Here is a 72,089-nt window from a genome sequence, read left to right on the forward strand (position 1 = left end):
AAATTATTCATAAATAACAATACAAAGTAGGTATAAAAATTTATCTACAAAAACGCTCTCCTAGAAACAGTTCTGCACTGTTTTTGAGAATATCATGTAGCCCGGCTGACATCAAACTCTGCTGATGAATTCCTGACCATCCTTCCTCTTCCTCCCAAATCCTGATCAGAGAGCCATGCCCTACACCTGGACCGAAAACATTTTTAAGTGAAACTGTACTCCACTAAGTTATGGACGCACTATCTGTAAGAATAACGCTAAGTATGGTGGTGTATATTGTACCTTTAACCCCAGAACTCTGGAAGCAAGGCAGGATCTCTCTGAGTTTAAGACAGCCTGATCTATGTAAATGAGTTAAAAAAAAAAAAAAAGCAAAGCATCAAACAAACAAATATCCAGTATTAAGGGACTATTTTCGAAGTCCATCTGTGTAATAGAATACTATACAGTCACCAGTAGCCGTGCTGTCAAATTAGCTTTTATTAAAATGGAATATTCTCAATACATTGATTGAAGAGAATAGGTCATAACGTACAGTGTGCACTGAAGCCAGGCTGTTAACGTTGAGAATTACAGAAAACTTTTCTCCTTTGCTTCCCAGTCTCCTCCATCTCTAGAAATCACTCAATGTTTTAACTTTTCTACAGTGATCATATAATTAAGAAAACTACTATTAAAATACATGTTTATAGCTAACTCTGACCTTTTTATTGCCTACATAGTAATGTGATCATGATGCTCATTACTTTGGTAAAAATCCAAGGAATAATTCAACACATTGGAAATGGTTTAAATTGATATAAAAGTCATCATTTCCCAGAAAACTTAATAAAAATTTAAAGACACTACTTTGTTTAGCAAAAAACTGTATCAGGATATATTACAGAGCACAGTCTGGTGTTAGAGCGTTGTTTCATCGACAGCACTGCAACTCACACTGCAATTTCTAAAACTCAGAGCAGCCACTATGCTTGAGGCCATGTCTTTGGGTGGAACGGTCAGCAGTTCACACCATGGCCATCTGAAGGCGGGTAATGGAGACGATGTAGTGGTTGTTACCAGAACAGCAACAAACAATTACAAAACCTTTGGAATGTTAAAATAACGAGTAAGTACACTGGACATTCCTACAACCTGAAACACGGATCGATGTGACTGGCAAGTTAAAGGGGCCAGGGCTCCAAGGGTCAAGTCAATACTGAGTCACGATCAAAAGGAACCCGCAACCCCAAACCCTGTTAAGTTTATATACGTGCAAAACTAATGTGGATTTCTGAGGAAAAAAAAAGAGAAACCAAGAGTGTATCTTTTTAATGCAAAGCATGCATTTTCTAATTCGGTCAGAATACATTTATTTCTAATATATTACTAATCCAGTCAGAATATATTCTAATATTAGAATGTATTAGAAATAATAAGCTATTCTGAATAGGTAACTATTCTGAATAACTATTCTGAAGCGCTCTAACCAGTGCTCTACCAGATACAGAATCCATACCTGTTTAATTTCAAGAATGGTGGAGCTCTACCAAAGAATGGGACCTTAATACTTCACACATCACCTTCTTTTACTCTAAACTTTAAAAACTTGTTTTGCAAGAGCTAAATGGTGTAAAACAAACCTTCAATTGTCACTCACTCCCCAGGTGTCAGGGAGAGCAATGCTGCATTCCTAATGAGGATAGACAGCACCTGTGACACAAACGTCAAAGCAGGACCAGAAGTTCACACCCCTGTTCAAAGGATCCTGAGCTGAAGGGAGCAGGGGATGCCACTGCTGTCTGGAACTATCTTCCAACTTCTTCAGCCACCATAAGCTAAACACAAACTCAATTAAAAATGTAAAATATTGCATCATAAATGCACAGAAATGTAGAAATGAAGATCAAAACTTTAGGAAATGTTTTAGGAGTAACTGTACCCTAACAAAGCTCAGTACCATAGTGCAATCACCGTGGCTAAATCTCAAAACTAGCCTGCCTCCTCCCTCCCTCCTGCCTGCCTCCTCCCTCCCTCCTGCCTGCCCCCTCCCTCCCTCCTCCTGCCTCCTCCCTCCCTCCTGCCTGCCTCCTGCCCACCTTCCCTCCTTCCAACATTATGCAGGAAGCATTAGGCAGGACTGAGAAGCAGCTGGCCGTACTCCAGGGAAGTACAGGCTCACAGAGACTGCTGTCCATGTTAGGGAATCGCAAGCCTCACTGAGTCTGCTTATCTCGATCCATCACCGAATTATTAGAACATCTCAGCTACTTGATATCTACTGAAAATTATAACTGCAGTAAAAGTTTATCATAGAAAAATTTTCTTTCTAGATGTCAATAAATGTTAACAATGCCACAAGCACTGTGAACTTACTACTTTTCATAAACATCAACATATTAACATGTCTCAATGCTTTAAAAAAAATCTCTAGTCCCTGATAAACTATGCAAACGTAGCACGACTTAATTTTTCTCCCTTCTATCAGTTATAACATCTAGAATTATGCAGCATGACTACCAATCAACAAGTTGACACTTTATTCACTGCAGACCATGAGGGACATTCCGAAGTGTGAGAGGCACTTCACTGTGACACTGTGACAAATGAGCAGTAACCTGAAGCCGGTGAAGTAGGTCTTGTGTTCTATGTCGGTCCCCAAAAGGAAGACCACCGCCTGGTGCGCTTCTCCCGTTGGCACAAACAATTTAACATCGCTGGTAAGTAGAAGGTATAGTGAGAGATCATAGCTGTTTTTCTGGTTTTTTTTTTTTAATAAAAACTAGCTTTTGCCCAAATTACTCTCCTAAATTCGACAAAGCTTTGAACAAGCAAAATTGTAATGTAGCAAATCAAACCACTAATTTTTTTTTCTAGACTGGGAGCACAAAAGCAACACACAGTGTGACCTTTACCTGGTGACAAAAAAGGCAAGGAGCACCTGCAGGCTTGAAGCTAATGCTTACTCACGATGATCTGCTTTCTACCTAAGCCTTTTACTGAGATATGCGCTTCACGCAGACGTATGTCATTAATATCAGATATATTTAATAGCAATGTACTGTTAAAATTCTACAGTTAGAAAGCACGAGGTCCTAACCATCATACTTTCCCAGCCTGACGGATGAATGTACCATACGGACACAGGCGTGTCTCCCGCACTTGTACAGGTTTCTGGCTATGCACCCCCTGTTCTCCTGGAGAGCCATGCACTTTCAGGTCCATGAGCACAGTCCTGATAAAAACGCACGTTCCATTACACCCTCGGTTTCCCCTTGAATTTGTTTTATTGGGGTTTAAGGTTAGATATAGAAGTTGCAGTGCACAGCTATATTTTGAACAAAACATATCCTACAATAAAAAAAATAATTTTATCAAAACCAGATTTCCATCACAGTTGTGCATGATTCTCAGTAAGATACACGTTGAATTGCACTTTACAGATATCTTGACAGTGTCCTTTACAAGGCTCCTCGTGTCAGCCTATGTTTTTTTCAGTAGACACGGGTTCTTCCAGCGTTTTCTTCTGGCTTCCCTTCCGAGAGTATTTGTACTTGTCTACATACGCTTTAACCAGATTTGCCACTTTAGTAGAATTTACTTCTCCACTCTTACTATGACAAACCTAAAAGACAAGGGGGAAATGTTTTTCATGCTCAATGCCAAAAGGATGGCACTATGAAAACCCAACAGACAGTGGCTGTTCTCATGTGCACACCTCGTAAGAATCTCTCAAAGGAAAGGGCAGAGGAGATGAGGCGCTCTGGACTACAGAGAGGTGTACAAGCTCCACGTGTAGCCAGACTTACTTTGTCCACCGCCTTCCGCACGATCTCTTTGTACTCTTCCTTAGTGATGTCTTTATTCTGGTAAAATGGCTTAATAGCCAGTTTCACCTCCTGTGCTGCTTTCTCTTGAATCTGCAATTTCTGCTGAGAAGAAAATGTGTAATTATTATCTGCCAGCCTTACACTCTCAAATGCTTCCTATGACTTTATGAGATTGAAAACTTAGACATTGTAAGGAACTTTTCAAGTGACATAATAAACAAGATGCACACACATATAGAGCCTTTTTTAAAAGAGATTATGCAGTATTAGCAGTAACTCTCCAAGAAATCAACACCATCCAGACAAAATCCAACTTTGAATTTCAAAGCCCCAGTAACAAATCCCCTCCACCTCTCATGAAACCGCAGTTGTGATTTGTCCACCTTTACTACAGACAGAATTGGGCGGGTGCTGTCAACCGTGGACTTGCCTTGTCTGTCCTCGAGCTATCTGCGCTGGCCTCCACCGTAACACTTACTTTGCTTTCTGCCAATTTTACAGCAGCGTTAGCGGCTTGGACGTGACTTGATGACGAAGTATTACCAGAACTTGGTCCCTGAACTGATCCCGTGTTTGCTGGGGCTGCTGATGGAGCAGGCAACACTTGTGTATTCATGTTATTACTTACATGAGACGCACTTGGAAAACCCTGTTTTAAAGAGTTAAATAAAGACAATTTAAATATCTGTCATCAGAGTACTGGACTCAAAAGAAACATTTATATTATATATTAGGAACAATAGAAAAACAATGATTCAACCTTATTCTTAAGAGAAGTACTTATTTTAGCAAACATATAAAGGACCAGTTGAAGAAAAGCAAATGTATTTTTAAATATAGACTGCTTCAATGTCAAATGCTTTTTAGATTATGTAGATGGACACAGCAAAATGGCACAGACAGTAAAAGTGCTCGCCACACAAGCCTGAGGACCCACACGGTAGGGAAAGAACTAGTTCCTAAAAGTTATCCTTCAACATCCACATACGCACCGTGTCCACACACACACACACACACACACACACACACACACACACACACACACACACAGTAATAAAAAATAAAATCATTAAAAAAGTAACATCAGTATCAATAAAATTACAAGCATCAAAATGTTTGCCAGGTATCTGTGCTTCTGTCTCCCAGAGCGATTCACCTCTTTGTAGTGCAGTAAACAGAAATGAAAATAGACCAGATGGTAATGGAGAATGTCTTTATCCAAAGTTTGCCCAGCAAGTTCCCAACTGCCTTGCTCCCAAAGGCCTTCAAAATTGTAAGGAAAACTTTTAAAGTGAAGTCAAACTTGGTAACTAGAATTCACTGATTTGATCAAGCCAAATGGCAACAAGAGAGAGAGATGTGCTCGGATATAAACAGTAGCAAGTATGCAGCGTGCATGGTCTGGGCCAATTTTCTGGGGACAAGAACGGGGATTAGCAGAGGATAATGAAAGTTGCTGCTGCTGCTAACTCACCAAACACATAACCACACACACCACTGTCACTACACGCAAGGGAGCCCTTTCTTACAACGCCTGTCCCTAGTTGCTGTTCATAAGGACTGCTGATGTAACTCAAGCTAAGACCATACCTGCACATGTTTCCCATCTGGTTGTGAGGCGATGTAGTTGACCTGCTGGGATGGCGGGGGAGGGGGCGGTGGTGGCGGTCCCTGAGGTATGCTTGCAGGGGCAGCTACCTGCATGAGAGGTACTCCCGTGTGGAGATGCAGGGGCATTGGAGGGTGCATGGTGAATGGATTCCGCTGCATATTCATCATAGGGGCGTGAACACCCACTGGGTACGGGAAGATGCCCACAGGCTGGTGCTGGGCATTCACTGGAGGCTGCATTACACTCATGTGTGGCTGCAGCATAGTTACCGGTAACTGAGAACCATCAATTTGGTTTGTTTGGTCTTTTAAGTTAGAATCTGTCAAAAGAAAAAAGGCTTTGTAACAACAAAAAATGGTGTTATACTTATCATAAACGCAGCATCAAATACCAATGGGCTCAGGACAGCAAAACCAAACGCTACTTATTTAATCTTGTGATCTTAAATATGCAATCAATTTTTAACAACAGCAAAAAAATGCTCACAATTACTAATGTCAGTTTACACAGCAAACATCAAAGCTCGCTAAGAAAGCTAAAGTGGTGGCTCACACTTTCTAATCCCCGCACTCAGGTAGTCCTCTCGTGAGTTTTGAGGCCACCCTGTTCTACTTAGAAAATTACATAAGGGCATACTGTCTTTAAAATAAAGAAAAAAAGAGAAAAGGAAAACTTAAAAATTATTAATTCAAAAGACTACTTTTAAAAAAAAAAATCACACAAATTACAGAAGTTATACCAACTGAATTATTTTAGAAACAAATGAAATACTAAACTGTGTACACTAACATTCCAGACTCCTCTAATGTACAAAACAGCACATAGATATTCAAGCCTTTGGTGAAATTCGGTGCTAAAAATGCTCATTTAGCCATGTATGGGTTCACTCAGGAAGCAGAGGTGCGTGACTCCGTGAATTGAAGACCGACTGGTCTCTTACAGTCAGTTCCAGGCTAGCCAAGGCTACCCCATGAAATTCTGTCTTTAAAATATATACTAAATAAACTAAATGTTGATTTATTGTGCATTTGTATGATTAAAAGTGACTTATGATAACTGGAATTGGTTAACAGTATAATTTTAGGTACTAGGGAGTAAAGATCATTTCTACTCAAGCTGTTACAGCATCTTTTCCCCAGTTAAACGTGAGGAACAAGCAGAGAATGTTACCCTGCTCCGGCGTCTCCTCTTCCTGTCTCATCCACGCAGACTGTGGGCCTGAAGAGCTCCTGCCGCGCCGAGAGTAATAGTTCTGCACGTCGGCTGGCAGAGTCTTCCTCACCGCCCAGCTGGAGGCGGAGGTCCACCCCGACCTGTCTGCTGGAGTGCCGAAGGACAGTTCTTGCTCGCTTTTCCGCTTACTGGGCTGCTGCTCCACAGACTTGAAGGAGTCGCTCCCTGAGAGGGGGGTGCGGCTTTGCCACCTGTTCTCGCTCTGGTCGTTACAGGCAAAGTTACCTCTGTAAGCACCCTTCCCGCGGCCTCCTCGACCACGGCTGGACATCCAGCCTGGGCCAAAGTTTTTAGTCCAAGAATTCCCTGAATTGTCATTTCTATTTTCTTCCCAGTGGGAATCTTTTAACTTTTCTGGATTTCTGGTCCTTGGATCTGGCCCAGAGTTTATTTTTTCTGTCACCCAGCTGGGACAGTCATCTCTATGCTTATCTGTGGAGCTGGGATCATTAGTATCTGCAGTGATGTCATCTTTTTCATTTCTTGTGTTTTCATTCTGTTTCTCTGAATCATTCCTCCGGTACCGGTCATTCCCTCTGGGACACCTCCAACCATCATTTGTCCATTTTTCCCTCCACCGGGGAGAGTAAGTATCTCTTTCATTTCTACCAAATGATGAACTCTTACTCTTCGTTCTTGATCTTGAAGGCGATCGAGAGCGAGATCTAGACCGGGACCACCTTCTGGCTCGCCTCTCTCTATCTCGATCTCTCCTCTGAGCATCTCTGTCACTTTCTCTTTCTCTGCTCCGGGACCTAGATTTTTCTCTGGAGGAAGAATCTTTCACCCTGGACTGAGACCTCTGGTTCTCTCTAGAAGTGTCTCTTCTTGGGGAGCCTGACTCAGACCTTTTAGCTTCCCTAGCATTCTCTCTCTTTGGAGACCGAGACGGCCTCCTTTCTCTTGATGCATCTTTTTTCGGTGAGAGAGAACGGGATTTTCTTCGTCCTCTGGCAGACTCTCTCTTGGGGGATGGTGACTGAGAACTCTTACTTTCTACTGCAGTCTCTCTTTTCGGAGATGGAGACTGAGCACGCCTCTTTTCTTGTGCAGCATCTTTGTTGGGAGACCAAGTTGTAGACGGGGAATGGAATCTAGATCTCCGAGTTCGAGGCTTTGGGGCTTTATCCACTAGGCTTTCAGCTGGTTGAGCTACAGTTTCAACATTCTCAACTACAGGATCAGAAGACAGCTTGCTGTCAGAACTGTGCGTCACAGAATTTTCACTCAACTGTTTGGGGTCAGTATTTGCTGACGACTCTACTTCAGACTCATTCTGGTCACTACAGAAAGAATCGCACTCCATAGGTACTGTTTCATTATTATCTTCACTGAAATGTTTCTCACTCTGTTCAACCTCTTTGTGAGGTAACTCTGCATGGATGGGATGCTCAACCAGAGAGTCTGTCTTTCCTTCTAAGGAGTTATCCAATTGGGTGTTGTCAAGATTATGTTTTAGTACGGTATCTTCACAACCTTGAACAGCACCAGAACTTTCATTTTCTAAAGTGCCACATGTTGGAATTATTTCTGTATTTTCTGTTTGAATAAGCTCAGGCAACTCAGTGTCTGAGCTGGGAACACAATGTCTGTTCAGTCCATGTGTAATTTCACCCTCAGAAGACTCCACTTTGGGGCTCATTACAAATGCTTCTGTGTTTTCTACAGAATCATTCAAGTCAGCGCTTCCTACCATGAGACTGTCCTCTGCTCTTTCATCACTAACCACTGGGGTGGCGTTTTCAGATACTTCACCCAGGGGACTGGACACTGGCTGGTGTCCTTCAATGTCAGACGGTGGACACGTAAGGAAATCCTCAGGCGGACTCTCCGTACACACGGGTGCCTGCACCTCTGACCCTGAGCTTCCAGACCCCTGCTCTTGATTTTCCAATGGATCACTTCCTTTTAGAGAAGAATCTGTAGAAACATCATTGTCTACACATAACTCCTTACCCTCTATCCCTGAATCCTCTCCAACAAGCACAGGAGGATACTGAGTGCAAGATTCAGAATTTAAAATTTCTGTTTGTTCCTCGATCTCATGATTCTTGGTTTGTTCATTTTCTTCTGTTTGTTCATCGCAACTTTCCAAGCACTTAGCCAAATGATTCTCTTCATCTGTCTGAATAGAGCAAATGCTACTACTCTCTACACATGATTGTTGCTCCTTTTCCAACACGGGTGGAGTGTCAGAATCCACAGTGTCTTCCTCTACTGAATCGCTAGATGTGGTTTTTTCAGCAGGAGGTGCAGATTTCCGAGGTTTCTTTTTCAAAGAAGGTGGTTTTCTTCCCCTCCTTGCTGACTTCCGTTTCGGAGCCTGTCTTGTTTGCTTTTCTGATTCAGCCGGAGGGGAAATACTGACAGAGGAGTTACTATTCCCTGGGGCATCACACTCAGAGTAGTTTGGCACTGGGGACTTCTGGGATGGACTGACTGTCTCAACTCGTGTGTTTCGTGTGGACCTCCTTGTAGGAGCAGTTGTTGCAGGTTTTCGTCTTGATCCTCTGGTGTTTGATGTACCTGAAGTTTGCTTTTTTTCTCCTCCTCCTTGGGTATGTGCTAGTGCATACCCCTTATGAGAAGTACCTGACAATGTAGAAAAGTAAAGGCCTTTCTAAATGTGTTTCAACATACAATTTAACCCTAGTTTCAGAATACTAAGTAACTAAAATACAATACAACAATATATTTGTGAATCCAACTCTTAAGTGTATCTCTAACAACCAAGTAATAGAAGACTTCATCAATATCTAGGGACAAGAGATTGTCCACGCTGGCCTTATATTCATTATGTAGTCAAGGATGACCGTGAGCTCCTGGGTCCTCTCTTTTACCGCCAACCTCCCAGTACTGGGATCACAGGCACGTGCCACGTGCAGTGGGTCATCACCTACTGTTCTCGTGTTTACTGACATGGGGACACAGACAGATGTGTTTCCTTAGGTACAAATTGTTTATGAACTCTCATTTTCTAGGCAAAGGAAACAGGAAATGCTACCCATGTGTAAGTATAAAGACTACTCATCTTACTGAACTCACAGACGTTATTTCTAAGAGCTATGATTTAGACATTAGAACCCTAAACAAAAAAGACTTCATCGCTCTAAGTCTTAAAAATGTAAAACAGATTTTCTAGTTAGAAAATTAAAGTAATTCATGAAGCTGTATCTATTTGCCTCATACAACATGATGTTTTAAAGAACATACTGTGAAGTGACAAAATCTATCTAGTGAACACACACACCACTCCACACTTACCGTTATAGGTACAGTGTGGTTACTTCACACTCACTCAGCATTTCCAAGAGGATGCAATTAACTATAACCACCACTTGTAACACGAGATCCCTGACCCTCATCCCTACTCAACCACAGCCCACTGCATTTCACGGTAACTCCCATGGTAATCTCAATTCCACAGGAGTGGGATTGCAGTCATTGTTATTTCACCAGGATTATATCACTCAGGTGACGCCCTCCAGGTTCACCCATTTCCACCGATGGGATTCCTTCCTTTTAAACGGCTGTAAAATAATCCATTCTACACATGTACTCTAATTGTAATGATTTTTAAAGTCACACACTGCCCAAATAGTTACAGAAGTATCCAAAATTCACTCTAACTTTCAGTTTGCCTAAATCAAATACAGTCACGTGCTTGTGAAGGCAAATGAAGCTAATGATTATGTTAACAGAAAGTAATTCACAAACGTTACCAAAATTTTCTAGTGACATGGTACTTGCTGGAAAAATCGTCCTTGGCAGCACTGAGGAAACCAGAGGAAGAACTGCTGTCTCCACACTCCAGGGTACAGAGCCAACTCTGAAAATTTAAGCAAAGATTTCTTTAGTTATGTGGTATAAAAACTTCAGCTAGGAATTAAAAACTACTACATTCTCCAAATTAGATTAGCAACATTAAAATACAGTCCTTACTCTTTTTTGGCCCATTAACTAAACATGTAAGTTCAAGGTTATTCATTACCCAAACATGGCTACAAACTGTTTGTAAAGAAAACAAAACAACCTGTGTTAAAATGAAAGCAAACACTTCTCTTTTAAATAATGGAATATTTTACACAGATTTTGTCTTTTTTCCCAGGGCCTGGGGTGGCAGTTGGGGGCTGGAAGGATGGCTGAATGGTTCAGATCACATGCTACTCTTTCAGTTCCCAGCACCCAGACTGTGTGGCTCACACCCACCCCGCCTGTAACTCCAGATCCAGGAGACTGATGCCCACCCCAGGCTTCCAAATGTGCATACACACATGAACATACACACTTAGACATAATGTATCTTCAAATCTAAAATAATTCAGTCTTTAAAAAAAGATTTTGTTTTAACTTTTTATTCTTTTCTACTTTGAGGTACAGTTGATGTAAAACTTAAATTCCTTTAAGTATACAATTTGATGACTTTTAAACAATAAACACACACACACACACACACACACACACAGAGAGAGAGAGAGAGAGAGAGAGAGAGAGAGAGAGAGAGAACCTTTTCATTTCTCAATAAGCTTCCTCTCACTCACTCTCTTGAACCCTTCTCCCTCTATCAGGCCAACGAGTAAAGGAATCTTCATGCTACGTTTATGCTCGCAAAGTCCTTAAACTGAGAGTGATGTCTTTTCAGTTCTGAGGAATGGTGTGGAACAGGTAAAGTCCCGAGATTGTCTGCATTCAAGTCCAACCCACTTCTCAAGCATTTTTAAAATAAATTTAAGTCTCCTAACAAAAGACAGCTTCAGTCAGTATCAAATGACATTCTAGAAGAAATAAGACTTGAAAAAGAATATATAACTTTTGTAAGTACAAAAACAGGCAGCTGTAAAAAAAACAGTTGGACCTGTAAGTCCCTAAAGTCAGAAGTCTGTATTTATGTTCCACCATTCCTAAAGCACGAAAGCATTACACAGAACTCCGTCACAGTGACAGACACAATCTGTAACATACGGAACTCCATCACAGTGACAGATACAATCATCTGTCATATCAGAGACAAATACAAAGCTCAGGAACTCCTGTCAATGCAGGCAGGAGCTTAGCTCAGCAGTTAGTGTGTGTGGCATTGTACCAGCTTTGGGACTGTGAAAAGGAGACCCGACTATAGAAAGTCCCGAAGGCAAGGGCCGAGCCAACATTGACCACATTTACAATATGTCTGAAAGCAGACGCACAGAATAGTGCTTCAGCAGACAGCACACACGGAATATTTATTAGGCATTTACAACCCTGAGTTTAATTTGTACAGAAGCATAAGTGAAACCTATGTTTAAGAACTTTATATTTTTGTTTATATTACCTTCCATTCCCAGGTAATGTATTAGGAAACCATGACAACTCCAGTTCCTGTCGTTTCTGCCTAATCAATGCATTGATTTCATTGACTTCTATAGATTCTGTACTAAAAAAAATAAATGTAAAGTTTCATTAGAATTCCCAAAATTATCAAGTTTAAAGGAAAAAGCTGAGTTATAACATGAGTAGTAATAGTTTCCACAACATAGATAAACACTTTCAAAATAAGCATATCCCTACCACAAGTAGAACTTTCACAATACAAAACTGTATTTAAATGCTACTACACAGAACTGCGTAGAATTCTGTATGGAATGGCAGGATGGTGCTGCCCTGTGAGTCTGCTAGATACAGAGCCTAGGCTGGTCTCAACCTTCCACCGTGTAGTAACTGATGAGGATGGCAGAAAGCCGTCAACGCCAGTGGGCACTTGATCAAAGAGTTAGGAAGATAACCTTCAAGTCAGACACTAGTCCCACCGGTGAGAGAAATTCTTACTCAGGACAATCATGTCTGTTTTGGCCCAAAAGAAGAAAATAAAGATGGGCATGGTTATTTTGACCAAAACCAGATTTACCTCAGTTTTTCATAAAGGGAATCAGATATAATTGTTTCTTGAGTAGTCGGCCAAGCCCTAAAATTATTACAATTCTGCTCTACTGTGTTGGCTCAAGTAAGCCTGTGTGACTGTAAAACTCCAGTGTTTAAATCACACAAGTATACACCCAACACCTACTGTCGATTTCTATCCGAAGAGTACAGAATCGGCTCTAACAGCTGTTTTAATAGGTGCCACACTTATGATTTCACAGATGTGTTGTTTCCCCAGCATATATCAAAATTATACTCAACAATTTACTAACTTAGGCAAACATTGTAGAAATTCACAAAAATAACCAGTTCTCACTTTACTAGTACTGGTTTGTTTTCTAAAAGGAACAATAACAAAATGGGTTCTATCACTTTTATTGAGCCCAGCTTAAATTTCCACCAAAAGTCAATTGGGACTAAAACACAATGTGTAACAACTACAAACCAAGGACAGTAAGCACTAACCAGGAAACTCTGTAGGTGCGAGGTCCCCAACTGTGGCCACCACATGAAGATACACTGGGCATGTCACTTCTCACACAAGAATCTGTACACTGATTCAATCTTTGAACCTAAAATATAAAGTTGTTAATGAAACCAGAAACAAAAATACTTAAAAGGATTTGTATGCACCTTAAGCACTAAATCATTAAATAATTACTAACAAAAAGTATTCCCTTATTTCAACAAACCTTGTTTGTCTTTACTGTAGCATTTTTCTTTCCACCCATTTTATTGTTTGAAAAGTTTCCTATAAACAAGCAAACAAAACAGAACCTGGTTACTTGCCTCAAATTTTATTTCAGAAGTCTGGACACCTTTGACACTGATAAAGAAGGTCAAAGTGTCTACAAGTGTTGCATTTTTAATAATATTTACATTTAAAACTTTGCAAATGCTAGGTGCATCTTATTAGACCACAGACAAGAGGAAAATACACAGTTATAATAAACAGAACCTTTATACTCACAACATTATGTGTATGATTCAAATCAGCACTTTTTATCACCTTAAGCAAAAAGTGTGGCAGACAAGTCTTTAGTGCAATTAGCCTACCTATTACTTAGTTAAAAGTTCATCTCAAGCAGGAGCTTCCTTCCTAAGGGAGAGTGAGGTTGGGCCTGGCTAGTGGTCACCTTCAGCCACTGAGCCTTCAGAGCAGCACCTCACCCTCAAACCTTACTGAGCATGAGGTGCTGACGGCCTGGCCTCTGCTGCAGTGACGCTGACGTCCTACTGCTTATCACCTTTTCTTTCCTTTTTCTTTTTGGTGAGTCTCATCGGGAAATTATTTCTGTGTAATTTCAAATTTGGTAATGTAAAGCATATATTCCTTTTGTTTAAAGATTTGTTTTATTATTTTTAAATACGTATGGGTGGGGTATCTGTGTATAGGTGTACGTGTGTAAATGCTGGTGCCCAGAGTTCAGAGGCATCAGATTCCCCATGACTGGAATTACACAGGCAGTGAGCTAAACGTTGGGAAATACCCCGAGGTCCTCAGAAAAAATAGTACACAGTCTTACTGTTGACCCATCTCTTCAGCCCTTTATAAAAGATAAAGTCTAAGAACACTTGATAGCTTACTAAGTTTTTGTTTACTACTAAGCCGTGTGTGTGTGTGTGTGTCTGTGTGTGTGTGTGTGTGTGTGTGTGTGTGTGTGTGTGTGTGTGTGTGTGTGTACAGTGTCTTCTAGCACTTATTCCCTTGAATCAGGATCAATCACTGACCATGAAGCTCAGCAGTCCAGCTAGGCTGGCTAGGTTTCCCAGGACGACCTATCTCTACCCCACACAGCCAGGAACACAAGCTTCACTGCTAGGAACTTACCTGGGTGCTGACACTCAGACTCAGGTTTCCACACTTGCACAGCAAGTGTCTGACCCACTGAGCTATCTCCCCAGCCCATGAGGCCAAACAATGTACTTATGGTTCGTCTACACTGTAGCTGACACAATCAGTGGTGTTCCCTAAGAGCTCTAGGAAGCATCTACACTGCAAATGGCAACTGCCGTCTCAGGTCTGCTTGCATCATAAAAGGTCTCCTCATCATCGCATCACGAAAAATCAAAAACAGACAAAAGCACGAGGACAAGAGCAGACCTCTTTTCTGCTACTCAAGGCCACATGGTCTCCGTTTTCTGTTACTACTGCTGGTTAAAGCACATTTTCTACTTAATAGTACAGTAATTGCCATCAACACTAATGCGATAACAAATAGAATATGGATATAGGGGTCAAGGGAGCTGATTAAGATTCGGCAACTTACGGCTATGCACTGTGATGTATAACTGAAAGATGAAATAATGATTTTTTTTCAAGTCAGGGTTTTGCTGTGTAGCCATGGCTGTTGTTTCCTGGAGCTTGCTCTGTAGAACAGGCTAGCCTAGAACTCAGAGATCTGCCTTCAGAGTACTAGGATTAAAGGATATGCCACCACTCTCCCGCTGGAACAATGATTTTCAAGTTTCTTAAAAAGCCAACAGCAAAAATTCTGAGTACCCAGCTGCATCTTACCAATAACCATGTTTTGCTCAACCACATACAGAACTGCTGGACTGTAGTTACGCTGTATCTTTTATATCCCAAAGGCATTAAATTGTTAAGATTCATTCACTACTTAATGAATATATAGAGTTTACATAATGCTGTGTTCTTTTAGAAGCCTTTGAGAACCTGTCATCAGACAAACAGCTTGGTAGAAAGAACTACTCATTCTCTACCTATGTTAAATACTGAGAATTCCAATAACACTCTCATTAAAGGATTCAACACTGGTTAATTTCTCTATATTGGAGCTGGAGAAATAGTTCAGTATTTTAAGGGCACTAGTTGTTCCTACAAAGAACAACTAGTTTGCAAAGGGCCAAGGTTTGGTTCTCACCACTCACATGGCAGCTCACCCAAAGCATGAGGCCGGGGAACCAGACTCTGACTAAACTTCAAGGGCACCAGACAAACCATGAGCGACAATAAACAAACAGTATGAATCTAAAAAAATTCTCCAAATTGTGATTTTCTAGAAATAATTTCACATACCCACTAATCTTTCTAAAATAATGTACATATTTTTAAAAAAACAGTGCCATCTTTTATTCAATCTCTGCTTATCAAAAGTATTCATCAAAGCCTATGTTTCCTGAAATGTTTATTTTATTGTTTTGAGAAAAGATCTCACTCCATATCCCAGGCTGACCCTAAACATAAAATACAGCCCATGACAGCTTAGAATTTGCAGTAATACTCCTGCTTTGGTCTCCCAAGTCCCAGTATTATAAATATGAACCACCTCAGCTTTACCCTCTGTTTCTAAATAACATCTATCTTGATTTCTTTTGATTTTTTTTTTATTTATTTTCTTTTTAGATCATGTAAGACACACGCGTATTCCTCGAGCCCCTGGCCACCCGCCTTCTTTGCTATCTTCACTTTAGTCCATCTCATACAGTAACATCTGACACTGCAGGGCAAATGTGAGGCTTACAGCCACAGCGGGAGCTAACGCAGGATTCACTACACAGGTCCTTGGCTGTTCTTAAGAATGGTCCTTTGCTTTCTCCTAGTTAAGTCTTTATTTTTATTCCTACCCTTGACAGATCCCAATAACACTTCCTAGATGACTATTTTCCTCAGTATTTTCCAGGTACAACTCCATCACTCTAATCAATATTGATACTCCTACCATTAACATTTTACATGTGACCTGCTGTCATTTTCTCCTCGCTTAGGACACGTAATATTTTTAAAAACACTTGGTATACACAGTTCTTTCTTACTCTAGGGTGTATGTTTATGTGTTTGTGTGTGTTGTTTATGTATTTGTATGTGTTTATGTGAATGTGCACGTGTGTGTACATGTGTATAGGATTTCCTTTGAACAACTTTAAAAACTAACTTTTAACATTGTTCTTTTCTAGCACTGGCTGCCCTTCCAGAAGTCCTGAGCTCAATTCCCAGAAACCACATGGTGGCTCACAACCATCTGTAATGGGATCCAATACCCTCTTCTGGTGTGTCTGAAGACAGCTACAGTGTACTTATATATAATAAATAAATACATCTTAAAAAGTAAAAGAAAAAGAGGCAGCTGCTCACTGGTAGACTCCTAAAGCCCTCAACTCTGAACAACATGTCTGTGCTCCTATTCTGGGTAATACAGAAAAAAGTATCAACACTTTTTAAAATGACCAAAGGTAGAAGACCAGACACTATCATTTGATTTCATTTCCCTCTTTACCACTGTTTCCTCTGTCTTTTGTCTAGAGTTTCACATAATTTAGTCTCCACTCCAAGTCTAAATGGACAATCCCTTTCCTCTACTGTTAGGAATCTACTGAAGGAACTGTTCCTTCAGAAACTGTTAAACGAGCCAGGCATAATGGCACTCGCCTGACCCTGACACTGAAAAGCACGGCCACTAGGTCTCTCTGAGCTGCAGACCAGACAGTTCTACAGAGTGAGCTCAGGATAGCTAGGACTATCTAGTGAAATTGTTTTTTATTTAGGAAAAAAAAAAAAAAAGTAATGCAAAAAACACTGTTTCTTGAGTCAGACAGTGGTAGCATAGGCCTTTAATTGCAGCCCTTGGGAGGCAGAAACAGGTGCATCCCTGAGTTTGAGGCTAGCCTGGTCTACAAAATGAGCTCCAAAGTGAGCCACAGCTACAAGCAGAAGCCTTATCTCAAACAAACAAACAAACATAAAAACAAAAAACAAAGAAACCGAAGCAAAACAAAACTGTCTGTCTATACACCTCATCTCTATCTTAGATACAACAGAAGCCTCTGAAGCTGTGAACTGACTCTCAATTGTTAACTCCAATTGTTTCCTCCCCATGAAAGGCTGAAGTTTCTGCTGAGGCGACTTTCAATCCCTCTTAGAAAAAAACACATTCAAGCTTCTGTTTTAAGGTCATCTCTCCTGTGCTCTTCCTTTCCTGGTTCTCGGTGTGGCTTCAACAGGTGCTCAATCTGCAATGCTAAGGGGAAGCCTGGCTTGTCTTTAATTCAGAATTTCCCTGTTAGGGTACACAGTGTGAAGATGTGTCTCTGCATATTCAACTGTTAGTTCTGTACCACAGAGAGCTAATGGCCCATCCCTAGTCTCATACTGTGTAAATACTCATTCTTCCTTCTCTTCCTAAAGCAATCTAGAGTTGTTTCTGATTGGCCTTCATACAGAGCTGATGGCCAATAGCTGGGAAGGAAGTGAGAGGCAGATCTTCAGGGTAGAGAGAGAGACTATGGGGTTAGAAATGTGTAGAGAGAATATCTGTGTCCGTATAGATGTAGCACCTATCGATAATAAATCTGGCAGCCTATGGCTTACGTGGAAAATAGAAGATGGAACATCCAGGAGGAGAAAGAATTCTAGGATAGAGCTAGGCGTGGGAAGATCAGCCCAGGAGATGTGAGGAGATGGACATATGGCACCTGAGCACAGGCACCAGCCGCGTGGCACAGCGTGGGTTATCTAAGCTATGATCTGGTCAGAGAAGGGCCTAGCTATATGACCAAGGTCTTTATAAATGTATTCTGTGTGTTGAGTATTTTGAGACCACGCAGCCGGAAAGACGAACCTTTCCCAACTTCTAGACTGGGGAGCCAGTGAGCACAGGGTAACTGTACAGACAAGACGAAAGCAGAGAGGTAGACCTGGCCACACAGCCGGACACAGTGCAGAATGGGTCAGGTTAGAGTAGTCAGGAGACTGCCCAATGGAAAGCCTAAGATTTAAAATATTAATAAGCCTCAGTGTCATTATCTGTATCGCTGGCGGGTCCCAGCAGTCCCAAACACATTTCAGTAAACACTGATTCCAACATTATGACACCATCTTTCTATGGCCTAGGGCAGAGCTCAGTTCTCATCCAGACACTGGAGTTCCTGGGGTTCAATCCCAAGCACTTCTAGGCAAGTGTAGGAAAAAATTCTTTTGTATAATATAAACTAAGATAATAAATACTGTGAGATTAATACTAAGCAGGCATTCAAAGCCTGACGAATACCAACAACAAATCTGTTATTAAACAGAGACAGCATTTCTTTAAGAGATGCCTGGAAGGCATTGGAACGGGCTCAGGAGCTGGAGAGGGCTTAGGGGTAAAGCGTCTGCTGGGCAAGCATAGGGACTTGAGTTTTATCCCTGGAGCCCCCAGAAACCGAGTCCACAGTAGGTGACTGTGACCCCAGAGCCGAGGAGACAGAGACAGGAGGAGCCCAAGGGATTAGCAGCTGGCCAGTCTAACTGAACCGATAATCGAGCTGCAGGTTTACTGAGAAATCCTGTCTCAAAACCTAAGGTCGAGAATGACTAAAGACACCCAACATCAACCTATAGCCTCCAATGCAAGGACAAATACACACACACGCACCTCTGAACAATTAGTACAAAACCCTGCGTGCATTAGCAGTGATCCTCTCAGTATCAGAAACAAATAATCATGTGACTATCACTCTTGGTATCAATTATTATTTCTCATTCTATTATTAAATCAACAGCTTGGGAAGTTTTCTTTTGTTTGATTTACTTAAATTTATTCTGACACACATGCTATCTCTCCCTTTTCCTCTCCCACCTCATGCCATACACATATACCCCCAAAAAGGAAAAGGGAGAAGCCTAAGAGGCTGTTCTTTTTAGACTGAATTTACTATAAACAAACACAAACCAAATTTCACCTTTAAAGACAAACAGGGACCATCCCTGAGATGGTGCTCAGCCAATCTATGCAAAGAGTACAAGCCCAAAGTGTCTGAGACCCACGTGCATTTCACCACCTCCCTTAGACACGGGGACCAGACTACAGTACAGGTTACCAAACACCAGGGCATCAGTAATGTTTTCTCTCACACACTTCCTTTCCTTCCTTCTCCCTTCAAGCTACAAAAAGAACAGGAAGCAGAAGAGATGACCTCTGTGAAAGAAAACAGTGGAGCACATACGGTGCACTGTGGTGCACTGTGGAGCGCTGTGGTGCACTGTGGTACACTGTGGTGCACTGTGGTACACTGTGGTGCACTGTGGTATAATGTGGTACACTGTGGTGCACTGTGGTGTACTGTGGTATAATGTGGTACACTGTGGCGCACTGTGGTGCACTGTGGTACACTGTGGTGCACTGTGGTACACTGTGGTGCACTGTGGTGTACTGTGGTGTACTATGGTACACTGTGGTGCACTGTGGCGTACTGTAGCGTACTGTGGTGTACTATGGTACACTGTGGTACACTGTGGTGCACTGTGGTATAATGTGATGCACTGTGGTACACTGTGGTGCACTGTGGTACACTGTGGTATAATGTGATGCACTGTGGTACACTGTGGTGCACTGTGGTGTACTGTGGTATAATGTGATACACTGTGGCACACTGTGGTGCACTGTGGTACACTGTGGTGCACTGTGGTACACTGTGGTGCACTGTGGTGTACTGTGGCGTACTGTGGTGTACTATGGTACACTGTGGTGCACTGTAGTGTACTGTGGTATACTGTGGTACACTGTGGTGTACTGTGGCGTACTATGGTACACTGTGGTGCACTGTGGTGTACTGTGGTACACTGTGGTACACTGTGGTGTACTGTGGTACACTGTGGTGTACTGTGGTGTACTGTGGTGTACTGTGGTACACTGTGGTACACTGTGGTGTACTGTGGTACACTGTGGTGCACTGTGGCATACTGTGGTATACTGTGGCGTACTGTGGTGTACTGTGGAGAGATCTAAGACGCTCCATTATCAGCATATTGCTAAAAAACATGGCATTAGCAGTGAATCACAACAGAAACACAAAAGATACACAAGCAAGGTTACTTACTATACAACACCTTCAAGTCATCAGATCTCTCACATAATAGATCTTCTCTTACAGTGTTTCCTTTTCTGTAGATATGAATAAGTTTAAAGGATTACAAAACTAAAAATCTGTTCAGTTACTTTTAATCCACTGCCCCTCACAATGAAATATTCTCATATACTCAGATCAAATAGTAACACGCTAAACTAGGTTTTAATATGCAATGAATTCCATTATGTTAGTATTTAAACAATAATCTTGCTAACTTTCATGACTGGATACTGAGACATGCAGAACAGAGGGTATTACTTGTTTAAAGGAGCGACTGGAAATGTCTAGCAAAGTAAGGTAGGCATAAGTGCCACCTGCCATTCATTTAACATTCTCCCCTCTAATGACTTCAACAAGAACTTTATATAGGCAAAAACATTGCTGTGTCCTTTCCTTAGGAGTGGGAAGGGCTAATCTCACCCCATATCCTACCTACCATGCTGCAGGAGACACCCACAACACCTTTTGCACTTACATATGGTCGCTCACACTGAATCCCACTGTAAAATTAATCACTCACCTCTTGTCGCTTTTGGAACTTTCATGATAAACGAGCTGTTTCTTAAAAGACTCCTCATTTTCCTTGTCGTCTAATTCTCTCGACCGTCTTTTTACCTGAATCTGTAAGAAAAGCAAAACTACCATTAAGTAAGGACACCAACATTACAAATAGCTTTTCAATTCTCCCTTGCAATTACAAAATTAAAGAAAGGAAAAACCTGTCACACTAGAGTGCAGTCACCTCCTGACACTATCGTATACACCTTTAATCACAGCACTCAAAAAAATAAATCAAGAATTCAAGACCAGCCTAGACAGAAGACCATTATCTTTATCAATATAATTTTGTAAGGATGGTTGGAAAATAGTTTGTCTTCCAGAGAATTTATTTTTGAGTTTTATTATATTAACACCTAAGTAATTGTCCAATATATGACAATTTGCATGGGTAAGAAAGACATCAGCAAACACAATGGCAGACCCTTTTGTTTATATGCACCTGCTCACGTCCAAGTATGAGTGTGCTTGTGTAGGCCAGAGGAAGACTTCCAGGGTTTTTCCTCAGGCACCATTCACATTCTTGTTTGCCCTGGAAGCAGTAACTACGTAAGCTATGCTACTGGTCAGTGAGACCCAGGGCAGGATCCCAAGTACACACTTTCATTCCAGTTGTTCTTTCAACACAGGGAGGAACTCAAGAGCTCATGCTTCTATAGCAAACACTTCACTGCACTGGGCCCTAGCCTCTCTCTAACAGTTTTTTATGTGCACTGCAATGCTGTGTGTAGTTCATATCAGGACTCACAGGAGAAAAAAAAAAGAAAAAAAATCAAAACAAGTTAGAAATGCCTAAACTGAAAACTAATCCTAAAACAGTTGCTTTCCTATATGCAAGCTGTCAGACTGCGGTCAATTCCTCCCTTAGAGGCATCACATGCACGCACACGCGTTCCCTGTCATTTTCCTTAAGCTATTTATCATTTATTTTCATAGACTTGTTAAACATATCTTACTTACTCACCACTGTCCTATCTTCCTCTTTTCCTCATGAACTCAGCAATGTTTCTATTTATTTTCTTTTTAACAAGCAAAAAAATCAACAATAAAATATTAACCATTTGTAAGGGCCAGAGAGCAGGATGTGTGCTATGAGACCAAATCTCCTATAAATGTCAGAAGCTCACCCATCAGCATGCCTGCTTAAACAAGACCTGAGCAATGATGACACCATCAAACATTCTCACATGGAAATAAAGAACTACAGCCACCTAAGAGATGGTATTCCCTAGGGAACAGTCCCCTAGTTGGTTATCCAATACCATGGGGTCAGCCCTGAAATCACACACACAAGTAACACAAAGACCGAGCAGACTCTAATTACATATTTAGGTGCACACACACACACACACTCACTCACACACCTATCTATATAACAACAATCAAAGAAAAAGAGGCCAGAGGCCATAAATTTGAGAGCTAGCAAGACAGGAGGAATACCTGGGAGAGTGGGAAGGAGGAAAGAGTAAAATGATCTAGTTATAGTTTAATCTGAACAACTAAAAATGTTTTTAGCTATAATCATGATTCATACCAAATAATATCAATGCCACATAAGAACAAAGATGTCAATTTATGTTCAATTTCATTTCTCTCATCTCCAAATTATGTTTTTCATAACAGCAGTTTATTAAGACTTAATAATCAGTGGAATAGAATTGAAGATCCAGAAATGAATCCAAAGTTGCTTAATCTTTGACAAAGGAGTTAAAACCACCCAGTGGAAGCAAGACAGCATTTTCAAAGAATGGTGCTGGATCAACTGCCGTTGGTACGTAGAAGAATGCAAATTGATCCACTCTTATCACCTTGTACAAAGCTCGACTCCAAGTGGATCAAGGACCTACACATAAAACCAGATACACTAAAACGAAGAGAAAGTGGGGAAGAATCTCGAACACATGGGGATAGTGGAAAACTTCCTGAACAGAACACCAATAGCTTATACTCTAAGATAAGAATCCACAAAAGGGACCTCAGAATTGTAAAGCTTCTATAAGGCAAGGGACACTGTCATTAGGACAAAACGGCAACCAACAGATTGGGAAAAGATCTTTATCAATTCTACATCCGATAGAGAGCTAATATCTAATATATACAAAGAGCTCAAGAAGTTAGACTGCAGGGAGACAAATAACCCTTTTAAAAAATGGGGTACAGAGCTAAACAAAGAATTCTGAGCTGAGGAACATGGAATGGCTGATAAGTACCTAAAGAAATGTTCAACATCCTCAGTCATCAGGGAAATGCAAATCAAAACAACCCTGAGATTCCACCTCACACCAGTCAGAATGGCTAAGATCAAAAACTCACGTGACAGCAGATGCTGGCGAGGATGTAAAGAAAGAGGAACACTCCTCCATTGTTGGTGGGATTGCAGACTGGTACAACCACTGTGGAAATCAGTCTGGAGGTTCCTCAGAAAATTGGACATTGCACTACCTGAGGACCCAGCTATACCTCTCCTGGGCATATACCCAAAAGATGCTCCAACATATAACAAAGACACGTGCTTCACTATGTTCATAGCAGCTAATGCTAACATAGGAAGAAGCTGGAAAGAACCCAGATGTCCTTCAACAGAGGAAAGGATACAGAAAACATGGTACATCTACACAATGGAGTACTACTCAGCTATTAAAAACGATGACTTCATGAAATTCATAGGCAAATGGATGGAACTAGAAAATATCATCCTGAGTGAGGTAACTGAATCACAAAAGAACACACATGGTATGCACTCACTGATAAGTGGATATTAGCCCAAAAGCTCAGACTACCCAAGACACAATTTACAGACAACATGAAGCTCAAGAAGAAGGAAGACAAAAATGTGGATGCTTCAGTGGGGAACAAAATACTCACAGGAGGAAATATGGAGATAAAGAGTGGAGCAGAGACTAAAGGAAAGGCATCCAGAGACTGCCACATCTGGGGATCCATCTCACATGCAGTCACCAAACCCAGTCACTACTGGGGATGCCAAGAAGTGCATGCTGACAGGAGTGGTCTCCTGAGAGGCTCTGCCAGAGCATGACAAATACAGAGGTGGATGCTCGTAGCCAACCACTGAACTGAGAACAGGATCCCCAATGCAGGAGTTAGAGAAAGGACTGAGGTAACTAAGGGGGTTTGCAACTCCATGGGAAGAACAAAAATATCAATCAACCAGAGTTCCCAGAGCTCCCAGGAACTAAACCACCAACCAAAGAGTGTATACACATGGAATGATCCATGGCTCCAATTGCAAATGTAGCAGAGGATGGCCTTGTCAGGCATCAATGGGAGGAGAGGCCCTTGGTCCTGTGAAGGCTCGATGACCCCAGTATAGGGGAACGCCAGGGTGGGAGGAGTGGGTGCTTGGGTGGGTGAGGAAGCATCCTCATGGAGGCTGGGGATGGGGGGGATAGGATGGGGGCTTTCCGGAGGGGAAACCAGGAAAGCCGACAACATTTGAAATGTAAATAAAGAAAATATCCAATAAAAGAAAAGGAAAAAGAAGACTTACTTATTATGTATACATAATACTGCCTGCATGTACACCTGCATGCCAGAAGAGGGCACCAGATCTCATTATAGACGACAGTGAGTCACCATGTGGTTACTGAGAATTGAACTCAGGACCTCTGAAGAGCAGCCAGTGCTCTTAACCTCTAAGCCGTCTCTCCAGCACCCATAAAAACAGTTTTTATTTGGAGCTTAAGTTTTATGGAAGTTTATCTTTGAATCCAGTACCTCAATTAAAACATTTTTTGATGAAAAAAAATGTATTCAAAGTGTTATCCAACCAAGATGTTTTGAAATACAAGAAAAAATCACACTGATGCTTTGGAAATGAAAGCATTTCCATATATATATTATATAACATATATATAAATAAAATACACACACATACACACAACTTCTTTCAAAGCCATTAATCTATCTGCACAATACTAGGTGACCACTACGGTACAGCCGCTTCAGAAGGCATAGGAAAGCAGTCCAGTACTAGTTACCGGCACTAAAGCTGTGAACTTGCTATGTTCAAGAGAAATGATGCCACACATTAAACCTAAAGGTGAACAACTTCTAAAATTACACAGCTAGAAATCTATCAAAGTAAAGCAGCTGCAGTTAATATCGTGAAGTCATAAACTCAAAATGAAATCAAAGGCTTACCTTAGCACAACCTTCAAATGCACGGAGTTCAAACACTGCCTGAAAGGGTTTCCGATCGATTGGACAAGAAGCCAGTATCTGAGAAATGATAACAAAGTGTGTCTTTAGACGAGATCACAATTAAACTACACTACATACAGTCATAATTCCCCACTCTCATAGAAATAAATTTTTCTAAGTTCAAAATGAAGGAGAGGAAATACTCTGACTGTACCATACCACAGAGCAAAAGGCACCTTAAGTCTGCTTCATTCTTACTGAGGTTTACCAACTAAGTGCAGTGAACATGAGGAGTAAAATACCCACTCCTGAGACCCGTGAGGACACGCTGCTCCAGGGAGAACTACAGGTAGGACCAAGGCTGAGCCTCACACCTACTGCTCTGTCAAGCACAGCTGGCTGTGACGGCATCAAGAGAGGGCCTGCAGCAATGAGCAAGCCACCTGGGCATGTTAGTACTCTGAGGTAGCATTACTGACAGACTCGTTATTTTGACTAAACAGCTGTGTTGGCAGTGAAAATGTTACTTAAAATAGGAAGCATTCACCCAGTCTCCGTGAGCCTAAGTAACAGCCCAGAGCTAAGCACACACACGTTTGCAGCTACCTCATATACACGTGTCCTTTTAATACTACACTTCATATGTTGAGTTCCATGCTATTTTTTCTTATAAATTAATGATCATGCATTTGTCCACAGTAACTTTCCTTAACAGTATGCCGTGTCACAATAGCTAGTTTTCATCCTCTTTAAAAGATACATAGGGCTGAGCACATTTTATTTTTAAGAACATATTCAAGTTTCTTTTTATCCATCCATACTCTTTACCTAATTTTTTTTTTTTTTCTTTTTTTCGGAGCTGGGGACCGAACCCAGGGCCTTGCGCTCGCTAGGCAAGCGCTCTTCCGCTGAGCTAAATCTAACCCCTCTTTACCTAATTTTATTAGGTTTCTGGGTTATTTTTTTTTTTTTTTTTTTTTTCAAATTGAATTATGTGTTCTTTATTTTGTAGGGAAATCTGTCCTTCACTTACTTTACAATTGTAAATCAACCTAATTTTGGTCTATGTCCCTGTGCTTTCAAAGACTTTATATGCACCAACTGTAATTCTAGATTAAGTGTATGCACAAGGCATTTGTATGTTAACATAATTTAAGAAAGACTGTTTTCTACTAGAATAGGAGGAAAGACTACAATTTAATGACATTACTAATCCTTATAGTTGCACATGTTAAAAAAAAAAAAAGAATACTAGTAACTTAATAGCAATCATCTGAAAGATCAAAAATAAATTTTGGAATGTAGGTAATTCACTTTATACTATTCCTTACAGGGAAATGTTGTCATTTATGCCCATATTTAAATAAGCATATAGAACAGAGTATGTGTAGCCCCTAATCATCTAACACATTTCTACAAAACTCAAGGAATTCTTAAAAACAAGCAGAAATATAAACTGAGTTATTTCTACAACTGGAGTAGGATGTATAAATGTTTACTGTTGGTCGATAGGCTCCGAATGAAAAGGTTTACCACCCGGAAGAGACGATGAGGGTCAGTACAATACATCAGTCCTGACAGGACAATACCTAAATGTACTTCCAAATTCTCAGGATTTAGGATGCTATAAATTTGCTAGCAAAAATGTTTTAAAAGTAGCAAAAACAAAATACTTTACATCTTACAATGCGTTTCAAACACAAATTTTAATTTAATGAACTAGATGTACTAACAATGAAACTGCTTGTTGGCAAAAACTATAAAATTTCTTAGAGGTTACATTCTTACAGTTATATTGAAAATATCTAAAAAACTTTCCATTTTTCCAAAGTTTTCAAATATATTTATTTACATTTTAAAAGTAATTTTCAAAGATTAAACAGTTAATAAATGAAAATAAGGTTTTCCTAAAACGCACTGTCTCTTTTGTCCTGGCACTGTTAAATAAACTCTCTGTGCTTCATGTAGTAATCTGTGAAAATAGGAATAAGAACTTTAAAGTTAATTTCTGGTAACTATTAGCAATTCTTAGAGGAACATGTGGTAATATACTATATAAGTTCCCATATAAGATCCAGTTTAACTACACTGACAAAAACCTACGTCAACAAAAGGACAATCTACAACATGATATATGAAACATTAAGTCCTTAGATGATTTACTTTGTTGGTCTACCTATAATAAATTTATGACCCAAAGAAATAGATGTACCAAAATAGCTGGTAGCTAAAATTATCAGTTTCATCGTGTTTCTTATTAAATTTCCTCTTGACATCAACTAGCCATCATTCCTTTCTTTGTAATTTTTAAAGTACCAAGATTTTAACCTGAACCATTCATGCTTTTACATGTTCCAAACATGGGTTCTGGGCAGGCTCTCCTCCATCTTTTATCCCACCATGACTACCTGGCTTGGATCTGACTTGGCTCAGTGAGTAAGGATCCACTACTCTAACAAAACCATTCCATCAAACAAAGTAAACCAGGGCGAAGTTGGCAATATGAGGAACTCTATTATGTGTTATGACCTAGACACACTGTACAGCTCTCATAAAGGTGACTGAATTAACATTAGAAAATCATCTAATTACCTTTACCCCAATCTTAGCAAATGGGAAGAAATACCCCAAAATTACATTATCTTCTCTGGGTATGAAGTTTAGGTAAAGAAATAAACCCAGAAAAGTAGATAAAATGCCTTTGCTGGGGCTAAGAAACAATGTTGCCCATATGTAATCTTAAAAACATATATTATAAAAGAATATTTCAGAGAGGAAACAGAAGTCTGTTATTTATTCTCTATTTTCATAGTATACATAAAGTAATTGCAGAAGTCAATGGAAAACTCAAAACATGAATTGAAAATTTAGAAACTATTTTCCTTAAGGTTCCCTGTATGCATCCAAGTGCATTAATATACACAGATATTGACCCACACATCATGTAATACCTGCACTACCAGAAAAATTTACAAATGGGTCTTTGTTTTGAAATGGCTTCGATTGGCTATTTTAAGGCATTTACAGGATCCTCATCCCTACACTTAGCAGATAGTGAGACAATCCCAAGGTACTTTGGTCTTCAAAATAGCGTTTTCAAAGTAAAGTTTGTTTGGCTATAAATACTGACTGCATTTTTAAGCTGCAAAGTTTTAAGAGCTCCTATTTAAAGCCAATGTAGAGAAATTTTAATATTTTAAATTAGTTTAATTTTAAAAATCAAACTTTTTTATATGTAAGAATTTTAATGTTCATCATTTGATTCCTTATACAACAAATATAATTACCATTATTCACCTGTTTAATGTGACCTAAGTAATTTTTAAAATATCTAATTAGTCCCATAATCAAAGTATCTAAGAACACATTCAGCTTTATGATACAACTACAAAGTTAACAGAACTTGCTCACTGTTTACGTATAACGTATATTAAAGACAGAGCCCATATCTTACAGCAAATGCTCTGTACTACTGGTATATAAGGAGATTTTGATAGAAAAAAAAAGATCTTTCCTAATGATTTCAGTAAAACATACCCTAGTATTCTGAAGCGTTGTAAATTCTCAGTTCAGACAAACTCATATTTAAATGTAAGAACAGGAAACCTTCCTTATTTGAGAATTCAGGATTCTTGGTTTCTAATATTTCTTGCTTCCTGATGCTGCTCTATCCTCAATCACAAAGGCTGCCTACAGATAGCCCTCCTAGAGAGAGAGAAGCAAGTGTTAAAGGAAGTGTTTAAAACTAAGTCTCGGGGCTGGGGATTTAGCTCAGCGGTAGAGCGCTTACCTAGGAAGCGCAAGGCCCTGGGTTCGGTCCCCAGCTCGAAAAAAGAAAAAAAAAAAAAAAAAAAAAAAAAAAAAAAAAAACTAAGTCTCAACATCTATGCTTACAGGTAAGCTTTCCTATTCACAGGTACCCACACCACCTATCTCGGCCACTAAGAGATAAAGCATATTACGTACAAAATTACAGTTCAAAGTCGCAGGTGAGTTAGAGGCCAGGGCTTACAGTAAAACTGCTGAGCACTATCATCCCTCCCTCAGTGAGAGTCTAACAGCCAGCCACGGTCTCCAAAGGGTCAGCAGGCGTCATGTCACATGTTCCCTACCACATTCAAACATTCACTCCACACAGCCTTTGCCAATGCACATTTGGTTCTTTACAGCAGCTCTCAAATGCACGTCCATAGTTAACAGCTGTCAGTGATAAAATTAAGACAAAGAATACAGTCAGTATACCCACTCAAAAGGACTTTGTTCACATTTCCCAAGACATATTGTAACACTAGGGTAGACTTACGCTTCCTCTTAGTGTCTTCTGACATCTAATGACTAAGACTTTTTCCTAGTATACAAACGGAAAATTCAGGAAACTGCCTGTATAAATCATTTCAAATATTCTGACATTTACAACTGGCCTACATAGAAATGTGTGTGTGTGTGTGTGTGTGTGTGTGTGTGTGTGTGTGTGTGTGTGTGTGTGTGTGTGTGTGTGTGTATAAAATTTACCTGATGGGTGAAGGGCTGTTAGAGGAAGACTCTCACAAGTTATTCTTACACTCTTTAGATAACAAATGTTGACTGCTCTGAGATGCTGACCTTTGCTGTTAAATCCATCTAAAAACACTCTTGCATCTGCCTGTACTCAACACTGCCCTCCAGGAACTCTGGGTCCCCTTGTGAGCATCTTCATATCTAGTCTCAGGAGACTGCCTCTGCTAACATCCATCTGACTCCACTCTCAGACTGAAGCTGTCAGCATTCCATGCGTATAGAGGAAGTTCAATCACTTCTTCATGGAGGGAAACTAATCACATTTCTAAAATACTTAAAAGAAATATGTAAGAAGAACTGGGACTGGAGAGATGACTCAGAGGTTGAGAGCACAGACTCCTCTTCTAGAGGTCCTGAGTTCAATTCCCAGCAACCACACTGTGACTCACAACCATCTGTAATGGGGTCCGGAGCCTCCTCTGGCCTACAGGTGTTTATACAGGCAGAATACTGCACATAATAAATAAACCTTTAAAAAAATAAAGGGAAGGACCTCAGTAGTTACCAGGACTATACTAGTTACACGACCACCAACACTGCATGTCCTTGTGACGCAGCACTTTAGAGCATGTGCGCACTCAACACTTGACGTCTTAGTTTAATCCTCAGCTCCAAAAATATAGTAAGAACTATTAAATCCTTTAAATATGGAATGCATCTAAGTTCTCAAACCATAACTCTCTAAACACCAAACTTTTAACTATCTTCTGTTAACTGTGCCAAGGCAAAACCTTATCCTCATATTCAGTATGTACAGGTGAGATACTCTGTCTGTAGGATCATAAATGTGACCAGCTGTCATTATTTCTACCAATGCATCGGACTTCTCTAGCTTTCATGCACATGAACAAGAGAGTATGTCTGTACACCACGTCAGTGCTGAAGCCCCCAGAAGTCAGAAAGTCATGTCAGGTGCCAGGGAATGGGAATTATAGACTATTGTGAGCCACTGTGTGGATGCTGGGAATTGAACCAGGTCCTCTATAACAATAGCCAATGTTCATAATTGCTGAGCCATATTTCCAGCTCAGAATGCAGTATGTGAGATAAAGAAATCCCTTAGGTAGGGTGGTGACATTAGCACACTGCCTCTAGCATACTTGGCAGTACACAAAGGCCTTTTCTCAATTTCAAGATTCTTAGCTCCAACAGAAATGTCGACAGGGCATTCGTGCCACTTACATTTTTGTTAAATATCCTATTCCTCTTTCTCCTATTCCCCAGTTCTCTTATTTAAGACAGAACCTTGGTATACAGACCTAGCTAGCCTGGTACTTGCTATGTATCCCAGGCTGCCTATCCTCTAAGATCCTCCTGTCTCAGCTTCACAAGGTCTGAGACTGCAGGTGTACAGCACCACACTGTAGGCTTTTCGGAACTCTATCTATTCTGGCTATACTTTTAGGCTAAGAGCTTGCCACCTGTGAACCTTGTGACTGACAGCATGATAGGAGACTCAGTGTGTTCTATGCACCTATGGTGGGCATTAGGCTCTGGAGCCATCAACACTGGTACAGGGAACATCGAGCTGAGGTCTCTTCCCTAGGAAAGCGGATTCTACGGCACCTGACAACCAGACGGCCATTTACTTTAACACTTCAAGTCTGCTTATTTGATCAAATAACCACAGAAACAAGACCTTAGAGCATGGACAAAGTCATTTTTATATAAGAAACAGGTACTTTGAGGACATGAAAATTTTCAGGAGTGTGTGTAATATAAAATCACCAGAGTAAAATGCATTCAAACCTTCGAAATACCAGTTTCTTAATAAACTTCTTCAGGGGTTGGGGATTTGGCTCAGTGGTAGAGCGCTTGCCTAGGAAGCGCAAGGTCCTGGGTTCGGTCCCCAGCCCCGGGGGGGAAAAAAATAAATAAATAAAACTTCTTCAATGACTAAAATAAGGTGGAAAGGAAGGGTGTGTTTCTTATCATACTCTAGTGAGCCTCAACAAACTGTAGCAGAGCTAAATCTAAATTTAAGACAAAAAAGAATCTGAAAAATGACCCAGAATGCACTCTATGCTTTTTCTGATCATATAGAGTTCCTCATACAATTTCACTTTCATCTCTATACATACTTCTCCTAGAAACGGACCTTAGTAAAATTTTAAACTACAAAGTCTTACATCTTAACTTTAGGCTACTCTTGAGGTATCTGGAAACAAATTACTACTAGAGTCCAGAGCCCTTATTTTGTTCATAAACATGGAAAGAGTGGACTAAATGTTCACTATTAATAGTGGACTAAATGTGAAAGAATGTTCACTACAACCTGCCGAGTCTCTACACGCACATTTATTTCTAGCACTGAAGCTGAAACAAACTGCACACCTCTTTATACAGGAGACTGAAAAGACTGCGAGCAAAGTTCTTTAATGATGACAATGAAAAAAAAGATGACATTGAAATCTGATTCCATTTTCCAAAGCATTTATATACTCTAAAACCATCTAATTGTTATTACAACAAGACGAAATGGAAATTGAGACACCTAAGTAACTGTAAGCATGCATTTATTCATGATTTATAATGAACAATGAAGCTCCATTGTTAATGTAAAGGTTGTCAACCTTCCTAATGTTGCAACCCTTTAATACAGTTCATTTCTCATGCTGTGGTGACATAGAATTATTTTCATTTCTACTCTATAACTTAAAATTTGCTACTGTTACAAATCATAATGTAAATATCTGTGTTTCCAGATGCTCCTTGACAACCCCTGTCATCATCCATAGGTTGAGAACCAATGACTTAATGGCTTACTGATGGCTGTTATCTCCTCTAGGGGCAAGGAAATAGTTCAGGATGTTCTCTCTTCTCCCCTTTCAAGGTGAATTTACTTCATTAAACAAAAACACAACTCCGCACTACCCTGTAATCACAACCTAAGACTGCTGTACAACAGGACACAACCTAAGACAGCCGTACAACAGGACACAACCTAAGACAGCAGTACAAGAGGACACAACCTAAGACAGCAGTACAAGAGGACACAGAACTTTCTTTTCAAAAGCAAGGCAATTTCACTCCAATAAATTATTTTCAAAAAAACATTAGGGGCCGGAGAGATGGCTGAGCAATTAGAAACACATACTGTTCTCTTGGAGAGAATTCGAGTTTGGTTCCCAGCACCCATGTTGGCAGCTCACAACTGCCTGTAACTCCAAGGGCTCAGACATCCTCTGCTGGTCTTTGTAGGCACACAGTCCCATACACACACATAAACAGAAACAAGCACTTCTTATAAAGTAACAAACAACAAGGAATGCATCATATGTAAAAGATGTGTTGACTTTTATATATACTGCCAGGCATTTCAAATTTAAAATAAATGAGCTAAAATATAGTTGTTTACTATTGTTTATGCATTAATATGTGCAATCTACAACCTCGCAATTACGACTTCTCAGTGTGTACCCCAAAGAAGCCTGTAACATGCACATCATAACAAAGCTTATGCTGAAAATGCCCTTGAGGTGGTAAAGGAAGGAGAATCATGTCTACACATTCTAATTGTCTTAAAGTGCGCGCACACGCACGCACACACACACACACACACACACACACACACACACCTTATTGTTTGAAGTTCATAATTATGTAGTCACTGAACACAATCAGAAAAAAAAACAAAACCTTTAACTCATGCAGAAATAGGGTTTCTCAACTCCCACCCAGTCGAATACATACATATCACAGATGCACTAGCCCTGTGGTCGAATGACAGACAAAAGGACACTCATCAGTACTACAGCTACATATGGAGATTTACCAATAGTTCTGCCCAAACTCACAGTACTTCTCTCAAAATATAGTTTCACCTATTCTTAGTCTCTTTTTGTCAAAGAATAGTTAGGTTTTTAATCTAAATTATGTTTCTTCTTGTACTCTTATTAATTCAACTATTATAACAAATCTCTTATAAAAGTTAATCAGAAAGACAGCACTCACTAAAGACCAAGTCAGTTCTTTCAACAATATTAAGGAACATAAGTACAAGAAAAAATACAAGAAAAATTAAGTTTGAGATACACCTAATTTCTTTACTAATTGTAACATAATATAAAAAAAATTATAAAAAACAGTAAATGTTTGATTTTATAGTTTATAATAACAGGGCTTAAGATTAATATATACTTCAATTTATTTGGCCCAAATTGATTCACTATAATATAGTCAAAGCCCAAAATATCTTGTTTCTTAATTATTTTTATAAAAAGATCTTAAGTAAAATCTCTAACTCAGATTCTGAAATCAGTTTACACTAAAGATCCCTAAACTTTAAAGTGAAAAAACACTGTGCTTGTATTTTGACTATTCCAGAAAGAAATCAAATAACCTGTGTGGAAATTCTCTGAAAAACATAACATAGAAAGCATACAGGGATGTTATTAGTGCAAGCAGGTCATGTCCTGTAAGGGTCAGAAGGCTGTTTGACCTGCTCTTTCTATAAGGTTTCTTCTAAGTCTAAAGTAAAATTAATTATAAAAGAGTGAAAAGACTGAGTAAAAAGACAACTGGGAGAAAACATGCAGACAGGATTTAAACAAACAGAAACTTGACTAAAGCAAAAGGGAAAGAACGTAGTATGAAGTAACTTACAGCAGGCAGTAGCAGTAAGTGAAATAAAATCATGACAGGAGATCAAATGCAGTAATTACTATGGTTAGTACTCTTCTCAGACTTACCTCTGCCCATTTAAGAATACAGGCCATACAGAAGACATGATTACAACTTTCTGGAAAACCAACTTCCTTCCCTAATAGGCAACTAAGACAGATTGGACATCTGTCCGCCTCACTGTACAGTAAGCCGGAAGTATCAGCATTATTTCTGTTTTCTTCACCTGCAAAGAAAAAGACAGTCATGTTTTCAAAGGCCCCCAAACCAATGATTTATGCTTATACATCCTCAGAGGGCCAGCCTTGCTTCTTTGCAACCAGATCTTGGATGTCAAATGACAAACATATTCTTTTAAGCTCAACAGCACCAGCATTTACTTTTTGTGTACTCTGCGTGTCTGTGTCTGGATGGTTTGTGGGTGATTTGTGTGCCTGTGTTGTTGTGTGACTATGTGTGTGTGTATATGTGTGTGTAAAATAGGGAGACCTTATATATACTACACAAATGCCCTACCACTCTCAATCAACTTTCTTGTATATTTCAGTGAAGAAGGGGAACATAATTAATTTTAAATATTATTTACCTGGTTCAAAATTTTTAAGTAAAAATACTATAGTGACAAACCTAGTCACATACCTATCTACTTCTACTAAATCCAATAATAACCTACAGTTTCTTTTATTACACAACATTTTTTAATGCATAGAAAAGCAATTCCTTCCTTGCCTTCCCCTCAGTTGAAATGGGCTTCTCAGCCAGGTGGTGATGGTGCACTCCTTTAATACCAGCGTTTGGGAGGCACAGACAGGGAGCTGTCTCAGTTCAAGACCAACCTGTTCTACAGAGTATATTCCAGGACAGCCAGTGATAAAGAGAAACATTAACTCAAAGAAACATTGAAAAAAAAAAAATGTTTCTCAATATGTAGGTTGGCTTCAAACTCGGGATACTTCTGTCCCAGCCTCCCAGGTACTAGGAGTACAGGGGTGAGTCAACAAGCCAGGATAAACCCGAATATACATTCTTCTATGTCTTTTCTTCCTCACACAAACACTGGAGTACTATACATATTAATGTGTTTCTTAAAATAACTTATTAATAGACATTCATGTGTTTTCAGTCATTGGCTATGATGATGAATGCTGAGGAGAGAACCCAGAACTCCACATGTTAGGCAGGTAAGTACTCTACCAATGAGCTTATATCACAACACAATCATTTCAAATTTCAAAAAGTGTATCTATAGATCAATTCTTTAAAAACGGAATCACTAGCCAGGTGGTGGTGGTGCATGCCTTTAATTCCAGCACTTGGATGGCAGAGGCAGGCAAGGCCAGCCTGGTCTACAGAGCCAAGTTCCAGGACAAGCAAGGCTACAGAGAAACCTTGTTTCAAAAAACCAAATACAGGAGCAGTATGGGGTCAATGTATATTTCTAACACAGGAATAGATATGCCAAATCTGTGTCTGTACCAATTTAAATTCCTAACAGTAATCAACTTACACAACAACATGTAAGCAAGCAATAGGAGATGTATAATTCAATACAACCTGGAGCCTTCCCAGATAGAGGACACATTAATCTAAAGGATCAGTATTAAGCCAAAACACTCAAATAGAGTTCACATGTTTCCAGTATGAGTTTGGAATGAAGGAAATACAAATTCTATAAACAATACCTGAATTGGGCATTTAGGATTTCAGATTAGTCTTAACAAATACAAACTAATATTAGATATGCACATAGTACACAGACATACAATGCAGGTAAAATACCTATATACATAAAATAAGCAAATAAATAAAAAAATTAACTTTACAGGGGGAATATTAATGCTGTTATAATCTTAAAAAGGAAGAGTACTCATGAAATAACGTGCTTACCAATCCCCAGAAAACATGTTTAAAAGTTAGCCAAGTGTGCAAGCATGCAGTCCCAGTGCAGAGAAGATGGAGACAGGCCAATTGCTGGGGTCTGCTGGCCGGTCAGCCAGCTTGGGAATTCCCAGGCCAGTCAGAAACCTTGTCTCAAAACAAAAAAAGGTGAATGGTGCCTAAGGAACAGCATCCTTAGGAACAAACACCCAAGCTTGTCCTTTGACCTCCACATACACACATGTACAGGTGCACGTGTGCCCACACACACACACACACACACACACACACACACACACACACACACACACACCTACGCAAACAAAATAATCAACAATTCAACTAAAAATGTTCAATGAAAACATGAGAAGGCAAAGTGTATAATTCTTTTTTTTAAACATTTATTTATTATGTATACATCATACAGCTTTCTGCCTGCATGTATGCCTGCAGGCCAGAAGAGGGCACCAGACCTGATTATAGATGGTTGTGAGCCACCATGTGGTTGCTGGGAATTGAACTCAGGACCTCTGGAAGAGCAGTCAGTGCTCTTAACCTCTGAGTCACCTCTCCAGCCCCGAAGTGTATAATTCTTAATTCTTGTCATTTGTTTCAGAATATAAAAAAAGACAGAAAAATTCAGAAAGCTTAATTTTAAAGTCTAGTGACACTATCTGACTTTCAACATAGGCTTTATAGCCAGTTACCTTCCGTATCTTCACTCTCCTGATCACCCACATTCTGATTATATACGGATTTCTTCTTCATCTCTCCTCGTGAAGGCGTTTCCTATGGGACAAACCATAAAAGAATGTTTTAGGAGTGGGTGGGGAATAGAGGGGAAAAACAAGAAATGTTTGTTTGCCACCTCCCAATCTTAGGAATTTTAAGTTTTGAACCATAAGAAACTACTTTATACATAAAGAATGAATGAGCCAACCAACCAGTTTTTAGACAACTGAGTACTCTTATTAAAATTATCTATTTATCTATTATTATTGTGTGTGTGGAGGGGTGCACATCAGAGCTCATGTGCAGCTGGCAGAGGACAACTGTGTAGAGAGCTGGTTTCTCCTTCCTCCACCTTTGGATGGCTTCTGGGGACGGAGCTCAGGTTCCGAGGTGTGCTAGGTTCCGAGGTGTGCTGCAGGGGTCTTTATGTGACTCAGCCATGTCAGCTACTCCACAGCCCAGTACTCTCACAGTACTTACACATCCAAACGAAGAACTGCCTAATTGACAAGACCGAGAATGGCCTTGGAAACAAATCTCTGTAGACATGTCTGATGAGGATTATCTAGCATAAGTTAAAGTTAGAGAATCACCCTAAATAAATGTGAGCAGCCGCACGCTCTGACCTACATAAGAGGATGCCGTGACTCCTGCTTCCTGAGCGTGGAATCAGTGTAAGCAGCTGGCCTCCCACTCCTGCCACATAACCCTCTCCCCCACTACGACCCTATTTATCCCCTTGAATTCTAAGGCAAAATAACCCCTTCCTTCAATTGCTTCTCAGGTATTTTTAACAAGGAAAGTACGTAACTAACGTAAGAAGTTTTATATAACTATTAATTAGCAAGTTAAATGATAAATTCTGTAACACAGACCTGAGACTATGGAAAAGAGATCAACTTAGAATAAAATTATCTGGTAAACTGAGGTTATGTGTAAAACTTGGAATATTCAAGAAACAACAGAATATGGAGATTTAAGTTCACAGAAAATCCCCACATGGCACCTATAACCACATGCACTCCCCTGCTGCCATCATCACCCCACAGCAGACCTCGTATTTGCTCCAATCAGGGAGCCTTACCCCCTCCAGTACTATCCCCCAAGTCTGTAGTTTCTATAGAGTACACTCTGGGTGTTGCCCACGCCGAGTGTTCTGACGAATGTAAGACTTCTAATAACCATTTACAGCTGCTGTGTCTAAACAGGTTCGATGCCCTACAACTCACGTGTGTCGGCCTACTCCCTCGGTCCCACTCTGAATCCCTGACAACTATTCATCCATCGCTCAGCTGCCGCCATAGTTCTGCCTTTTCGAGAACATCATCTGGTTAGAATCATAGCTTATATCCTTTCTCCAGTTCTCTATTTCTTAGCATATATTCATTACGTGTCTAAAGCAGTGTTTTGATGTGGTATTTCTACATGACTACCTCACACTGTGATAGTGATCACATTCACCCTCCTCCACTCGGCCTTGGACTTTCCCACTAACCCTAATACTCGCATATCTGCCCCCACCTTTTCAAAACCTAGATGAGTGAAAACATGTGACACTTGCCTGAACCTGGCTTTTGTTAGTTAACATGATTTCCAGTTGCATCAATTTTTCCTGAAAATGCCGTAATTTCATTTTTCTATTACCATCACCTAAATGACAAAGTCAAATCTAAAGATCTTAAATTTTATTTTTTAAATCAGTAATTCCGTAATGCTTATATGTTACCTGAAGAAATATTATATGTATAGAAAAGAATTTACATTTAGCAGGTTAAGTCTTATGTCTATTAGAAACAAAGACCACTGAGGTGTTATAGGTTATTTCCTAACCAAACACCACACACACACACACACACACACACACACACACACACACACCCTATCTCTGTAGACCCACGAATCACAAATCGAGAGCAGTATAACCTCACATCTGGCAAGCAAAAGAACTGAGAAAAGGGCATTATGGATGGCAGTATATGAAGTAGAAACTTAAGGGTTCTGTGGAGAATCAGTTGCGTTGGATGGTGTTTTGCTGGGGCAAACACATGAAGGAATGTTTTCCTGAAGTGGACACAGGTGAAAGGCTAAGGCAGACCCGTGAAGGAACGTTTTTGCTGAAGCAGACCCAGGAGAGAGGATGTCCTGTTAAAGCAAGCATGTGAAAGGGCAGGGGATGATGGATTCTTTGCTAATGACACACAGGTATTGGCCCGCCTTACACTGGGTAGTTGAGCTCCATTTGTTGGAACTTCATAGAGAGAAATGCACCAAAAAGCTTCTGGTGGTGGACTAAGTGGCAGAGTGATGTCAGCTGAGACAAACTCTCGTGGAGTTTTGCTAAGTCCAACCCCACTGTTGAGGCAAGACACTTGGTGAAGCAAGACCCATGGAGGCCACATAATGGTTGGAGATATAAATAGGGCTCCACAGAGGTGGAGAGAGACAGCTTGGCTTGCTGGTACAACTAGCTGTGCAAATCTTGTGGGTCTTGCACTTTTGCTGATCTTCGCTTTGCTGAGAGAGGCACAGCAGAGAACTTCTCCTGACATTTCTCCGGGTCCCTCCTGCTGACTCGTGCCGAGGCTGAGGCCTAGCTGTCTCTGCTAGATAGTGCCATGGATGCGGATTCGTGTTGGCTATCTACCGAACTGGACTGCTGGTGTATCCGTGAAGGGTTTGCGAGTGGATCGAGCTGTCACTGCTGACCTGTGGGCTGAACTGCAGATTTCCTGACAACACAGATGGGAGTTGCTTCAAAGAAGCAACTTTCTAAACAGAGCTGCCACGCCCCCCCCCGCCCCTCCACTCCCCCTGCCCCCCACCCCCCACATCCTTTCTTTTCCACTACCTCTGGTGGGTGGTGGGCTGCAAGGGAAATTAAAGCATTTAAGAATCATCATTAAAATAAATTTTTAAAAACTTAAAGGTTACAAGTATAGGAGTAGATTTGGTGATGTTATTGCTGCTGTTGTTAAATCCTTCGCTCCTAAACAAAACAGGACAATAAACAACTAGATGGTAATTCTTCCCACTCCACCAACCTCCAAAGGAATGGAAAAAGGTCACAGAAAATAAACAAATCTGTCTTATTCCGTCTGTACTGCAAAATACTTGACACTGTGTTCTCCATACATAACTGAAACTTATTCCTCACAGTACTGTACTGGCAGGTTTGCATTTAGTAAAGAATTGTTTCTGTTTTCTAAGATGACACTTTATTGTATTGGCTTCACACAGCCTAAGTGGACAGATGGGTGAAAGTGGCTAAAAGGAAGTGACTAGGGGTTGGGGATTTAGCTCAGTGGTAGAGCGCTTGCCTAGCAAGCTTAAGGCCCTGGATTGGTCCCCAGCTCCGAAAAAAAAAAAAAAAAAAAAGAAAAAAAAAAAGAAAAAAAAAAGGAAGTGACTAATCCCATCCAAGAGGCAGAGCACACATTGCCTAACCACCCCCAAGTGTCCACCTCACTACACTAGGAACCAAAAGATTCAACATGAAATCTGAAGGAGACACACATACTTAAACTATAACAAAATCCAAGAGTTCAAGATTAAAAGTAATGAAAACAAACAATATATGATTATGAAATACAATTATCATAAAGAATGAGAATAGACTTCATCTACAATAAGGCGGGGGGGAGGATGTTCAACATGTTGTTTCTGAATCACACTTTATTCTTTTTCAACAAAACTTTTAAATCTTTGAGTTTTAATTCCAGAACTAGTCTCTTTCTGTAATGACCATATTAAAAATGCCTTTTAGACATGTAAAAAAAAAAAATCTAGTCGGGATCCCCACTACACCCAAGGCTGCCCCTGATAATCAGAACTCAGTAGCATCACTCACTCAAGGTAACCAGATACAATCCTAGACCCCCGGGACGCCCACTGCACAGTATATAAGCACCGACCAAGAGCAACGCTCTGCCCTGCACATCTGGAGAGACGCCACCTTGATCCGCCCTGCAGCTGGACAGCCCCGCCAACCCTGTCACCCCACCCACCCCACCCCCAGCCCCGTATCCTGACCCTCAAAGAAGAACCTTCTGTTGGAGACTAGACCTGGACCTGATCTTCAGTTAAGATACATAGGCTTGGGGAGACAGACTTTGAACAGGAGTTAGTGAACCTGTGTGATGGCCCTAAGCATGACAAAATATAACTTCTGTCATACTATACTATCTTTTTGCTTGCAACTCTTTTTAAACAAAGTTATTTTTAAAAGTTCTCTTGACACATCACCACCTTTGTAGCAATCCCTTACATACATTGCTAAAATGAATAAATTTTAGAAATAGTCATCTTATTGTACCTGGTAAATAAGACTTCCACTTCTTTGTAAGCTATGGTGAATCCCTTAAACTCCTCTTCCTAGTTATCTTGAAATAAATGTATTTTATTGCTGATAAAATGTGTCCTTAAATCAATATTTCACATTCCTTAAATAAGCATTTGACAATTGTACTCCTAGGAAATATAATTATTCTAACCCAGAGGTGATCATAACTACATAAACAGAACACCCACTTAATATCTTAGTACTAGTCATGTATAGATAATAAATTCTTTACAATGTTATATATACGTTCCCATGATGTGGATTTCCGGATAAGACTTTTCTATACTTTTAGCTCCAACTTTTTTTTTTTCTTTTCTTTTTTTCGGAGCTGTGGACCGAACCCAGGGCCTTGCGCTTGCTAGGCAAGCACTCTACCACTGCGCTAAATCCCCAACCCCTTAGCTCCAACTTTTAACAAGTCATAAATTATCTCACTGATCCCTTTAGTGCCCTGTCAAGAAGGCATCTCCATTGTACATGAAATTAAGCAACAAAGCAGATCAGATGTTAGTACCGTGTCTTTGAACAGCCTCCCCAAGCTGGATATTACAGCTATGTTGCACCAGGCTTGGCTTTTTTAATTATTATTTAAAAAAAAAAAAATTGGGGTCTGGAGAGATGGTTCAGTGGTTAAGAGCACTGACTGCTTTCCCAGAGGTCCTGAGTTCAATTCCCAGCAACCACATGGTGGCTCACAACCATCTGTAATGGGATCTGATGCCCTCTTCTGGTGTGTCTGAAGACAGTGACGGTGTGTGTACTCATATAAATAAAAAATAAATCTAAAAAAAAAAAAAGAAAAAGCTTTAAAAAAATTATGTCAAAGATACTACAAATTAGCTGTGAACTAAATAAATTTCCTTGCTAATCAAGGAAAGTCCCGGCTCAGGACTTTCATTACAATAATAGAAAATGGACCAATAAACATCCAACAAGTCAGAACAGTAACTCCTTACAGCATTTAGTATCTATAGTAAGCCACCATTTTACATCTCAGTACACTTGTATAAATCAATACAATGATGATAATGGCTAATTCTGTCTCTTACTCCATTCCCTTAGTTTTGTTCTGTTAACTTTCAAACTCTTTTAGTACAAAAGTATTCTGAAAATACAGTAACTGAATCAAAACAGTTCTTTTCCACCAAATTCTAGCATACCACGAGTACTTCCATCCCTCAAAACACAGCAGAACAAACTGAACCAACGATGGTAAGATCTGCCCAGCTCCAGGCGAGGATGAAGTTAGGGGTCTAATCTAGTCCTTGCCTAGCATGCGGAGAGAAAAAAGAGAGAGTAAAGTGGAGAAGAAATGTTTAGTCTGCAATATCTTTGACATATAAAAAAAAATTTAATTAAAAAGTGCACCAGGTTGGGTGAAATGTGTCTATAATACCCCAGCACTGGCAGGCTGAAGTGAGAGGGCCACCAATCCAAGGCCAACAAGAGCTATGGGGGAGGGTAGTTATGAGGGTTGTCTTATGTTCTGATGAGGAAGATGTGTTGAAAGTCTAACAAGGTCCTGGCATCCATTAAGCCTCTCCTCTCCCCTAGCCCCGGCTCAGTCATTTATAAATTAACAAAATGAATAAATTATGTACTCGACTAAGATACAGCTTTGTTAGCTGAGGGCTTGCCTAGTGTGCATGTGGCCCTGGGTTCCCTTCCGAGAACCACACTGTGCACAGCACTGCATGCCTGTAACCTTAGCACTTGAAAGGTGAAGGAAGAAAGATCTAGGTTCCAGATCACCCTCAGTTACATCGCAAATTCAAGGCCAACTTGGATAACCCCGTATAAGTATTAAAAAAATACACTAATAGTTTATTTTTTGAAAAGTCCAACACAGATCAAGTCTTTAGAAATCACAAAATATTGAGATTCTCTACAAAATGTAATCTTACTATCAATATTACAAATTGTAAAAGGGTTCTCAAATTAAACTTCTAACTGGTCAGACAGTCTGCTGTGTTCATTAAGACTTTATAGCCTTCAGTAAAAAAAGTGATGTGGAATATCTGACATCGTAAGATGCATCAATAAAGTATGTTAACAGCAAAAAGAACAGGAGAGAAAAGTAAAAGGGGAATGAATTCATTCTAAATAATGGGATTATTCAGACAACATTCTACAAATCTATGCTAAAGTAATAGCCCATATATTAATTCAAGTTTCTTAAAGGTGTATCAAAACAAGCCTTAAACAAATAGTCTCTTAAAGTTCAGAAATCTACACCCATCAAAACAGAAGTACTTTTTTTTTAAAGATGGGGCTTTGCATGCAATGTTAACCTTTTAAACCAATGAAACTGGAAAAACTAGACTTCCATGTGTAAAAGAAACTCAATCTATCCTTTACCCCACACAAAATTATCTCAAAATGGATCAAAAAGTCAAAATGGATCTTAATACAAGTGGGTCTCAACCTTCCTAATGCTGCAACCCTTTAATATAGTTTCCTCATCTTGCAGTGACACCCAATAATAAAATTATTTTTGTTGTTATCTTTGTATGTATGAAGATATCTAATATGCCTCCCCAAATCACTGAACTAAAGAGAAAGCCTCTAGAATAAAGGGGGGAGGGATTTTTGACAACTACATGGCAGTTTATATCCAGTATATATAAAAAACTGCAAAGTTTAAACACCAAAGCATCCAAATTACCCATTACCAAATGAGACAATGAACTAAGACAGTCCTCAAAAGAAACCCAAGTGACCAACAAATGTTTGAGGAAGTGTCTGCTATCCTTGGCAATAAACAAAAAAAGGTCATCTAGGAAATAAAGGACATTAAACACTGGCCAGGTTTCAGAAAAGAGAACCCTTATTTATTGATTCTAACGTGTACAGCTGCTATGAAACTCTGTATGGAGGGTCATCACAAATAGAACCTCCTACACACACACACACACACACACACACACACACACACACACAACCACACACACACACACAACCACACAACCACACACACACAGCCCATCACATAACCCAGTAACAGTATTCTCTAGTACATCCCAAAGACTCCTAAGCCAATACATCAGAGTGATACTTACTCGTACATGTACAGCGCTGCACTACTCACATTACTGAAGAACAGAACAAGTGCTGATGCCCATCAACAAGACAACTGGAAAAATACAGTACATATACACAGTGGAGTTTTATGCAGTCAAGCATTAAGAAAAATGAAATGCATCTGAAGAAAATGTATACAACTGAAAATTATGATAGTAAGTGATATAAATTTGTCTTAAGACAAATAGCATGTTTTCTCCCATATATGGAACATAAATTTGAGTGTTTGTGTGTCTACATGTATGTGTTCACAAGTAATCAGACTAGAAAGGGAATTAAGTGAAAGGAGATCTTAAGGAAGCAGGAAATAAGGTAATGAAATAGCCCTAACAGGAAAACAAAAGAAATCCTAACTAGAAGAAAGGGAACCGGATAAGAGAAAAACAGAGGATAGTTAGGAAGAGGAATCAGTGAGAACAAAGTATAAGACAGACACACACATGCCACACTTGTCTCAATAAAACATAATATTTTGTATGCAACCTTAAAAGATAAAAGATTATTTCCAAGCCCAACAGTATATAAAATAAAAAGGAACGTATCTCTATTAAGTATAACTTTAATTTTTTCAAACTTATTTTAATGATGGTTCTTAAATGATTTAATCTCCCTTAATCCACCTACCAGAAGCAGTAGAAAAGAAAGGAGGGGGGGCAGGGGAGCAGTGGACCTGTTTAGAAAGGTTCTTTGGGGGCTGGAGAGATGGCTCAGTGGTAAAGAGTACTGCCTGCTCTTCCAGAGGACCTGAGTTCCATTCCCAGAAACTACACGGTGGATCACAACCATGTATAAGGGGATCCAACGCCCTCTTCTGGTGTGTCTGAAGACATCAACTGTATATATGTGCGTGTGTGTGTCTGTCTGTGCGTGTGTGTTTATCTTTAAAAAAAATAGGTTTGGGCTGGAGAAATGGCTCAGTGGTTAAGAGCACTGACTGCTCTTCCAGAGGTCATGAGAGGTCATGAGTTCAATTCCCAGCAACCACATGGTGGCTCACAACCATCTGTAATGAGATCTGGTGCCCTCTTCTGGCCTGCAGTCACATATGCAGGCAGAATGCTGTACATAAAATAAATAAATAAATCTTTAAAAAAAAAAAAATAGGTTCTTTGGAGCAACTCCCGTCTGTGTTGTCTGGAAATCAGCAGTCCAGTTTAGTAGAGTTGGAATAGCAAATACAAATCAGCAGCCATGGCATGACCTCGTAGAGACAGCCAGGCCTCGGCCTCCACCTCAGCACCTCAGCAAGAGTCAGCAGGAAGAGCCTGGAGAAACTCCAGAAATTCTCTGCTGTGCCTCTCTCAGCAAAGACGCAAGACCCACAAGCATTTCACACAGCTACCTCTACAAACAAATCCAGCTCAGCTCCGTCACTGCCCTGTCCATGGAGACTATTTATACCCTCCACACATCTCGTGCTCTCCACAGGTCTTGCCTCAGCTGACATCATCTGTCAATCAGCCTGAGGCCACAGAAGCAGCAAGAAGCCACAGCACAGCACCGGAAGCTTTTCGGCGAGTTCCTCTCTATGGAGTCCTGACAAATGGAGCTCAACACACAGTGTAAGATGACCGATACATGTGTGTCGTTAGCATCATGTGTTCTTTCACGGGCTTGCTTTAGCAGAACATCCTTTCTCCTGTGTCGGCTTCAGAAAAACACTCCTTCACATGTGTACCCCGGCAAAACACCATCCAACACGACTGACTTTCCAAAGAACCCTCAAGTTTCCACTTCAATCAAGTTTAAAAACATTTCTATCACCCTAAAAGAGAAACTATCCCCTCTCAAAATGTACATTAGCTGAGAAGTTTCCCTGCCATCCTTTCCTGTCCATGTCCCCTGAAGATTCCATCACTATGACTTCTTCTTCCCCTCTTATCTCCCAACTCCCCTATCTGTCTCAAACACAGGAAATAGTGAGGACCAAAATCTGAGATTGTCCTCTGACCTCTATATATACTGTGGCATATATATGCCAAATAACACACGCAGGCATGCACGCACGGTTGGAGGCAGAGGCAGAGAAAAAGCTGAATTGTATTCCTAACTCCCTAAGAAATTCACTTTATATATCAACATAAAAGTGTAAGTCTCTTTTTATAAAACATGGAAAAACATGCCACACAAACAATATCAAGAAAGCTGGAATAGCTATGTAATTAATATGAAATGTATTTTAAACTTAATTTAAAGCTTATTTATATTGGCTCCCCCAATAGTTTCAACTTTATTACTCCTGTGGCAGTTTTAAGACTTTTTAAATACCTATGGATGTTTTGCCTTGTTTAATTCTGTGTATCGCTCACATGCGTGGTGCTCAGAGGCCAATACCTCTGTAACTGGAGTCACAGCTGGCGGGGAGTCGCATGTGGGTGCTGGGAATTGGACCCAGGCCCTCTGAAAAAGCAGCCAGTGCTCTTAAGAGCTCAGTCATCCCTCCTGCCATCTGTAGCTGTTTTTCAGCAGTAAAGACAATTACTGGTCCATATTTCACTCATATTATGTTACTAATTAACTGTTCCTACAGAAATACAGTACTGCACTAAAGTCACACTACCTAAAAAGTTCCTTCACAATAAGGCTTTCAAGTGAATGATAGCTTACAATTTTTCTTAAAGTTAGTAACATTATTCCCCATTGGAACACTAGCATTATTTCTTACAGGCATGTTTTCTTACAGGTTATCAGGCAAACACTAGTGCTGCAACCGTATTTACAATGGAATACCATATATAACCTGAAAGGTTCATTGCTCTGGGAATTTTCAAAACAACATGCTATCTTAATAATGTTTTCCTTTATTTTATTTTGTGTTAGGGTGTGGAGCCTGACACAGGAATATAAGAACAATGTAAATTAAGATACTGTTCCCTTTCCTATACAGTTAGAAAAATAAGACACAGAAAATGAAGACTGCACATACGAAGTGCCAAATGTGTGATACAGAGAAGGAGTGTCTAAGAAATTCAGAGAGGAGTAACTACTGACTAATCACAGTAAAGAAAAAACTGTTTAAGAACTTTTTCAGGGCGAATTCAGTCCAATTTGCTTAAGAAAGCTGTAGGTCCTGGCCAGAAGGCAGAGAGATAATGGGGAGCACTACTGTCTGACAGTGAGAGCCTACTTAAAGCCGAGCTCCACTGATACTGTGAGGAGGCATCACACGTTCTTACACCTGACAGTCACGCGGTACCAACACTAGTCTTTAAGAGACTGCATTAATGCATGCAGTGTTCTCAACCACTGCTGGGACCCTTTGATACAGTTCATGTTGTGTGACCCCCAACCATAAAATTACTTCATTACTACATCATGACTGTAAATCTGCTACTCTTATAAACCATAATGTAAATATCTGATGGGCAGGATGTCTGATCTGTGACACCCCCCACCCGCACCTAAGAAGTCGTGACCCACAGGTGAAAAGAGCTACAATGCGCGATAAGAGGTTTGAACTGTCACAGTACTTGCCTTACAAGCAACCTGAGTTTGATTCTCAGATTTGTGTGCTGAGTGAAGGAATTTTATTAAGCAAAAACTGTTCTGAAGGCTTCTAAGAATTCTTTCCCCTGGCATTAAACACAAACACAAACACAACACCCTTTCCCATATGGCAAGTTAAGTTTTGTTTGCTCACAGTTGAAAGTTCAGAACATATAGAACAAAGTACTTTAAAGATAAGACAATAAAAATCTAACCTCACTGTTGTGGGGATAAAAAAGGACTTGTAAAGCTAATTCCTGGTATGCAAGATCCCCAACTTTTTCTTATCTTATTTTCTATTTCACATTCAACACCCCCTCATCCCAGCCCACCCCAAGAGTAAGTTCTCAACATACTCAAAGCAGCAGAAAAGAAAGGCTAACAGACACTGCACTAAAGGACTCCTTCACGGACCAAGTCTGGACAAGTGAAGATAAATAAGTATCGGGTTCATTAAAAAATGGGCCTTTGGGGTTGGGGATTTAGCTCAGTGGTAGAGCGCTTGCCTAGCAAGCACAAGGCCCTGGGTTCGGTCCCCAGCTCCGAAAAAAAGAAAAAAGAAAAAAAAAATGGGCCTTTAATCTCAGAATACTTTCCTACAAAATATCAACTAGTTACTGAGATCTTAAGATTTTTCTAGGTTAACATAACAGTCTAAAGAGACATTAAAATGAAATGTAAACCAGAATGTTTTTGTTACCAAATTACTAAGAAAGCTGGCAAAACAATGAGGTCGGAGGTTAGACAGTGGTAATATACCAAGATTAATTATCTGACCTTGATACTTACATTATTAGTACATAACATAACTGAGTACCATTAATCCCAGCACTTGGGAGGCAGAGGCAGGAGGATTTCTGTGAGTTTGAGCCTAATCTACATAGTGAGTTCCAGGATAGCCAGAGCTACAGAGTGAAACCCTGTATTGAAAAAACAAAATCAAGGTTGGGGATTTAGCTCAGTGGTAGAGCGCTTGCCTAGGAAGCGCAAGGCCCTGGGTTCGGTCCCCAGCTCCGAAAAAAAGAACCAAATAAATAAATAAATAAATAAATGAAAAGATTAAACTTTAAAAAAAAACAAAAACAAAATCAAATAACAACAGAACAAAAATGCATTCATTTAAGATTAAGACTGCATCTGCAACTGAATCGCATGGTTCAGGGTTTTTTAAATGTTTAGACTTACAACTCTTCTAAAGCTTTCAATTAAATAACCTACAAAACGTACAACACCTAAAAGTCCTACATAATCAAAGCAGTTAGGTTAGAGAGTGGTTCTCAACCTGTGGGCCACTACCCTGACAGCAAACCTCATCTCCAAAAAGCGTTTACATTACAATGCATAACAGTGACAACAAGAGACGATTTTTCAGTTGGAGTCACCACAACGTGAGAAACTCTATTATTAGGAAGGCAAAAAAAACCCCACTGTTTTAGAGTAAACACTTTCCCTTTTGGGGGTGGGGGTTAGAGACAGAATCCTTGTACCCGTTAAGCAACACTCCACCACTGAACTAAATCAGCAGCCCTTCACTCCTACTTTAAAGGACTCTTCAGGTTTAGGAAAGTCTCAATGGCTTTTACTCTATAACCACCAAGGTCCAGACAGGTAACCAACCACAGGTAACCACACTCCCTAGTTCCCCAATTACACCAGCCAGATTTCTTCTTGTTATCAGCAATGGAGATAGAAATATTTACATCACAGAAATGTCTACTAGACAGCAATGATCTAAAGGTTGGAAGGACAACTGATATAATGCCTATCTATAAGCTAACATTAGATGGCCCAACATATAGATATGAAGCAGAAACTCTAACACTTAAGTCATTTAATCGCTCTAGAGGTTCAAGTCATTTCTGTAAAACAGACTAACACATCGAATATTACAAAGCTACTGCAACTAAGAGGCAAAGCACCCACAGCAGATTGGCTACCAGCAATTATTAATTAGGTGTCTTCTACACCGTGGTTAATAATTTCTTAAACTGATTTCAGCACTTTTAGAACTAGTCGAGCAATTCCACAAACACCAATTTGAAAAAAAGTCCTACTTGGTCAATAAGCCAATATGTTTCACATCTAACAAAACTGTAGTTCTTATCCAATGTTCATCCACATTCCACCGTACCAACTACACTCCTCTTGAGACACTGTGGCTTCTGTAACAACACATTCAACTCAGGCTCTTCTGACCTTCAGTGTTCTCTGGGAGCTTACATTCTTCCAGTCAACTTTTTAAGGTAACTATGTTTCCATTCTAGGGCATCTCTAGTTTTCTTCCTAGTTATGTTCCCTCCCATGGGCAATTTCATCCATATCTATTGTTCCAATTACCTATTCAATGTTTTGCATCTCCCCTGACTACTGCTAAAAGCCTCCACACAGATCTTCCCATATATACTACTGCTGCCCCTCCTCCAAGGCCGAGCACCATAATGCCAATTCTGTCTATCCTACCAAACTACCAAGAAAGATCCAACAGAGCTTCTAAAGGAACTTTTTTTTAAAACAAAAGACAGGTCACACCACTTTGCTTTTAGCTAAGTACTCTAGGATTTCTGTTTCCACAAATGGCAGATTTAAAGCCATAAAACTGCCACTCTTCTTCTCCTGGGCTACAGGGGTAGCTCAGCGGTAAAAACAAAAACAAAAACAAACAAACAAAACCTTGCTGTTCAATAATGAGGACCAGAGTTTAAATCTCAGCCGCCATCATGTGAATCAAGTGGCTTGCAAACACCTGAAGTTTTGGCCTCTGCAGCCACCCAAGCGCACGTGTGAACAGACACTCAAGAGACACATACATGTGTGCACACATTAAAAAAAAATAGGTGGACTCTATGTGAACATGGTCTATATACATAAACGTAAATAATTTGGCAAATTATTCAAGAGTTGAGACTTAATAAACTATAACAAACTTTTAAAAACTGTAATACTAGCTTTAATAGTTACAGAACTCATATGAATCTACAAAATAGTTGTCATTACCTACTACAGTGCTGTGCATTGTTCACATTTTTAGGAGTAAACCATTGACAGAATGACAACCCCTGGGCCAGTGAGATGACTCAGCAGGTAAGGGCACTTGATACAGAGTCTGGTGACTCAGTCTGATCGCTAAGGTCTGTAAGAGAACTCACTTCCCCCAGCTGCCCTCTGAGCTCCATTCCTAGGCTGTATGTGCACAGGCACACACACTTGCAATATAAATAAATGTAAGAAGAAAAAACTAAGACAAAAACCTGTTTTCATGGAAGTTGCTTTAAACTGAAGAAACATAATAAACGTGTTAATAAATTCAGTGGTATGTTAGAAAGAGATAAAATGTTGTGGGGGAAAAACTGACATAAAATGCAATAGGAAGTATGGGATATGGAGATGCTGTTTCAGATGGGACAATGAGAGAACACCTCAGCAGCACTGGAGAAATGTGGTTGGAGGAAAGGTAAGCAGATGGAGTCAGAGAGGAAATCTAAGTAACTTCAAAGTTATGTAAAGGCCTCAGTGAGAACTATGGATTTACTGGGACTGAGAAAGAAAGCCATTTGAGAAGGGAAGTAACATAATCTAATACAAAAGACTCATTCTGACTGGAGAGTGTTAAAGACTATGGGTTAACAAAGATAAATGGTGATGGTGTTGAGTTTGTCTTTTTAGAAAGTTATTTTCCAAGCAAGAGAAGATGGTTTTAAAATTCTCATATTGAAATTTCATTGTGCCATAACTTCAATTTTTAAAAAAGGACAAAATTCAAAGGTAATTCTTAGGAATAAAATTCTAAATATATTTTTCAATTCATTTATTACTACTGTGCTAGGGTATGGATGTGCAACATGGCACACATACTGAGGCCAGAGGGCAACTTTCATCTTTGTATGAGTTCCAAGGACTGGACACTCAGGTGGCGTTTACCCAATGAGCCATCTCAGGTCCACAAAAGTCCCCTACTACCAGACCATGACACTGGCTGGCTATTGTAACTCTAGGTCTTCAGCTTGCCACAGTCATCGCTGCTCAGAGGCAAAACGAAGTACAAGGTGAGGAACTGAATTTTAAGAATTTGGGTTTGGAGACTAGAAAGATGGCTCAGCAGGTAAGAGTGCTTGTTCTTCAAGAGACCCAGAATTCCGTTCCCAATACCCACATCTGGTGGTTCACAACTGTCCATAGAACTCTAGCTCCAGGAGACCTCAGACCTCTTTCTGGCCTCCATGGACATATATAAGTAAATAACAAAACAAATGTTTTAAAAAAAACAAACCAGTACAACTGTAACTCCCAGTACTTGGGAGGCAGAGGCAGGAGGGTCAGAAGTTCAAGGCCACCGTGAGCTATATGATATATAAAACTCACCTGAGTTTCAGTAGGCAAGGTAAGGCAGAAACTATTTACATCACTAAAAGACAAGAGCAGATGCTGGGATGCACAGCACACATCGTTTTGTAAGTAGCTTTTACTACTTTGAGGCACGCTGCCCTCTTGGAACGGTGGTCTAACAACTATCTTGCATTGAAGTACCTAGATTGTGCAGTCCTTAGGCTGATGGGAAGTCACCATCACAGTTCATTACTAAAGGTCAGTGACAAATTGACAGCATGCTAGGTTCGTTCTCATGAAAACCGCTCATAAACTGATTGGTGCTCTAGGATGATGGGAAGATTAAGCATACCTAATAGAAGGCCCATGACTACATAAAGGAATCCCAGGAAGAATGTTCTTAAAATTTTCTCCGTACATTTTTAAGTAACCTAATTTACGCTTTCTTTTGTATTTTTCTCTTTTGTCATACTGAAGACTGCCTTTTCAGTATATTTACAGAAGGGCAACAGCATTCAAGTTTAAACCAACTAAAAACTTAAAACGTACTTCAATCTGAAAGATAAATTCTGCTATAGTAAAACTGAATGTTTACCTATTTACAAGCACCGGGAAAAGAAAAACTATTAGCTAAAGGGAAGCTACAGTCAGAACTGTTAATCTTTGAAAACCTGACTGAAAGTGGAGCAATGGTGGGAAAGCCTTTAATCCCAAAAGTGAAGAGGCAGAGGCAGGCAGATCTCTGAGTCTGAGGCCAGCCTGATCTACAGAGCGGGTTCCAGGATGGATAGGGCTACACAGAGAAACCCTGTCTTGAAAATGATAAAGAAAAAAAAAAAAAAAAGACTGCATAAACAAAACACAAATTAACTCATTTCTAAAGATATTTTAAATGTTTTTTTTTAAATTGGGTAAAAAAACAACTACCACAAAAACAACTGCCAACCTTTTCCTTCTGGCTTTAAATAATAGTAAAACGGTTAAGCCGAGTGCCAAAGCAGAGGAGGAAAAAACCCATGGTGTGTAGAGACAGGATTACACAATAAAATTTTACTAAAAATACCGGTTAAATACAAGGGCTAAGAATCTACTGCCTTCACTGCTGTGGGGCTGCGGCAAACAAATCATACATGAGTTACCTTTTCCTTGAAAACGAGAACATGCATTTATTGATATGCTTTGCCCAAAATTCAGAGAAAACTGCAAAAAACTGCCCAAACTGTAACTTTAACACTAGCATCTATTAGTCAAGGCATACTAAAAACTTTTTCGTCAGTTTTGCCTAAACATGTTAGTCCGCCGCTAGTATAAGGACGGTAGCCAGGATGTAATCCAAAATGAATGAAAAAGAAAAAGCTGTGGCCAGCACTGCACGACGGTAGTTCCGCACAGTCCAACCAGAACGTGAAACTTACATCACGTATTGTTTACTACATTACACATTAAGACGATTAGCTCCGTACTACTGTAATCCCGCATCACACACATGAACGCAAGGGGAGTGTAGTTCACCATTTCAACCTGGGAACGTTTCCCTCCATTGCAACCAGGTGTCCTTTAAACTAACGCCTCGAGACCCGTGCCAGACGGACCTGTAAATCTTTCTAAAGCGCACAAAATCCCCGGGTCTAAGGCGGGGTGAGTGGCCAGCCTGAGTTTCGGTCTCCAGGACGGTTTGATCCTCCTCAGCCCAGGCAGCGGGTTTTTAAAAAATCGAGGCGGGGGTGGGGAGGCGGCCGCCGAGGGAAAGGCCGAGGCCAGGCGCCGGCTCTTCCTCATTCAGGCGCTGGAGAGGTCACAGCCCAGTGAAGTTTGGTTTCACCAGCGGGGCCCGGAGGCTCGCGGACGAATGCGAACTCCAGGGTAGAGCAGCCAGCCTGGGAGCGCCCGGAAGCCCGGCCGACACGTTCCCACTGGGGGTGGGGGAGCCGCAGGCCGGGCCTGGAGCCCCTTCCTGCCTCGGCCGAGGCCCCGCAGCCCGCGCCGCCCAGCTCCTAGGCCCCGCGCGCGCCGAACCCGGACCTCCGCCCCGGGCCGCGGCTCCAACTTTGCTCGCAGCGAAAGACGCCGCCCGAGCCGCGCGCGAGCCCCAAACTTTGCCCGCGCCACCCCCCTATCCCCCGCCGCACCGCGCTGCAACCCGGGCGGCCCCATCCGCTCTCCCAGGCCGGCCGTGTTTACCTCAGGCCGAGGTCCAGGCGTCGCTCCGGCGGCCGCGCCAGCGCAGGAGGCCCGGTGTCCGTCAGTCCGCCGCTAAGTTCTGCACCATGGACTCCTCCGGACGCTCAGAAGCGCGCGCGGGCCCACGGGTTCGGACGGCCGGGTCGGGAGCACGCAGCCACGCAGCAGGAGACCCGGGCAGCGCTGCTCCGCGCGGCTTGCGCCACCGCCGCTCCCCTCCCCCGCCGTGTCTGGCGGCTCCCTCCCTTTTTCCCTCCCACCCTCCCTCCCTCCGCCGGGCTCAGCCGCGCCGCCACAGGTCGGCGCGCTGTGGTGACGACGCGGGCGGGCGGGCGGGCGGGCGAGCGGCTGGACCCGCCGCACGCTGCTTGCTCGCGGGCGCCGCAGTGCTCCACCGGACCTCCAGGGGGCGCCGGCAAGCTGCGACGGGCGGACGGACGTGGTGGGCGGGGCACGCCGCCTGGCCGGAGAGCGGGAGCTCCGGCGGCTGCGAGTGGCCGGGGCTTCTGGGAAACATTCTCCTCGCCCCGCCCTCCTGTCGCTCGGAGCACTACGCGCACGCGCGGCTCTCAGACATCCTCCTCCGCCTCCTCCGCCTCCTCCTCCTCCTCCTCCTCCTCCGCCTCCCCCGCCTCCCCCGCCGCTCTCTTGTGGCCTTTCCTGGCAGGGTCCGTGGGGACAATAAAGATGTTTTGGAGAGTCTGCAGTCCTGAGAAGAACTCGTGCGTTCTTGGCACGGATGAAGTACTCGGCCAGCTGGCCAGGAGCACGTGCACGGCGGCCGGCCAGCTCGGGGACAACCTCCCACTCCCTAAGCCCGCGTCACCGAGGCTAACCGAGCATGGCTGGCTTTAAGTGCTTCCACTTTCAGTCACTCGGCGATGTCCTGCCCTGCAGCGCCCTCGGATCTTTTGTTGCACCTCGGAGGTGAAGCCTTTACAGGCTTTTCGTCAGGCGCTGGCTTTTTCACCCCCGAGCCCACGCTCTCGCCTTTCCTAGTTGTCCTCTTGCTGCCCACGCTGTCGCCTGGCCACCCCAGCCCGGGCTGTTCCCTTCCCACTTCGAGCCCAGCCGATCGCTGATATCTCCGCGTTCTCCCTGACTGCTGGCTGCAACATCCCCTGCCCTCCTCTCTGATCTTGTCGCTTCCCTGGCACCCTCATCCTGTGCTGCTTGGCTCTTCAATTCCCGTCACGTCACACCAAGCTCTTGACAGAGCCGAGCACCAGCAAGGGACTGGGTAAATAACTGCTTACGAATGCATGAATGGCAGCCTTGTATCCTAAAGTCCGCTGCTTTGCAATGCGCTATCTTCATCGGTTTGGGAACTTGATGGTGTTGCTGTATGCAGGTATTTTGCAGTGGTTGAGAGGTCTTAAAATACTTTGTTCTAATGAAACAAGACTTTCTGAGGGACCTTTCTCTTGTGATGATGACGATTGAAGCTGGTGGTTAGGAGAACTTAAAAACCTGTTGAAACCGATGCGTGACAGAATCAGATCAAAGGCACTGTTAGCCGTCCGTCCTGCAGAGATGAAGTTTAGCTTTCCTGTGTACACTCAGGCTCCAGAATTCACACTAGAGAATTTTATCAGCAAGAGTAGTTCCCGGTGAAGATGTGCATTGCAATATCCTTTTGTGTATATTTTATATATTTTTTTTAATTTTTTTAATGCAGAATCTCACTACGCAGACCGATCTTCAAACTCCGGATATCCTACTTCAAATTTATTGCTCTCCTTTTTGTGTTCATTATATTTAAGACCCACTCTGTGACCTTCGTGCTGGGTAACAGAGCACCAGAAACGACTCCTCCTGCCTAACTAAAACCGTGTGCCCTTTGACCGCCTCCTCTCCTCCCCATCCATCTCCCACCCACTCAATACTCTTAATAGAAAAGAAGGTGCATTGTAATAGGCTGTCTCTTGTTCTGTTTCTATATATAGTATTCTCTTTACTGCGTTTGCATGACAAAAATGTTTTATTTCCATTTTTTAATTTATAAAAGAGGGTAACTATAAAATGGATAAAGTAGATGGAGTTGGCATACTGGTTACTATTTTAGACTCACTTATAATCACAAACAAATGAGAGCTAGGGAGATGTCTCATTAAGTGCTTACCACACAAGCCTGAGGGCCTGAGGTTGACTCCCCAGAACCCATGTAAAGCTGGGCACCATAGCAGGCATCGTAATTGCAGTGCTCTCACTGAGAGATGAGAGGTGCCGGGACGAGAGACCTCAGAAGCTAGCGTGTCAACCAGCCTACTCTCAGTGACACCAGACCGTCCTATAGAGAGTAGAAGGCAAGAATCAGTACCCAAGGTGGTCCTCTGACCTCCACATGTGCACTGTGGGACGCATACACTTTCACTTGCACAGAGAAGTACCCCATGAACAGACATACACATACAAACAAGTTTTAGTTCGTTTTTTATGTGTACGGTTATTTTGCTCACATGTATGTCTGAAGAGGGAGACAGCCCCCGGAGCTGGACTCGCAGATGGTTATTAGCCAGCATGTCGTTGCTGGTACTCAACCCCAGCTCATCTGGAAGAAGAATGCTAAGATTGGCCTGAGCTATCTCTCCAGTCCACCCCCCCTCAAAAGAGATTTGCAAAAAAGTACAAATGGTGCCCATAAAAATACCTTCATCAAAATGCACAACCGTGTCATGCTTTCCTAGACAACCAGCCTTCCACAGTGTGACAGAAGCCCATAGTGGCAGCTTTGAAAAGAAGGGTGACCAATGTATAGCTCTTTATGGGTTTGTCGGAAATAATTGCTATAGCCTGTCTTTTATGAATAGAATACAAGACAAAATCCGCATTAAGAGAAGAAATCATGGTGTAAAGACCTTGGGTTACTTAACCCCTTGGCAGTTTTGAACAAATAACCCCGTGTTTTTATATCCAGTTTTTATATAGCAGAGGAGGTTTCCCGTTTAATCTGTGAGTTTACATCAATAAAAGTTTACAAATTCAAAAAGGTATAGAGGTAGGACTCATGAACAAAATGTGGTCAAATGTGCAATATTCATATTAAAGAATGGAAAATAAGTGCTAAAGGAAAACTTATTTTACAGGAACATCACAAAATAATGTAGCTTTATTGAAGTCAATATTCCACTCAAAAGAGATGAACCTCCAAGTACAGTCTCTGAACACTGATCAACATAGCCAAGTACAGAGGGAGTCAGTGGTGTGCCCCATTAGCTCTTCACTGTAAGTCAGTAAAGCAAACCCTCCCAGCTCCAGCCCCAACCACTGGTAAACAGACATAAATGAGTGTACACCATGCAATGAATGGTACCCCAGCTGTGAATGTTGAATCACGTGGTAAATTGCCACAGACGTGGGTGGCACCAGAACCCCACAGCCCTAGCAGTCAAAATCCATGCTGGTCAATCCTGACCTCAGCCCCTTTATACCACCAAGCGAACACTGTGGCCAACCATTGCTGACATGGTTGGCCACATGTCATTTTACGTGCGTTTCCATTTATCCAGGATGCCAGAAGTCTGTACTCTCTTTGAGGTCCTACCCTCTAGCGATAACTGGGTTCTGTGTGTTAGTCCATGGTGTACAGGTAACAGTTGTCAAACAGCAGGGCAGCGACATCTTCAAAGGCCAGTTTGCTATGTCAAATGTCTTGATGTAGTGGCTGATCACCAAGCTACAGACAGTGCGTTTGGCATCGGAACAAAAATCCTGGCTGCAGGCAGATACCTCTGTCCTCAGAGGCAAAGTCTTTCAGTGTTGGTAGTTGATTTCCTTCTCAACTAGACAAATTTAAATCATATTTCCCACACTCCAGAAAATATATATATATGTGTGTGTGTGTGTATATATATATATATATATGTGTGTGTGTGTGTGTGTGTCTGTGTCTGTGTGTGTGTGTGTGCGCACTCTAGATATGCAAGAGAGACTTGACTGCACCTCCACAAACCTACCTTGGTCACCCAGTCCATGTTCCAGGTTTGCATAGTCACTCACCTAGATAGTTCACCATACATTACAGTCCATCTTAAACACTGCCTCCCGTCCCCATGTGTCCCTGGAAGCACTGGGTCCTTCCCAGAATTCCATCTCAGCAGGCCAGTGTTGGCCTAACACAAGCTTCTGCCCGTCAGATTTCGAGGCTATCCAAGGGTGGGTCTGGATGCGGTAAATAAGCTTCCGGTGCTTCCACCTCAGGGCTTGTCACACAAGTCACCTGACCCCGTACAGAGAAGTCCACCTTTGTATCAGTGTCTACTCTGGTCCTATGTCCGGTTAATGATAAGATTTCCAAAGGCTTCCTATCCTCCAGTTGCTTCATTCTCAAAATAGCCTTCAGATAAACCTCTCCCAGTACAAAACGTCCTGAATGAAATCCCCTGCCGCGGAAATGTCTACATGCAGTCTGCCGAGCCTCCAGCGCAGGCACTCATCGCCAGCCTCCACTGGGTAGAGACAAGTCAGCATGTGAGCGAAACCTGAGGAGCGAGATGTTTTAACACACAGAAACTGAACTCCGAGGAAAGGGGTTTGAGGACAGCATCAGATTACAACAGAAGATGCCTGGGCTGATTGGCCCCGCTCAGACGAGTCAAGTGATCCAGAGTTTCATTTTTCTGCAAATCTGTTTGGGAAAGAAACGTAACAGGAATCATATCAAGTCATGTCTCAAAGTCCTTTCTTCCCATAAGTTTATGAAAATATTTACCTAAGGGAGCCTGATAGTGGCTTACGTCACTCCTGGTCACGGTATCTGGGCCTACAGACACCACTCCTGGTCCACAGTCTCACGGAAGCAAGAGAGATGTTAGTTTGCCTGTTTGTTATTTTTTAATTTATTAAACACCTTGATGCATGTGTATAACACATTCTGGTTGCGATTATCTCTCCTGCTGGACTTCCATTGTCCCTCACCTCTTGTTCCCCAGTTCCTAACCCAATTCATGACTTTTAGTTTCGTTTTTATTTTATTTTATTTGTGACCTGTCAGGTTTGAACAGGGCCATTCGCGTGGACGCAGGTTTAATGCTCTGTACGGAGCTAACCATCTCACTAGTGATTACATCACTGAGGGTAATGACTTCCTCTTCCTCAGTAGCCCCCTACTGCCATTAGCTTCCCGAGGCTCATTCCTGTGCAGGGTCTATGCCAGCAACCATAGCTGTTGGGAATTCATGGATGTCATAGCCATACACGAGCATTTCATGCCTGACACTTCTATCCTTTCTGCCCTGCATCTACAATGGTCACTAAACCTTGGAGGGGGTGATCCAGGTATCGTGCTTACGGCTGAGCACTGGATGGCCACTTAATCTCAGCACCACGACCTCCCACATATCACCACACTATCGGTGGTGGGACCCAGGAAAATGGAGCTTAAAAAGAAGGCAGACTAAAGTCTCATGCAATCGCCAACTTCATTTAGAGCACCAGAAAGTTTATAGTCTCAGGGTTAAGCAAGGTCATGAGCAGAGGTCACCTGAGTCCCATCACAAAGGCAGGCCTTGCCTGGAATCATCATCTGGATAACAACATTCAATAAAGACAGAACAAAGCACTTGGTTAGGGAAAGACACACAGGGACAGTCACAAAATGACCTTCAGGCAAGCATGTTGCCACGCAACAGACAAGTGGAGGACAGGAGACACCGCAGTTCTTTATTGGCGAGTTGGGGCCCTGAATGTTTTGTGTTATTTTAGAGAGATATTTACTAATTCTTGTAAAGAGCTGCAGACAGACAGACTAGATTTAAAAACTAGACGCAACTGTCTTTTGTCTACAAGAAACACACCTCACTAACAAGAAATGCCTACAGACTTAGTGTCAAAGGGCAGAAAAATGGTCTACCAAGTGAATGGACACTAAAACATTGGCAGAGTTATTCTGGTAAAGTCAACAGATAAACTTCAAACCAAAACTAGAAGAAAGAAAAATGGCTGCTACATATTGATAAAGGGACCAGTTCATCAAGACGATGGTGATAAATACATACATACATATATATATTAAATGTTAGAGCTCCCTATTCATAAAACAAACACTAATGGACATCAAAACTAAATTTTGATGTACTGACACTAGGTGAGTCTAGGCCCCCATTGTGATTGTCAACTTGACGGACACAGAATCACTCTGGGCTTCTGTATGAGGGAGTTGCTTGTAGGTTGATGTCATCATGCAGGTGAAGGCAGGCAAGATAAAAGGAGGCCTGTCATTGGACGAAGGAAGACGGGAGGCGGGAACAGAGGTTTTAGAAGGAGAGGGAGAAGCAGCAGAGAAGGAGCAGGGAGAACACGGCGGGCGGCAGACGTGAAGATTCTTCTCCGCGCATAGATACAGGTTGTAATCAATATTTCTAAGGGACGGGTGCGTACAGGATATTTTGCCGCCTAGATGGGCAAATTACATCTGACCAATTGGATCAGAGGTTATTGTGTGGTGTGTTCTTCCATGTGGCGATTTAATTGAGTTCAAGAGAAGGTTCGGTGGCAGGGTGCACCAAGCCCACCACGGAATTGGGATGTGTGTGCCTGGCGTGGTAACAACCCGCCAAGGGAACTGTGAGTGAAAGCAAACCAGTGTGGCAAGGTGCCCCACTGGAACGGCTTATGGACCCCCCCCCCGCCCCCAGGATTAGAGAGTACCACGGGGGCCAGCGTGGAGCCAATGAGATGGACTAGTTCCTATCGCCCGCTGGAACTAGCATGCATCTATGGCACTACCTAGCAGTGACAGCCAGGCCTCAGCCTTGGCTCAAGTCAGCAGCAGGGACCAGCAGGAGCACCAGGAGAAGTTCTGACTGTGCCTCTCTCAGTGAAGCAATGATCAGCCAAGATAAGAAACCCGAAGTATTGCACAGCTAGCGGTATCTCTCCGGTGCCGTCCACTGAGTCCTATTAATACCCTCTCCAAACGTCATGTGTCCTCCGTGGGTCTTGCCTCAGCGTGTGAACCTGACTTAGCAAAACTCCATGTGAGTCTGTCTCGGCTGACATCTCTCTGCCAATCAGCCCCAGTCTGAGGAAGCAGCAAAAAAAGCCGCAGCAAGCCACCACACCAAGCCACCACACCACCGGAGGGGGATGTTTTTTGGCACATTTCTCTCCATGGCGTTCTGACAAATGCAGCTTAACTATGCAAGGTAAGGTGGACCAGTGCATGTGTGTTGTAGCAAAGAATCCTTCACCGCGTGTCCTTTCACGCGCTTGCTTTAGCAGAGAATCCTGTCACCTGTGTCCACTTCAGGAAAACATTTCTTCACGTGTTTGCCCCAGCAAAACACCATCCAACACAACCGACTGGCCAAAGAACCCTCAAGTTTCCACTTCAGGAAACAGAAGAGGCGACGGTGGCATCTGTAGGTGAAAGACAGACACCGGATAGAATGGGAGTTTACTGTTATCTCTCAGTCTAACCCCAGAAAGGGATTAGCACCACTTATGAATCACAAGCAACAGGGGAATTGTGTCTCTCCCTCAAGGGTGAAGTACATACCCTGGGTTGGCGTCTCGTTAGCACAAAGTCAAAAAGAGCTTAGAGAACGGACCAGCTTTCCTGTCCTTGAGACAAGGTGAGACCAAGACGCCAACAACCAATACCAATGCTCTCCTGTCAGAATCTGCTCAGACCACATTCATCGCTCACACAACAACTGGCCACCCAGCCACTCAAACCCCCGGTCTCCATATAGTCTTGGGAGGCAGAATCAGACAACTGAATCCTCTCTATTAGCATCCCAGTGCAGAGTGAGAAGGCTCCTTGTCAGAAATTTCCTTTCCAAACATTAAGAGGGCTTCTCAAGAGACCTATCCTCCTTAGACCTTAAAAAGGCTCTTTCTCAAGAGGCCAATATTTGTTTGTTTGGTTGTTTGTTTATGTCCCAAATGTTGCCTTCCTCCTGGTTTCCCCTTGAAGAGTTCTTCCCCCATACCCCCTTCCATTTGCCTCTGAGAGGACATTCCCATCCCCACCCCCTTGCCTGGGACATCAAGTCTCTGCAGGTTTAGAAGCATCCTCTCCCTGAGGCCAGATGTAGCAGCCCTCTGCTACATATCTGCTGGGGAAGCCCCCTTTTTAACAAGAACTGACTTCAGTATACAAACTTACCTCCTAGGAATGTCAGAAGGATTTGATCCATTTTGGTGTCCAGGATATGGTAGTCATTCCAGACCTCTCTGGGCTTAGGGGTAGGCATGGGGCCTTGGAATGTCTTTAGGGGTTAAATCTGCTACAACCTCCCCACTGGCTAGGGAGGTCTGAGTCCCATGTGTGTGTGGGATAGTCTCACGGGACCTCAATCTATCCAGGTAAGAAAGTTATAACCCCCACACGTGTAAGGCCAAAGCAGTCTTTTATTTAAGCCAGTGTCCAAGAGCAGGCTAACGCCTCAGCAGAGCTCTTGGCATGGAAGTTCATGAGGCAAGAACCACAAAACCACAACGTCAGGTGAAAGTGAGGAGAAACAGGTAACATATCTGCTTTGACTCCACAGTCAGGAGACTGTTCTGGCTGTGCACCTGGTCAGAGTCAGGAAAAGTCTGGAGTGTCGCCTCCCAGGTGGCTATGACTTTCAGGGGGTTAAGGGCTGAAAAGCACCTGAGCAGGCCCAGATGGAGTCAGGGTGGGATCGGAACAAAGTAACATTCTCTCAGTCACATCAATGCCCATTTAGAAACACATGCATTGTAAAATGTATTCCTTTCCAGAGCAATCCCTTCTCCGGACAACCGCATGGTTTCTTCTTTCGTTACAACGTTACAACGTTACAACGAAGTAAAACATCTCTGTGCGTTTTGGGGGTGAAACTAGTGGGGAGCCCACTAGTGGGGACTGTCGTGTGGTGATTCTTGTTACGGACATTACTGTTAAGTTGACATTCTCTATCTTAAGTTACTCTATTTGTAAAGAATGTGCTTGGTTCGTGTATTCATTTTAGGGAGGTCAGAACTCTGTTGTGAGAGGGTCTGTAGGAGGCTAACAGTCTTAAGAGTCAGCTTTAGGAATGGCATTTATGTACAGGCACAGACAGGGCTCGTGGGCCACATTGGTGGTATCGATAACGTTGCCTCTCCCACCACTGTTTAGAGCGCAAAGCCTCTTCAGGTTTCTGCCCTTTCTCCTGTCTTTAACAGTGCTTTCTGTCGCTTTACGTGCTCCATCAGCTATCGCATCTTGAGTTTTCTCTCTGGAACCCATCTAATTAATTTTTCATAGTTTAGAGTCCACCATGCTTGGTAGTAGCTCGATTCCGGTACGTCTGGACAAGATAGTGTTCAAGATATGAACTAAGACATCAAGTAGCCTGCACAAAGGAAGATTCTCTCTGCGAGACCGGTCCTGGAGCTATAGGACTCAGCCAGGGCCCCAGTCATAAAACTATAGGACTCGGTCAGGCGCTCCTGCTGAAAGAGTAGATACACGGATAAATGGGAACAAGAGGGAGAAAAGAGAGACAGAGAGAACAGAGACAGAGAGAGACAGAGAATGGAGGGGGGGAGAGGGAGAGGAGGTGGGGAGGGGAGGGGGAGAGGGAGGGAGAGAAACACAAATGCTGCAAGTTGAGCTTTGACAAAGATACCAAGTCAACTAGTAACACGTTAATAGGATCCTCTGATGGAACAAAACTTAGAGAATGAATCCATCTCTCCACTTCCATTCTTCTCAGCTTGGGAATCCAGTTTCCTCACCATTGTGTCGAAGAAGTGATTTTCCTCCAATAAAAGTTTCTGAGACCTTTGTCAAAAACTGGTGGCCGTAAGACCAGTTTGACGGTACACTGTAGGTTGACGTCATTATGCAGGCGAAGGCAGGCACAGGATAGAACAAGGCCTGTCATTGGATGAGAAGGAAGGATGGGTGGGAGAAAAGTTTTAGAGAGGAGGAGACCGGAACCGGAGGAGGAGAGCAGCTGAGAGAACATGGCGGCAGATGTTAAGATTTCCCTCTGCACCTTTATAGGTTGTTATGAATATTCTTAAGGGATGGATGTGTACAGGGCTTTGTGTGTCTAGGTGGGCAGTTTATATCCTTATCAATTGGTTGTAAGTTAATTGTGTGGAGGCATTGTACGTTGAGCATTTAACACATAAGTCTGGTTGTTGGGTTCCAGTTTGCTGAGTAATGATTTCACTGGGCGTAGGGAGTGTGAGCAGAGTCTGTGACAGGAAGCCGTGCTAGGCTATAGAAGGCTTGGGGCTAGCATGGCGTGGGGCTACGCTAGCACGGCCCTCGGAACATGATGTGAGCCTCAGGCATGGTAACAACCGCCAAGGGGACAGTGTGTGAAAGCGGTAACGGAACCAGCTAGAGCTCACGGATTAATTTTACCACAACAGCGCACACCTTTGATATCAACACTCAAGGCAGAGGCAGGAGGATCTCTATGAGTTCTAGGCCATCCTGGACCTTAGTTTGGATCCCCAGTACTCAATAAAAAGCCCAGCACCGAGGATGCAGAGAGAGGATTCCTGACGCTTGCTGACAGCCAGCCTAGCTGGATCCATGAGTTCTAAGTTCAGTGACAGACTCTGTGTGAAACACTGTCAACACTGAGTGTGCGCATGGGTGCGTGTGCACACACAGGGTGTCGGGGTGGTAGTTGCACGGGCTGTCTCTAGGTCTTCTATTCTGGCATTTGTATGATTTTGTGTTGGCACTATGTCTCTGCAGAACTGTTTGAGACTAGGTCTTGTGACCCTTCCACCATTATTGATTTTGCTATGAATAGCCTGGCTGCTTGGGGGTCTTTTTGTGCTTCCTTATTCATTTTAGAATTTTCTTCTATCTCTGGTTCTCTATCTCAGTGGGGAAAAATGTCACTGGAATGTTGATGGAGATTGTGCTGAGTCTATAGATTGCTCTCAGGACTGTAGCCATCCCCACAACATTAACTCCGCCAACCCAGGAGCATGGAAGGTCTTTCCATCTCTAATGTGCTCTCCAATTTCTTCAGTGCCTGGAAGATTTCTTTGTTTTTTTAAAAGATTTATTTATTTATTTTATGTATGTGAGTACACTATTGCTGTCTTCAGACACACCAGAAGAAGGCATCAGATCCCATTACAGATGGTTGTGAGCCACCATGTGGTTGCAGGGAATTGAACTCAGGACCTCTGGAGGAGCAGTGAGTGTTCTTAACCATTGAGCCATCTCTCTAGCCCACCTTGAAGATTTCTTTTCTTTTTTTTTTTTTTTTTTAGGAGCTGGGGACCAAACCCAGGGCCTTGTGCTTGCTAGGCAAGCACTCTACCACTGAGCTAAATCCCCAACCCCTGAAGATTTCAATGTTGAGTTTTTTCACCTCCTTGGTGACAGTGAGTCCTAGGTATTTTAATTAATTAATTTTTAATTAATTAATTAATCAATTTTATTATGAATATTATTCCCACCCCTGGTTTTCTTGACAGAGATGTTACCACATATTTATGAGTTTTGATGTATATCCTACTGTAAAGCTAAGAATGTTTATCAGGTCCAATAGTATTCTGGTTTAGTCTTTAATCTGTCAATCATAGGATCCTGTAGCCTGTAAACAGGAATAGTATGACTTCTTCTCTTCCTGTTTCTACCCCCTTTTCTTTCTTTCTCTTATTTCATTGCTCTAGCTGAGACATTGAGTATAATATTGAATAAGAGTGGAGAGATTGGGCACCCTTGCCAAAAAAAAAAAAATTATGTACTTGTTCACATGAATGCTCTGTCTGCATTTGCACCAGAATGCCCAGTAGACGGCATCAGATCTCATTACAGGTGGTTGTGAGCTACCATGTGGTTACTAGAAATTAAACTCAGGACCTCTGGAAGAGCAGCCAGTGCTCTTAACCTCTGAGCCGTCTCTCCAGCTCACATACATAGCCTTTACTGTGATGAGGTCTGTCTTTCTCTTCCAAGTTTCCTTAGGGGTTGTATCAGAAAGGGATGGTGGACTCGTAACTCCGCTGCCAGAGCTTAGGAGTCCTTTGGCTCTGTCTGTGACCAACACTGAGGTTGACTTACCCAGTAGTGGCCTTAGGCTCAGTGTGGTCAGCCTCTGTCGTAATTATCAGCTGTCTGGGTATGTTCCAGCTGGCAAGGGGCCATATCTCCCCACGTTCTTGCTCGATCGGAGTTTTCTGCTGGAGCCTTTGCCCTGCAGGTGCTTGGCTTTCTGCGGCACCCTTCCCGCTGGCCTTCCCTCTCACTGGAGCTGTGGCAAGCTGAACTGGATTTGGTTTCTGGTTGTTCCATGGTTTCAGGCCCTGCAGAAAGCTAAGACTGCAACGCTAGCTTCTCTCTCAGGATGAAACCTGGCCCTCGAAGTCACACGGATTTATCTTCACCACTGACCTGTCTGGGAGAAGAATTGCTGGCACCAAAACCTCAAAGGCCTCTGGGCTCATCCCAGGGGCTTTCATTTTGAAAGCAGCTGCTGTTTCTACCCCGCTCCCTGTGTCTCTCGCCTTTGCTCTTCTCAGGTGACCTTTCATTTCCCCCTGTTGGTTTCGAAGCTCTTCCTTTGTTTCTCTCTGGAGCCGAGCATTGTTTTGTTTCGTTCTGGTTTTTTACTTTCTCTGACTCTCTCCCCTCTCCCTGACACTCATGGCGGCACCAAACAGCCCACATCACCTGTAAGTCCTGAGGTTAACACTTCTCTCTTTTAAAAAAAAGTCGTGAGAAAGAAAGGTGAGTGTGATCTTGCCATGAGGCCCAGTAACTGTGCTTCTAAGTGTGTGTCATCCTGATTTGAAAACCTATGTCCACACGGGACCTAAACATAAACTCACAGCAGCTTTTTTTCATAACTTTCAAGCAGAGTAATCGATACGTGTGTCCATCATTAGATGGACACACAGACAAACTTAGAGTATTTCCATGTGGTAGGATACTCCTTAGCCGTCAGAATGGATGTGCTGTCAATTCATCAAACCTGGTAGATATTAAATGTATGTTACCAACAACCATCACCATTACTGCTTTGAAAAATTCTGCACAGTGTGTAACTTACCTGCCTGCCACTCCGAGAAGGTAACTCTGCTTGATGGTGTGATTTGAGACAGTGGTTGCCACAGGACTAGGAGTAGTTAGGGCAGAATAAATGAAACATAACGGATTTTTAAAGGTGTCAATGGTCATATGTGCGACGATAACCGAATATGTGATTTCATGTCCTTTAACATTAACAGGCCTGGAGGTGTGGCCGAGAGTCTGAGAGTGCTTGCTGCTTTTCAGAGGACCAAAGGGTCTCAGCGCTCGTGCCATACGCGTCACGGCTGCCTGGAACCCTTCTCTGGGAGATTTGAACCTTCCTCTGGCCTCTGCCAGTGCCTACACTGACCGCCACCGCCACCACATCCACATATGTAAATCAATTCTTTTTTTTAAATATTTTTCAAGATTTATTTATTAGATATGAATACACTGTCGCTGTCTTCAGACATACTAAAAGAGGGCATCAGATCTCATTATAGATGGTTGTGAGCCACCATGTGGTTGCTGGGATTTGAACTCAGGACCTCTGGAAGAGCAGTCAGTGCTCTTAACCACTGAGCCATCTCTCCAGCCCGTAAATCAATTCTTAAAAAAAGGTTAGCGTATGTCAGTGTAGCAATTTTTAAAACCCGTATACTCTTCCCCAGGGAAGAGCATGCTAATTGGTTGTCCAATATCAAGTGGTCAGCCTTGGAAACATACACACAAGTAACCTTATACAGATTAGTCAGATTATATATAGGGATATGTATAGGGTTATATATAGGGTTATATAAAGGGTTATATATGGGGATATGTACATAGGTATGTAAACATACGTCTATGTACGTCAGCAATGAAAAGGGGGAAAGGCCGTGAATTTTGAAGAGAGCAAGGAGGGGTATATGGGAATTTGGAGGGAGAGAAGGGAAGGGCAAATGAATATAATCTCAACATCTAAAAAATAATTTTAAAAACCGCTTAAGGTGATTGGAGACAAGAAAGGTCTTTGAAGGAAGCAAGTTGTAAGAAAAGGATTTAACACATTTGGGGCAGCAGGGAGAAAGGAGGCGTGGACCTAACTTTGCTGGTAACTTTCTCTCACGCTGGCACCTAAACAACCCCCTGGGGTTACGTAAGTGGATGCCGAGCCCTGGAGAGGTTCCTCACTGTTGAAAAGGGAGGTAGAAGCGGCAAGCAGGCAAGACTAGATGGTCCACAATGATCAAGGAGCAGAGCCGGGAGCCCCTGTTAGCTCATAGTTCAGCTAATGCGCACGTAGTGGGTGCCTGTGGAAAGATCCCTGAGCACGCGCGTGCGAGCCGATGGGAACACGCCCAGATGCTTCCTCGCCCACGCGACAGAAAAGATGGCGGTGAAGGAAGCCTAGTAGCTTAGCACATCCGACAGCAGATCTTAGTTCCTAAGGGCACTCTCTGATAGAAGGAATTAGGGTTCCTTGTGGAAACGGTTGATTCTGAAGACGAGGCCAGGGACACACGCAGCGTTCAGGCAGCACCTTGTGGTTCCAGAAGATAAGGTGTTACTTCAGTAAAGACCACAATGGACTGTGTCAAGGAATAGCGGGTCCAAAAGAAAGACTCTCCAGGGGCCCTAACTGGAACAGTGGGGCAAAATAGAGTAGTACTGAACGATAACCCAACGTCCTCGAGTTCACGCCAGTGTGAAAAGGTGAACGATTAGGTGGATCAGGGAGAGTGCACACGTTCCTTGTGCAAAGGGATTGTCCACCATTTATACAGATGTCCCGCTGTCTCAGAGGTCTCCTAACTGCAGTGTACAAAGTGAGTGAGTCCTCCCAAGAAACCAGCATGGAATACGGCACGCTCTCACAATGGAGAGAGATACGAGAAATCCCTGAAATCCCGGAAGCAATCTATGTCCACACCCGAGCTAATGCAGCACTGATCAGGCTAGCTCGGGATGCGGCACAACCCACACACCTGTCAGCCGATGAATGGATAAAGAGAACGGGGTGTGTGCGCGCAGTGGCGTTTTAGCCAGCCACAAAACAGAATGAAAGTTTATCATTTGCAGGAAGCGCGTGGAATTAGATGCGACCGTGCTATACCAAGACAGGCAGGTATCAAAGGTTTCCTCTCATGCAGAATCTATCTGATATATACTATGCTTTAAACCGTATATATAACACACTTATCATTTGCACACTGGTGTTATATATATAGATACTGTTACGTCATCTATTATAGGCTTCATATGCTATAATATAAACTCTCATACACTAACTGTAAAATCATATCAACAGCCGTTCACCAGTCATAACCAGGTGCACTATGCAAATACAGGATGTTAGCAAAAGGGAGGCTGGTGACAAAGTGTGTGGGGAACAGTACTGATTTGCAAACGTTCTAAAAAAAATCTAAAACTGTACCAAACAGAACTATTTCTAAAGATGGAACTTACTTCTCACACAGGCGCGCACGGTCACGGTGATGTGGGTGAAGGGCGATAGACCCTTTGGCGACCTCTGTGGACCCGGGCTCTGATGAGCTGCTGGCCGCTGGGTGAGAGGAGTGAGCGCAGGGGTCAAGGTTTAGAGATTTCGCTATTAATAACAAACCAGACACAAACAGGAAACAGCTGCGACCATCGGTGCCCAAAGGCATTTGCATGGCTTGCTGAGGAGCCATTCGACTCCCGTTGCTTCCTCTCTGGATGTCTCTCAGTCTCTCTCCCTCCGTGGCTTTCCTAGTTCTTCTCCTTGCTGACTTTCTCCCCCTCTCCACACCCTTCTCCACACCATTCTTTTTCTCTCTTCCACCTCACCTTTCTGGAGCTTTCTGCATACTTATTCACTCAGATAGCTAGTGTGTGCAGAGGCTCGGACCCTCGCGTCAGAAACCACAGACTCCCCCACCTCTCTACAGTGCCCTCAACGTAGCCCAAAATATTACATATTTTTCACTTTCTGATCTATGGTAAGCTTTCGCTAGAACCTTTTCTGTTGTAGTTCCTCAAACGGAGATTCCTTGGCTCTGCTCTGCAGCTCAAGAGGGTGATACACAGTGGTTAAGACATCCCGGCCCTCTTGTCTCAGCTTCTACTGCTCAACAGCCACCCCATGGCCACCTCCTAATCCTAAAGGTGTAAGCCTGAGGGAGAAAATGTAGTGAGAATCCAGACATTCTCTCAGCAAGCTACATGAGGGGAAGTGTCAAGAACGTGTCCTGAAAGACGCTGGTGTGGTGGTTTGAAAGAAAATGGTCCACACAGGCCCGCACATAAGGAATGGCAATATTAGGAGGTGTGGCCTCGTTGGGTGGGCGTGGCCTGGTTGTGGTGGGTGTGGCCTCGTTGAGGTGGGTGTGGCCTTTATGGAAGCAGTGTGTCCTTGGAGGCAGGCTTTGAGGTATCAGATGTTCAAGGCGGAAGGCCCTGGGTTCGGTCCCCAGCTCCGAAAAAAAAAAAAAAAAAAAAAAAGAACCAGATGTTCAAGGCGGGCCTTGTGTAGAAGTCGCTTACTGCCTCTGCGGATCAAGATGTAGAACACTCATCTACCTCTCCAGCACCACGTCTGCCTGCATGCTGCCATGCTTCCTGCCATGATGATAATGTCTGAACGATCAGCCAGCCTCAATGAAATGTCCTCCTTTATAAGAGTTGCTGTGGTCATGATGTCTCTTCACAGCAACAGAAACACGAACTACGACAGTTGGTCTAGGGGAAGGGCATTTCAGAGTCTCAAATTCCTGCTGGTTGGCCTCAAGGGGAAAGTGTGATGATATTGAGAGAATTTTCTCTTGGGTTTCAGGGTATTAGGCAATGGCTACTGCCTTCTTTTAAGTTTCCAAATGAGAACTGAAGTTCAATTTCAACAAAGCTCCCCCTGGAGAACCAATGGATTTATTGGGATTAGAGTGTAGATGAGGGGTTAGTACACCTACATATAGATGAAGCCCAAAACAGCCTCACTGGAAAGCCCTCAGGAGGATGGCTTCCCTCAGAGCTGTTGAGTCCCTCAGACTTCTCTATCCTATCCACTCTTTTAAGGACTCCTGGTTAGGATGTAGAACTCAATGCTGACAGTGCACACCTGACAATGGCCACCAGAGGGTGCCAAAGCACGAGGTTGGCGAACCCAAAAGGGCCATCTTCTGTAGCCTGCCAAGAAATAGACCATAGATGGGTAACAGGATACAGGGAACCTCATTTGACTGACCATGGAGTATAAGGGGCGAAGCGACGCCCTACTTCACTGGGGGACAATGACTGAGGCTTGAGGCTCAGGACTGAGTTCAGAGAGGAAACTTCTTAATGGATACTATGTAACGAATAGACTCTCTGCTTTCAGGAACCCACGTTGACTCTATTAGATAAGTAACAAGAAGCACTGAGTAGTAAAGGAATAAGCTTAAAGGAAGAGGTGTGGGACCTCCAAGAAAGTGTTCAGGACCATGCTCAGATAAGATCAGGTCTAGAAACAAGGGTGGTGAAAAATTGTCCTCCCAAGCATGGTGTGGGAAGAATGGTGGACTGGCAGCTAAGACTTAGCCGTGGGGCTTGAACGTCATCAAAATGGAAAGGAAGCATGTGGAATCCAAAGGAAGATGCCTGAAAACTCAGAATCGCCGTGTGAAAACAATATTATAAAACTGATCTGACGGCCCGGAAGCTGATGTTGGGTTATTAAAGCCATATAAAAATCCAAGAAAAGTTAGATGCACATGCATGGTGGGAGAATGTCTGAGTACAGAAAAGAGCAGAATCTTGTTGCAGTTCTTAAATTATTTAGGGCACACAGATGATGCTTTTAGACTTGAATTAAAACAAAACAACAAC

At 42.2% G+C, this 72,089-nt stretch overlaps 1 protein-coding gene and 1 pseudogene across 2 annotated transcripts; both read right to left on the reverse strand.

The window, feature by feature from the left end:
- Positions 1-2,504: 2,504 nt before the first annotated feature.
- Positions 2,505-54,425, reverse strand: Scaf11 (SR-related CTD associated factor 11). 2 transcript variants are annotated; one of them, XM_032885519.1, is made up of 15 exons: positions 54,320-54,425; positions 36,885-36,966; positions 34,368-34,525; positions 25,120-25,197; positions 20,921-21,021; positions 20,371-20,435; positions 13,245-13,303; positions 13,018-13,124; positions 11,966-12,067; positions 10,377-10,483; positions 6,592-9,246; positions 5,400-5,740; positions 4,240-4,458; positions 3,789-3,908; positions 2,505-3,604 (listed from the first exon to the last, which is right to left on the reverse strand). In XM_032885519.1, exons 2-15 carry the CDS (start codon positions 36,943-36,945, stop codon positions 3,458-3,460), a joined length of 4,320 nt encoding a protein of 1,439 aa, XP_032741410.1. In that variant the 5' UTR covers positions 36,946-36,966; positions 54,320-54,425; the 3' UTR covers positions 2,505-3,457. The 2 variants fall into 2 exon arrangements, with proteins under 2 accessions (XP_032741410.1, XP_032741417.1); XM_032885526.1 differs by lacking the exon at positions 54,320-54,425 and having other exon boundaries at positions 4,288-4,458; positions 36,885-36,962.
- Positions 54,426-58,515: 4,090 nt separating this feature from the next.
- On the reverse strand, positions 58,516-59,010 carry LOC116890400 (annotated as a pseudogene).
- Positions 59,011-72,089: the final 13,079 nt, after the last annotated feature.

This window comes from Rattus rattus, chromosome 1, assembly GCF_011064425.1.
Source record: "Rattus rattus isolate New Zealand chromosome 1, Rrattus_CSIRO_v1, whole genome shotgun sequence".
Taxonomy (NCBI): Eukaryota; Metazoa; Chordata; class Mammalia; order Rodentia; family Muridae; genus Rattus; species Rattus rattus.

Bases quoted from the DNA above. Each gene is read 5' to 3' on its own strand.
- Scaf11 (XM_032885519.1), bottom strand. From the start codon at position 36,945: ATGAAGAAGAAATCCGTATATAATCAGAATGTGGGTGATCAGGAGAGT. The intron at 10,484-11,965 runs GTAATATAAACA...TTAAATTTTCAG, and splicing joins ACATTACCTGGGAATGGAAG to AGTTGGCTCTGTACCCTGGA. The intron at 9,247-10,376 runs GTAACGTTTGTG...CTACATTGTCAG, and splicing joins CATGTCACTAGAAAATTTTG to GTACTTCTCATAAGGGGTAT.